At 34.1% G+C, this 72,089-nt stretch overlaps 5 protein-coding genes across 8 annotated transcripts; 1 reads left to right on the top strand and 4 right to left on the bottom strand.

The window, feature by feature from the left end:
- Positions 1 to 14,460: 14,460 nt before the first annotated feature.
- On the bottom strand, positions 14,461 to 23,232 carry LOC110603836 (something about silencing protein 10). Its single transcript, XM_021741775.2, has 17 exons — positions 22,983 to 23,232; positions 20,730 to 20,857; positions 20,315 to 20,406; positions 20,079 to 20,151; positions 19,429 to 19,571; positions 19,055 to 19,201; positions 18,818 to 18,954; positions 18,111 to 18,198; positions 17,750 to 17,929; positions 17,060 to 17,245; positions 16,902 to 16,979; positions 16,657 to 16,796; positions 16,440 to 16,581; positions 15,307 to 15,563; positions 15,005 to 15,065; positions 14,849 to 14,917; positions 14,461 to 14,750 (listed from the first exon to the last, which is right to left on the bottom strand). Exons 2-17 carry the CDS (start codon positions 20,830 to 20,832, stop codon positions 14,625 to 14,627), a joined length of 2,022 nt encoding a protein of 673 aa, XP_021597467.1. The 5' UTR covers positions 20,833 to 20,857; positions 22,983 to 23,232; the 3' UTR covers positions 14,461 to 14,624.
- Positions 23,233 to 27,130: 3,898 nt separating this feature from the next.
- LOC110603798 (serine/threonine-protein kinase AFC3) lies at positions 27,131 to 32,249 on the top strand. Of its 3 annotated transcripts, none has more exons than XM_021741715.2 (13): positions 27,131 to 27,426; positions 28,449 to 28,577; positions 28,772 to 28,895; positions 29,140 to 29,166; positions 29,254 to 29,410; positions 29,605 to 29,653; positions 30,093 to 30,207; positions 30,362 to 30,453; positions 30,545 to 30,692; positions 31,224 to 31,288; positions 31,375 to 31,472; positions 31,683 to 31,788; positions 31,894 to 32,249. In XM_021741715.2, the coding sequence occupies exons 2-13, from the start codon at positions 28,491 to 28,493 to the stop codon at positions 32,029 to 32,031; spliced, it is 1,206 nt and encodes a 401-aa protein (XP_021597407.1). In that variant the 5' UTR covers positions 27,131 to 27,426; positions 28,449 to 28,490; the 3' UTR covers positions 32,032 to 32,249. The 3 variants fall into 3 exon arrangements, with proteins under 3 accessions (XP_021597407.1, XP_021597408.1, XP_021597410.1); XM_021741716.2 differs by having other exon boundaries at positions 27,131 to 27,498; XM_021741718.2 differs by lacking the exon at positions 29,140 to 29,166.
- A 2,140-nt stretch (positions 32,250 to 34,389) lies between these two features.
- Positions 34,390 to 37,344, bottom strand: LOC110603329 (putative pentatricopeptide repeat-containing protein At3g15130). The gene has a single exon (XM_021741024.2). It carries the CDS (start codon positions 36,524 to 36,526, stop codon positions 34,445 to 34,447), a length of 2,082 nt encoding a protein of 693 aa, XP_021596716.1. The 5' UTR covers positions 36,527 to 37,344; the 3' UTR covers positions 34,390 to 34,444.
- Positions 37,345 to 39,605: 2,261 nt separating this feature from the next.
- Positions 39,606 to 41,271, bottom strand: LOC110602989. The gene is made up of 2 exons (XM_021740625.2): positions 41,016 to 41,271; positions 39,606 to 40,432 (listed from the first exon to the last, which is right to left on the bottom strand). The coding sequence occupies exons 1-2, from the start codon at positions 41,218 to 41,220 to the stop codon at positions 39,771 to 39,773; spliced, it is 867 nt and encodes a 288-aa protein (XP_021596317.1). The 5' UTR covers positions 41,221 to 41,271; the 3' UTR covers positions 39,606 to 39,770.
- Positions 41,272 to 43,004: 1,733 nt separating this feature from the next.
- Positions 43,005 to 47,651, bottom strand: LOC110603332 (DDT domain-containing protein DDR4). Of its 2 annotated transcripts, none has more exons than XM_021741028.2 (12): positions 47,536 to 47,651; positions 47,208 to 47,399; positions 46,812 to 46,922; positions 46,073 to 46,159; positions 45,940 to 45,977; positions 45,776 to 45,857; positions 45,400 to 45,506; positions 45,167 to 45,326; positions 45,003 to 45,095; positions 44,758 to 44,878; positions 44,616 to 44,658; positions 43,005 to 43,725 (listed from the first exon to the last, which is right to left on the bottom strand). In XM_021741028.2, the coding sequence occupies exons 2-12, from the start codon at positions 47,388 to 47,390 to the stop codon at positions 43,152 to 43,154; spliced, it is 1,599 nt and encodes a 532-aa protein (XP_021596720.1). In that variant the 5' UTR covers positions 47,391 to 47,399; positions 47,536 to 47,651; the 3' UTR covers positions 43,005 to 43,151. The 2 variants fall into 2 exon arrangements, with proteins under 2 accessions (XP_021596720.1, XP_021596721.1); XM_021741029.2 differs by having other exon boundaries at positions 47,515 to 47,609.
- Between the last annotated feature and the right edge of the window lie 24,438 nt (positions 47,652 to 72,089).

Below are 72,089 nucleotides of genomic sequence, written 5' to 3'. Positions count from 1 at the left end.
AGCACCATGGGTCGATAACCAATCCATCCCTAGAATGACGTCAAAATCTGTCAAATCTAGAACCACAAGGTCGGCGGAAAGGCATCTTCCCTCTATGAAAACTGGACTACATTGGCAGACTGCCTCTGCCACTGACGGGTCACACTTGGGTCCACTGACCCATAGGGGACACTCTAACCCAGAGACCATCAATCCTACCCTCTCCACGACTCTCGGAGCAATAAAAGAATGAGATGCACCCGGGTCCATTAAGGCATACACATCAGAACAACCAATGATGAGATTACCTGCCACCACGGTGTTGGATGTGTTGGCCTCCTGCTGAGTCATAGTGAAGATCCGTGCCGGAGCTGATGGACCTTCACCTCTGTATCCTGCTGATGAAGAGGCTGACCCTCTCCCTCTGCCTCTGCCACTGGCCTGTGTTGCGGCTGGAGCTACTGGCTGCACCACACTGCCGGAGGCTGTCTGCTGAGACGGTGCTGCAAAGACTGCTCTAGGACAGTCTCGAGCCAAATGACCCGCCTGTCCACATCTGAAACATGTGTTTGTCCCTGCCAGACATACTCCCTTGTGTGGTCTCCCACATCTCATACATGCTGTAACCTCTGCGCCAGAGCTTGAGCCACTGCCTAAACCCAGACCTGACTTGATCTTGTTCCAGAACTTATTCTTCTTAGATTTTCTGTGGCCTCTATCCCACTTCTTACTACCTGCAACTGCTGCACTCAGAGAAGAAGAGTCTAACCTTTCCCCACCTGGGGTCTTGGAACTAGAAGACTGTGCCACTGACTGTTTTACCTTCCCCTCAACGATAGCACTAGTCTCCATTCTCCTAGCCATATCCACTATGGCATGGAAACTCTCCCTCTCTGCTGACTGTATCAAAGAGGAATACCTGGAGTGCAGCCTCATAATATATCTACTTGACTTCTTTTGATCTGTGTCCAAGTTCTGCCCAGCATATGGCAACAACTCCAGGAACCTGTCTGTGTACTCCTCCACACTCATCTGTTCAGTCTGCCTCAACTGTTCGAATTCTATTATCTTCTGCTCTCTAGAGCTCTCAGGGAAAGCCCATCCTGCAAACTCATTTGCGAACTCCTCCCAGGACATACTGTCCGCTCTCGGGTTCACATAGTTCTTAAACCAACCACGTGCCTTCTTGCACTCCAGTGTGAACCCAGCCATCTGAATGGCTCTACTGTCATCAGCCCCTATCTCATCTGTAATAGTCTTGACCCTGTTCAGATACTCAAATGGGTCATCGCCTGCTCTGTACTGAGGAGCACCTAACTTCATGTAATCGGTCATCTTGACCTTGCTCCCTCCAGATGAGGTAGGTTTGGGTACTTGTGTTTCCGGGACAGTAGGTACTGGTGGTGGTGGAGGTGCAACATCCCCTGGGGTAGGGTTTGCTGTACTGGTATAGGGAGGTGGAGGTGGGTACGTGGGGTACTGAGAGTATGGTGGGTAGTAAGGTGGGTATGGCATATGTGGAGGATAAGGGCTAAAACTGGGGTAATCCGATGTACCTCCCATCGAATACCCGGGATGGTGTGAATAGGGTGGGTAGTGATGTGGCTGGACATAACTCGAGGCCTGAGTGCCTCCTTCTGATTCTCCCATGCCCTCTTCCGGCATGCTCACACCGAGACTGCCATCCCTCCTCTGATCTACTTCCATATCCTCAGACATTCCTCCCTGCACTGTTCCCCTTACTGATCTGCTTCTACCCAGATCCAAAGACCTTCTAGGGTCTCTAGCTACTCTGTCTCTGTTGGACCTACTGGACATTGCCCTAGGCAATGCTGGAGGACGGGCATCAGTGCCCTCGTCCTGAGGTGGCACTCCAGTCAATCGTGCAGATCGACGAGTTCCTCTCATTCTATCTTCTGAAAAACAGCACATAGCACAAGCAATCATTAGCATCATATGGTTCATGTGGAAACACATGAACCCTCATCACATACATAGCATCACATCATAGCATTTATGCACATGCATATCATCATGGCATATCATATCATCATATAGACAGGACTCTACATCCTATCCTAGTGGACATGATTTTCCTAGTGTGCTTGACCTTCTAGAACATCTATGAGCCCGATACTCTAGGTCCGACCATATGAACCTAGGGCTCTGATACCACTCTGTAACGACCCGAAAATCCGACCCGTTACCGGCGCTAGGATCCAGATCGGCTTAAGGCCGCCGGGACCCGTAGCAAGCCTACATACCTCCTGTAAACCTGTGGAATCCCATACATAACAACATATACATGATCTGTAAAAATTTTTTTCTTTTCTCTTATCCAAGCAAAACCTGTGCATGCACAAATCATACATAAACCCCACACTGGAGTCCTCATCAATACTCCAATGGGGTATCATCATCATACATATTAGCTTGGATAATCATGGTCATTAACATCATTACTCATTAAACACTCTGTACATAATGGGGATTCACACACCTCTAGGTCAAGCACTACTATAATCCTCAGTACATCATCAAATCATTCATTACATTACATGGTCATAAATACTCATTACATCATGTTCATGTCCACTACTATCTATTACAACATGCATGACTTAACTTCACTCTAGCCGACTTCCCGATCTATCCTGTACCTGCAACTCTGGGGATAAAGGGAGTGGGGTGAGCTACTAGAGCCCAGTGAGCAGAATAATAAAACATCAATTTAAATCATGCTTTCATGTATGCGCCATAACACAAACATTTCACAACAAGGATGAACTTGTCACCATTTAGCCCCTATCTTTCTTACTTATACATGCCGGGGGCGTAGAGCCGTAGCAGGCACACCCGGACTTCCATAATCTGTCATAGTGCCAGGGGCGTAGAGCCGTAGCAGGCACACCTGGACTCACATAGGCTATCATGACATACAAGGGCTAATGGATCATTCAACATTCATCCACATCAACAGCAAAGTATGCAATGCAACATATTCGTGAATTCTAATGCAAACAACCTAATATATCTCATGGCATTCATGATGCGTGAATCATGCTAAAACATTTCATTAATTTGCTTTAAAACTTAGAGTTTATTCCACTCACCTCTGGCTAGCTCTGAAGAGACTCTGAAGCAGCTGGCTCACTGCTGGGGGTCTCGGTTCCTCGGGTCCGAACCTACACAGGTGGACTCAAATGAGGGACCAAACATACATGAATCTGACTCTAAAATACTCCCCAAAAACCCCCTAAAACATCCTGAAAACATCGCATGAAAACATGCAAGAAATGGCTGAACAGGGCACTTTCGGCGGCACCTTCGGCGGCCGAAAGTCCTGGACAGAGACGAAACTCAGGTAGGTTCGGCGGCACCTTCGGCGGCCGAAAGTGCCAGACAGAGACGAAAGTCTCTTTTCGGGGGCAACTTCGGCAGCCGAAAGGCCTGCCTCCCCAGCCATGTTCGGCGGCCGAAAGTACCTTCGGCTGCCGAACCTGGTTTCTGCCAAAGGGCAGAAACTTGGCTCCCTTAGCACATTTCGCCTCCAAACCTTCCAAACATGCATATTTTTCAACCAAAGCATGCATACAAGTTCCTAGGGGCCTCAAACATGCATATACCCCATCTACAACACTTCAATCACACACAAACAAGCTACATTGTTCAAAAAGTCATCAAAAACCCATAAGTTCAACATATACCCTATCATGCATTCTACCCCTTAAAACTTCATAAAACTTGTTTAAATCATACATTGAGCTTAAGATCTGCTCTTACCTCTTGAAGATCGAGGGTTGAGGAGATCTAAACTTGGAGATGGGAGAAGTTCCAACTTTTGGTCTCCAAGCTCCAAAACTCGTTCTAAGCTCAAAGATCTTCAAAAACAAAGTTATAAACTTGTAAAGATCATGGAAAAAGGAAGGAAAAACTCAAGATTGGGGAAGGATGGCGGGATGCTCACCTTGGCCGAAATGGGGAGAAAAAGCTCGCCCATTTTCGGCTAAGGAACCCTTTTATAGTGGCTGGCCAGACCACGTTCGGGGGCCGAATGTGCCTCCGCATCCATGCAAATGTTCGGCGGCCGAACATGAGGTTCGGCGGCCGAACCTTGACTTCCCTCACTCATGCTTTCGGGGGCCTAACGTGCCTCCAAAACGCATGCATGTTCGGCGGCCGAACTTGACTTTCGGCGGCCGAACCTGGGTTTTCCTCCAAAGACTTTCATGCAAAAACTCATATAATTTCTTACTTAAAAACATGAAATACATGAAAACGTTTCATAAAATCATAGTTTTACCCTTCTAGAGGTTTCCGACATCCGAGGTCCCACCGGACGGTAGGGATTCCGATACCGGAGTCTAGCTGAGTATTACAATGAATGCTATGATATATATTAGGGTGATTGCACTAGAATCACGAAGATGGTGCATTGCATTATTTACTGATAATGAGGATTGGACCAAGGCGACATCAATAGCCCGTCGAGGGAGTTTTGAGGTCATGTCTAATCCAAGGTGTGGAATGTCTGTGTTGTGACGCATTTCATGACAGAGTGTATTTAATGAACTGTTTTTCAGTGTTTCTACTCACTGGGCTTTAGAAGCTCATCCCTTTCCCTTAATCCCAGTTTTGCAGGTACAGAGTTAGCTGGGAAGTTAGAAGCATCAGAGTGTTGGCTTCAGTATTGCTTGTGTAATAGAGTAACGGACATGATGTAAATTAAAGAGATATGTATTACAGATGTATAGATAGCTAGTTAAGGTGCTTATGGATTAGTATGTGCTTTGCCTATAGTATGTTTTATCCCTTGTGTATGCATGTATCCTGTTTTTAGTTTCTTGATGAGAAATGAGTCAAACCAGGCTTAATAAATGTTGTGTTTCGAAAACCCAGTGAATTATAACTGTGAGGGAAGACAGGGTTTATTCTCTTGACCCAAGACCAGTGCCGAGGGAAGATCAGGTTTGATTCCTGTGACCTATAGAGAGGCCATTAGAGAAGACCAGGTTTGATTCCTGTGACTCTATGGTTAGCCAAGGATAACTTATGATATGCTGACCCTATATGGTGGGTTCTATGTTTCAGAGCATAGTGCATGGAGGTTACTTGGTAGAGTATCACTGGTTTAGCCCTGAGGGCTGTTTCAGATTGTAATATCTGATGTTTTAAAGGTTAAGTCTGGTAGTTTTTTTTAGAAAAGTTTTACAGTTGTCGGATCATGTATGGGATTTTAACAGGTACACAGAGTTCAGGATAGGCTTACTACGGGTCTAGGCGGCCTTAAGCCGATCTGGATCCTAGTGCCGAGCGGTTCGGGCCGTTACAGAGAGGTACCGGTTTCCGGGTCGTTACAGTAAGCATGTCTGAAGAGGGCATGGGAGAATCTCAAGGAGGCACTCAAGCCTCGAGGTTTGCTCAACCACCCCAATATCAACCCTTTCCACAGGGCCCTGGGAATTAGATGGAAGGTACATCGGATTACCCCAGCTTTAACCCTTATCCCTCTTTCATGCCTTACCCTCCTTTCTGTCCACCATACCCCCAGTACCCAATGTATCCACCCTCATCTTTCTATCCAAATGTAACAAACTCTAATCAAGGGAATGTTGCACCTCCTCCACCACCCCCTGAACCTGTAGCTCCTGAAGTCTAAGTACCTAAACCTAGCTCATCTGAAGGGAGCAGAGTTAAGATGACTGATTACTTGAAGCTGGATGCTCCCAAGTTCAAAACAGGAGATGATCCATTTGAGTATCTGAAGACAGTAAAGATGATTACAGATGAGTTAGAGGCAAATGACAGCAGAGCCATTCAGATGGCGGGGGTTCACACTTAAATGCAAAAAGGCCCGTGAGTGGTTTAAAAACTATGTGGACCCAAGATTGGACAATTTAACCTGGGAGGAGTTTGCTAATGAATTTACAGAATGGGCTTTCCCTGATAGCTCAAGGGAATTGAAGATAATTGTGTTTGAGCAGTTAAGGCAGACTGAAGAGATGAGTGTGGATGAGTTTACAGATAAGTTCTTGGTGCTGTTGCCGTTTGTGGAGCAAACCTATGATACGGACCAAAAGAAAGCAAGGAGGTATACCATGAGGCTCCACTCTAGGTATTCCTCCCTAATTCTTGCAGCGGAGAGGGAGAGCTTCCACACTATTGTGGATGCGGCGCGGAAGATGGAGGCTAGTGCCATCATTCAGGGGACAGTTAAGCAGTCTGTGGCACAGTCTTTGGGTTCTAAGACCCCAGGCGGGAGAAAGTTGGATCCCTCTTCTCTGAGTGCAGCAGCTTCAGGCAGTAAGAAATGGGGTAAAGCCAAAGCCAAGAAGAATAAATTCTGGAATTGCTTGAAATCAGGTCTGGGACTCGGTGATGGCTCGAGCTCGGGTTCAGATGGCGCAGAATGTTTGAGGTGTGGTAAGCTACACAAGGGAGCATGTCGATATGGGACTACAGCCTGCTTTAGATGTGGGCAAGAGGGACACATGGCACAGGAGTGTCCTAGGGCATCTTTTATAGCACAGTCCCAACAGACAGCTTCTGGCAGTATGGCACAGCCAGCAGCTCCAGCCATGACTCAGGGTAGTGGCAGAGGCCGAGGGAGAGGGGCAGCCTCTTCTTTAGTAGGTTCCCAGGGTGAAGGTCCATCAGCTCCAGCTCGGATCTTCACTATGACACAGCAGGAGGCGAACACAGCAGGAGGCGAACACATCCAACACCGTGGTGTCAGATAATCTCATCATTGGTTGTTCAGATGTGTATGCTTTAATGGACCCTGGTGCTTCTCATTCTTTTATTGCTCCAAGAGCCGTTGAGAGGTTGGGTTTGATAATCTCTGGGTTAGAGTGTCCCCTCTAGGTCAGTGGACCAAGTGTGATCCATCAGTGGCAGAGTCAGTCTGCCGGTATAGTCCAGTGTTTGTGGAGAGTAGATGCCTTCCAGCCGACCTTGTGGTTCTAGACTTGATGGATTTTGATGTCATTCTAGGGATGGATTGGCTATCCGCTCATAGTGATACCTTGGACTGCAGGGACAAGGTAGTCAATTTCAGAGATCAGGATGGATCGGAGGTTGTCTTCAGAAGAGACAGGAGGGGTATGCCTAGAGGTCTGATATCAGCCCTACAGGCTCGTAGGTTCCTCAGGAGAGGTTGTCAGGAGTTTCTAGCTCATGTGAGAGAGCTGAATAGTCAGGTTAGGGAGCCCGCCTCAGTGCCCGTGGTCAGAGAGTTTCCAGACGTCTTCCCAGATGAGCTTCCAGGACTACCACTTGCTAGGGAGATATATTTTGAAATAGAATTGATGCCTGGAACCAGACCAATCTCTATCCCTCCCTACAGGATGGCACCAGCAGAGTTGAAGGAGCAGTTGCAAGAGTTGGTAGACAAGGGTTTCATCCGACCGAGTACCTCAACTTGGAGTGCTCCAGTGCAGTTTGTAAAGAAGAAGGATGGATCCTTGAGACTTTGTATCGACTACAGGCAGTTGAACAAGGTCACTACCAAGAATAGGTATCTGTTACCTAGGATCGACGATCTATTTGACCAGCTAGCAGGAGCAGGTTGTTTCTCCAAGATAGATCTGAGATCCGGGTACCATCAGCTGAGCATCAGAGAAGAGGATGTGCCGAAGACGGCGTTCAGGACCAGATATGGGCATTATGAGTTCCTAGTAATGTCGTTTGGGCTAACCAATGCCCCTGCAGCATTCCTGGATCTCATGAACAGAGTGTTTAGCCAGTATCTGGATCACTTCGTTATTATCTTCATAGATGATATCTTAGTGTATTCCAGAAATGCAGAAGAGCATGCCCATCATCTGAGGTTAGTTTTGCAGACCCTAAGGGAACACGGCTTGTATGCCAAGTTCTCCAAGTGTGAATTTTGGTTGAGGAGCATTTCATTCTTGGGGCATGTTGTATCAGAAAAAGGAATTGAAGTGGACCCCAAGAAGGTAGAAGTTGTGGCTAACTGGCCCAGACCCACTATAGTCACAGAGATCAAGAGCTTTCTGGGTTTGACAGGTTACTATAGGAGGTTCGTTCAGGACTTCTCTAAAATTGCCGCTCCTATGACCAGATTGACCAAGAAGAATCAGAGGTTTGTGTGGTCTGATCAGTGCGAGGAAAGTTTTGAAGAGCTGAAGAAAAGGTTGACGTCAACACCGGTGTTAGCTCTGCCTACCAGTAATGAAGGCTTCACAGTATTTTGTAATGCGTCCCGTGTGGGACTGGGTTGTGTGTTAATGCAAAATGAGAGGGTAATTGCATATGCTTCTAGGCAGCTGAAGAAGCATGAGTTGAATTATCCTACACATGACCTAGAAATGGCAGCTGTGATCTTTGCACTCAAGATGTGGAGGCATTACCTTTATGGGGTAAAGTGTGAGATCTTCACAGATCATGCAGTACATCTGGAGTCAGAGAGAGTTAAATCTGAGGCAGAGAAGATGGGTAGAACTGCTCAGTGACTAAGATTGCAAAATTCAGTATCATCCGGGTAAGGCAAATGTTGTGGCAGATGCCTTAAGCCGGAAATCACTTGGCAGTCTATCCTATATTACAGCGGAGAGGAGACCGGTGGTGAGGGAATTCTATAAGCTCATCGATGAAGGGCTACAGTTGGAGTTGTCTGGTATAGGTGTTTTAATAGCTCAGATGAGAGTAACACCCGTGTTTCTGGAGCATGTGGCTCAGAAACAGCATGATGACCCAGAGTTAGTGAAAATTGCCAGGACTGTTCAGTCAGGCAAAAATGAAGAGTTCAGATTTGACAACAAGGGGATCCTCCGCTATGGGAACAGGTCATGTGTACCAGACGACGTGAGTCTGAAAGGAGACATTATGAGGGAAGCTCATAATGCCAGATTCAGTGTTCACCCTGGAGCCACCAAGATGTATCAAGATCTGAATAGAGTTTATTGGTGGCCAGCTATGAAGAGAGAAGTGGCACAGTTCGTGTCCGCCTGCGAAGTATGTCAGAGGGTGAAGCTGGAATATCAGAAGCCGGCTGGAATGCTTAACCCACTGCCGATTCCAGAGTGGAAATGGGAGAATATAGCTATGGATTTTGTGGTGGGGTTACCAGCAACGTCCAACAGATTGGACTCCATATGGGTGATTGTGAACAGATTGACCAAATCTGCTCACTTCATCCCTGTCAGGAGTGATTACTCTGTGGATAAATTGGCGCAGGTGTTTGTTGATGAAGTGGTCAGGCTGCATGGGGCTCTCGTTTCAATTGTGTCAGATAGGGGACCCCAGTTCACCTCTAGGTTTTGGCGGAGTCTGCAGAATGCTATGGGTACCAGGTTGGATTTTAGCACTGCTTTCCATCCTCAGACTGATGGACAGTCAGAGAGGACCATCCAGACAATTGAAGATATGCTCAGAATGTGTATGCTAGATTTTGGCTATTCTTGGAGGCAGCATCTACCTTTGGTGGAGTTTTCCTACAATAACAGCTATCATGCTAGCATAGGGATGGCTCCATATGAAGCTTTGTATGGAAGGAAGTGCAGGTCATGCTGGGAGAAAGTTGGAGAAAGGGCCTTAGCAGGGCCTGAGTTAGTAGAGATCACCAGCAGAGTAGTGCCCATTATCAGAGAAAGGATCAGAACTGCGGTGAGCAGGCAAAAGAGTTATGCAGATGTCCGCAGGAAGCATGTAGAGTTTCAGAAGGGAGATTTGGTATTGCTCAAGGTGTCTCCTATGAAAGGGGTGATTCGTTTTGGGAAGAAAGGTAAGCTAGCTCCACGGTACATTGGACCCTTTGAAATCTTGCAAAAGATCGGAATGTATCGTACAAGTTGAACTTACTTGCATCAATGGAAAGAATCCATCCAGTTTTCCATGTTTCCATGTTAAGGAAGTTCGTGTCAGATCCGGGCAAGGTTCTTAGTGAGCCTGATGTGGAGATCCTAGTAGATCTCACTTATGTTGAGCAGGCAGTGCGGATCCTAGACACACAGATCAGAAAGTTGAGGAACAAATCAGAAAGTTGAGGAACAAGGAAATCCCAATGGTGAAAGTCTTTTGGAATCACCATAATGTAGAAGAATGTACCTGGGAGACACGGGAGTCTATGCTCCAGCAATACCCTAATCTCTTTTAAGGTTAGTATCTATGTGTTGTTATGTGTTTATGTGTGTGTTATGCTTGTTTGGTGAACATTCGGGGACGAATGTTCTTAAGGGGGGAAAATGTAATACCCCGCTAGACCCCGACATCGGAATTCCTATTTTCCGTTGAAATCTCGGATGTCGGAAACCTCTAGAAGGGTAAAATATATTTTTCTAAAATGTTTTCATGTGTTTTAAGGTTTTAAGTAAGAAAGAAATTGAGTTTTTAAAAGAAAAGCACCAAGGAAGAAAAGCCAGGTTCGGCCGCCGAACATGGTGGAGTTTAGGGAGCACCTTTGGCCCCCGAAGGTGGTCTGGCCAGCCACCTATAAAAGGCCCCATGTCCGAAAATGGGCGAGTTTTCTTCTCCATTTTCGGGCAAAGGTGAGTCAATGCCCTTCCATGGTTAGTTTTTATGTATTCAGTTTCAGTGCATGCATAGGTCGAGCTTGGTAGATGAAAAGTTTAAAATTTTTATGTAAATGTATGATCATGTATGGGATTTATCAGGTATGACAGGTTGTATGCTAGGCTTGCTACGGGTCCCGGCGACCTTAAGTCAATCTGGATCCTAGCGCCGGTAACGGTCCGATTTCGGATCGTTACAGATAGCTTGTGAGTGTTAAAAGTCGGGTCTACACCTGTTACATCTTTTGGAAACCAAGCTAAAGTTGACACTTGACTTTTTAACAATTCTACCAGACAAGTCCTTGTTTTGCCGGTTAGTGCAGTGTCGAATCATTTCTTTCGCTCCTCTCCTATCTGGACTTCCTATACTGGGTCTGTTGGTTCTGGTATTACGTGAGACTTCAGTTTTTCCAACAAGTCAATAGGCATGTTTGCTTTCCCGAGACCTTCTGCTGGGTATCCATATCCTTCTTTGGCTAACCTAGGATGGCCTCGGACCATTGCTATGCCCCCTGGAGCTGGAAGCTTAATACACATAGCACCCATATTAATAACGATACCATGGTAGTTTAGGACTAGACAGCCGAGTATCACATTATATGCAAATGGGATATCTACCACCGCAAACTCTACATACAACTCTTGCCTATACTTCTCATTATCCAACACCAAAGGAAGGTTGATGGTGCTCAGTTACTGCCATGGTCTTATCTCCTAATCCTATTAGAGGATAGAAAACTCTAGCAAGGTTGCCTAACTTGTTAAAAAATTTAAGATGAGAAGATTAACAGAACTACTTGTATCCACAAGTACCCGCCTTACCTCGTACGGGCTCAGGTGGATCTTAACAACTAGGGGGTCGTTTTAAAAGAACCCCATCGCTTTATCGGTGAGACCAAACCTTACTTCTTGCTTAGTCCATGGTTCTTGACGGACAGATAGGATATCCTCTGCCACGCGCTTATTTTTTCCTTTGCCCTTATTAGGTTCTCTCATAATGACATGTATGATTCTGCCCATTTTAAGAGATCAGAGAAGAGAGAGATCCATTTTTTCGAAAAAAAAAAAGGAGCAAGTGACCAGTTTTAATTCCTATAAACAAATAGAGTTCAATGATTTCCCGGCATAATGTGTGTGATAACGGTAATTTCGTGCCAAGACTCACTTTGTTGGGGGAAGAGCGAATCTTCGAGTGATGGTCCGGATGTTAAGGTGCCTGAGCCTTCCTTTTCTCATACTGATTCGCGTTTCTTATTTGTTTGATATGTGCTATGTGGCTCCGTGTTTCTTATTTGTAAGATATCTGCTATGTGGCCCCGTTTTGTGTTCAAAGCTAACAACTTACTTTGAATGATTGTTGTGTAGCATCAATAATATATTCATATAGTTTTTATTATTTTTCATTTTACATATAATTTATACCGTGTAAAAAAGTGATAGGTGAACAATTAATTTGATTATAAAATATATTATTTTTTATTAAAATTAAATTATAAAATACGATAAGTTTTACCGATTATAATTTTTATAAATTTTATATTATATTATATTATAAAATAAATTATATTTTAGTCCTTGATTTTGTATAATTAATAGATCGGTCTCTGTATTTTTAAAATCAAACACTTAAATTTCTAAATTTTCAATCCGTTTAACAAATAGTCTTTTCATCCAATAAAAACATTAGATCAAAGGAGTATATGCATAAAACGCATGAAATAAAAATATATTCTTGAAATACCCTCTTCAAACTTAAAGCGACAATTACCGCAACCAGATTTGATCTCCTTCTCACTGGAAAAAAAAATTTTCCTCAAACTCTAACGACGAACCTTTAACCCATTTAATTCAAGATAAGTAGCACAAAATTAGAGATAAAGCAGGTGGATTTACGCTTTGGGTTTGGAAGTTGGTTCTACTCATTCGTGAAGAGCATCATGTAAATGCTCAAAGACCCACATTTTGCGGCTTGAGCAGTAAATACTGTGGAATCATTTGTTGGATTGGCTTGACTTTGGCATGATTGTTATTGTACTGCTTTATTCATTGAATGATTACAATCAAAGATTTAAGTTTTCAATTCTGTAGATGGATAGGAGGGTTTGGTGGTTTTAATGATGTCGATTTTATTTCATTTGGATTCAGTGGGCATGTAAAGGCATGTGGATTGGCTTCTTTAATGTGTGGCCATGGCAGGGAAGCAGTTTGGATGTTCATTTTCTTTAATTTCCTTGCTCAATTTCTGGCCTTTGTCATTGGTGATTGCAATCTTAATTAAATCTCTCATATTCCTCACTCTTTTCCTCCTCTTGCTCAAGCTAACCTCTCCCATAATTATAGTTCTCAAATCAGTCCCAGAGTAGAGAGTAGAGGGATGTTGTGAGATTTGGTGATACAGTAACTATGTGAGTTTGTGTGGGTAAAGTCAAGTAGTTGATGTTGTAAGAGATTAATATGGTTTGTGCATGTGAAGATAAAGAATTACGGTGGTTCTATGGTTACGTGAATGTGGGTTTAGTTTTTAATTACTATTACCGGTATTGTTGATCATGATAAAGTCATCATTGCTGATGGTCACAGAATAGGGATGATAAAATAATGATACTTCATATTCAATCAACGGAGAGTTTACAGAATTATGGATGGAAGCATTTTAAAGTTAATAAATTGAAAATTCAAGAATTTAAATGTTTACTTTTTATAAAAAATTAATTCGTTAATTATATTAAAATTTCAGAATTAAAATATAATTTATCTTATATTATATTATATTATATTAACTCTATTTTAAAATCATATCAACTTCATGATTAGTTTTAATCTAGTCTAGAATATAAATATCTAGATTTAGTGGAGTTGGAAGTGCACTTCTCTAAACCGGAGTGTTTTAGGGTTGCAAGTGAATTATAAAAAATAAATTTGTATAAGTGATGAGTGACAATATATCATTATGGAGAAAGAAAATGAGTTAAACACATTCAGAAATGTAAATTTAAAAAGTAGTTTTCACCATTAAAAATAGTTTAAATAAAAAGATTAAATTAAATGTAATATTAATTTTATATTGATAATTAAAGTTAATCTCACAACTTTTACTAGCCCAAAGTATTAATAATAAATATATAAATTAATTAAATTATAAATTAAATAACAAATATAAAACGTGCAACAAACATTAAAAAAAAAAATTAGTAATAAGCTAAAACAAAAAGAAAGTGGTCCTTTTTTTATTTAATATCCTATTTTTCTGTTTTTTTTTTTATAAATTTTTAAATTTTTTTCTTATCTTTCTTTACTCTTATAGATCAATTGAAATTTTGTTAAGCTGAAAATTTAATATTAATTTATTTATTATCAATTATAACTTTGATAATCTAAATTCATTCATTACATTTATATTCATAATAAAATTACATTTTTATTTATTATTTATTATAAATAAATAGAACATAGTGAATCATTTTATTCTTAAACAAAATAAGGGCTTAATGACGCAAAAGACACAACCTTTATGTCTTTTTTTCACTTTATTCCCTCAATTTAACCTAATTTAGTAATTTAAAATTAAAATATAAATAAAACCTCCAAAACTATTTTAATAAGAAAAAACATATAAATTGATGTAAGATATATTACATTTTGGATATTTTTGCTATAAAAAATATTACTATATTTTTACAAAATATTTTAATTTTATAATCATTGAATAAATAATATTTTAAAAATATTCAATTATGTAAAAGAAATATTTCTATGTGCTATACAGTTATAAAATATTTATATTATATATTTCATTATTAAATAAGTTAGATTAAAATTTTTTTAAAAAAAAAAGAGAAATGTTTAAAGGTTTTTATAATTTTATTGCTAAAATATCAATTAATAATTTATAAATATAATTTCTGTAATCATCAGTGCCATTTGACTAGTTTTATATTGAAGATGGACATAATTTAAAAGTTAATAGATATAGTAAAAGTTATCCGCAAATATTCAGATTGTGGAAAGGAAGAGATGGGCGACAAAATTTTGATACCCCAGCATAAGCTTTTGAGAAGATACGCAGCCATTTTTGAAATTTAGAATATGAAAAGACTTGAATTCAACTTGGTTTCAAAATCTGATGCTCCGACTAATTCCTGCGTTGATTCCAGACGTTTCACCACCGTAAGGACCAATAGGTTTCTTGACCTGTTGCACTTGGCCTTTGCGTCGCTTCACTTGTTTATCATGCTTTGTCTGGAGGATTCATTCATAGACAGATAGAGAGTCAATCGATTAAGTTATCAACTAAAAGTAACATGTCAAATAAAGGTATTAAGCCATTTTCACTATACCCTGTATTTCTTCCTTGGATTTTTCAAGTCCTTTTTACGTGGACGCGTCAGACCTTTGTTCTTCTCGATCTGATGTAGTTTGGCAAATTAGAACAGGAAAAAAATGATATCCGTGTGTGTAATCAAGATATGGTATGGTAATTAAGGCTTTCTCACCTGGTAAGTGATTTGCCTTTTTCCATCGACTGTTTCAGGCAAAGATGGGATTGATGGGTTCCTGCAGAAGGGGCATATCGCAGAGAATGTTATTTCTAGCACAGGCAAGTGACTCGAGGTTTTATTTTGAGTCGTTAAAAAGAAATTCTAACACAACTGATGAATGAAACACAAGCCCATCAATCCCAATGATGAATTGAAAATGAACTTTTGCACACATCAGATTGTCCTTCGTAGTGAACACTTGAAAACCAACAGGTTTCTGGCGCTAATATTTTCGAAAGCATAATGTGTAAACAAACCTTGCATATATTTTAGCTTTAGCAGCTAGTTTTGCATCCCTTATTTGCTTTGTTTCTCTGTAGAATTCATCTTCTGAAACTCCTGGATCACTATCCTCCTCCATGTCAGAGCCTTCATCAGTCTCAAGTGTGCCAGGTTCATTTACAGCGTCGTCCTCAGACTTGATTCCAGCACCTGCCAACACTTTGAGCTCATGCTTCCTTCTTCTTTCGCCAATATCATCTCTCTTGGGCAAATCATCGTCCCCAGAAATGACCTTCAAACAATAAGAGGAAACAAAAAAGGTTATATACACAAGTGACCTTGTCTGTGTCATTAAAGCCAATTGCTCCCACTTCACGATTTCTTCAAAAAATATTGATACCTAAGCCATGATTCAATCCTTGATAAAACAGTACAAGTGCAGGAGATGCAGTGGATATTCAGCTTATTGCCAGAAAAATATCGACCGAGAGTATAATCATTCAAAGAGCATTAGAAGAAAGCAGAAATTTCTATCAGTTTTGGCAACAATTTCAGATTTAAATATCTTTTAGACTCTATTTGTTTCATGGAAAATATTTCGAGGAAAATATATGTTTGAGGCACTATGCAAAATTGGTCAATAGAAGAGAATTTGCCAAAGGAAAAGGTAAGCCACGTTTAAGGAAAATGATTTCCACTTTCCAAAAGAGGAAGTTATTTTCTAGGCATTGAAAAATCTAATAACACCACTGCACGATCTATACATAAACTTGAACCAAACAACAGAAAATAAGTTATGTTCTTTGAAAAAACCTTTAACGAGTTTTTTTCAGCAAAACAAATGGCACATTAGGAGAAAGTTAGCACCATATTTATCAAATATTTCAACTTCTGAGATACTTCGTGAGTAATTCGTAAAAAACAAATTCAAAAGAACAAAAGATTTAGTTCCACTCAAATTCAAGGTCTTTTTTCTAAAAGCTGTAAAACTATGTGGAGCACATTATTCAATAGATGACAGCTTGAAGATGAAATCCTCATCAATCAGAGACTGAAATATTGATCAACTCATATGCAGCTAAAAATCAATTGAAAACTAAGTTCACATCCTCCATCACAGCATTCTCTCAAAAATAGATAAGGAAGAACCAAGTTTGATAAGGCATACCTTTGGTTTATTAGGTCTGGCAGAAACAAGCTGTGAGATTTTATTTGAACTCATAAAACTTGTATGCCCATTACTCAACCCATGCTTTCCTTTCTCAACATCTAAAGCATCGTCGTTGAAATCATCATATGTTTGAAGTTGTCTGTAGAAATCAAAAATGTATGGGTTAGTCCCACAAAGTCAAAACAATAATAAAACAGAAGTACAAAATTAGTACCCATTTACTGATTTTGCATGCTTCTTTGCTTTATTAGGCTTTGGAGCAAAGGAACTAAAAACCCCATTCTGTTTTAATTTTTCCTCGAGCGCAGCTCTTACTTTTAACATTTCCAGGCTCTGAAAACCTACTTCATCAATCTGCCAATTTTGAAAGTCCAACATTAGCCACATTAGAAGTGACAACCACTTGCAAAAGAACACTGAACAGAAGTGCAATAAATGATTTGCAGTCAGGACGTCAACCTTGCGTTTATGTTTTTTCTTTTTGATAACATGATCCTCTGAAGTCTCCATTTTCACCAATTCACGTGTGCTACAAGGCTGTAGTATAAAGGGAACAATCAAATTAAATAACCAACAAAGAAAAGATGATAAAAAGTAAGAATCGCATTTTGTAACACCTCTGCTGGTTCTTGTGCATCAGGTTCAGCTAATGCAAGAGAAGAGCTACAATCTTTTCTGACGGATTCAGATGCAAATGCAAGTGCATCACTCTTGCTAACTTTATTCTTCTTTTTTTCAGCCTCAGAATTTTTCTTGAGAAACTCTTCAATTTCTGATGGAAGATTTCCATCAAGCTCTTTCACCTATTAGGAGTAAGAAAATAACAAGTTGTAGGATCTTAAATCATTGCAACTGAAATACTGAAGAGTCCACACTTCACAACGTTGGAGGAATCAATTAGAACATGTTAATTAAATGGTAACTTATTACGCTAATGGACCTGTAGCATTTAATTTCACAAAGAAATAATACCGTCACCAAAATGAGTAGAAAAGATAAATTTGAAAGGCTAAAAGCTTAATTCTAATTATCAAACACCAAACTTTGGATGTCCATTTCCATATTAATAGTTTAAAAAGTCAATGTTTGAGGCACAATCCTTTCCTCAAACTGTAATTCAGGTGACATTAAGCACCATGACTATAAAACGAACAAGATAGTTGCAAAAAGGGAAGTCAATATTTGTGAGTGATTCCTCAGCATTATTCATGTCATACTTGAAAACACATAGAGGGACATCTGAAAAAGAAAATTCAATTGACATTCAATGAAAAACCAATTTAACTTTTATAAAGAGAACAGTAAACCTTATCTAATAAACCCTTGATCTCTACAAGACGAGCAATAACAGGATGATCACGGACTGGCTGCCCTTCAGACTTGAGAAGAAGATAGAATGTTATGGCTTGGCAGTAAGCTAGTAAAAGAAGTTGCTCCACCTCCAAATAGCGTACTGCACCTTCCAGTCTAGTTCCACCCATTTTAACCTACAGAAAGCATAAATACAAATTGCTGATTAAAAAGGTATCAAAAAAATTTGAATCATAATTCCCAAGAGCAAAACACAGTATTTTAGAAAATATATCATGTTATGATAAGAAAATAGAAACTCAGTTGTACAGCTTTAGCATACATCACCAGATGCAGAAAAGTGAGACATAACCTTACCGTGCTCAAAAGGGGATTAACTCTGCTTTCAAGCTGTTCAAGTGCATCATTTAGCTCAGAAAGCAAACCGACTAATTCTGGTGCAGAACTGTACCAAGAAATATTAGCCAACATGTGGAATATCATAGTTGAGGAAAATAAGAATTATATCTAAAACATGAAATTGGAAGCACCACATAGGGAAATCTGAAAACCATTAATATATAGCACACACGTCAGACACACTAAATGAATTATGGGAAATGACATGTGGCAATGGAAAATGCAACCACATACTTGTAGAAATACAATGAACCCTTTCAAGCTCTGGGTGACAACAAAATAAATCAAATGATACTAACACATAAAACGGGGGATAATATGTATAATTTCACAAAATGGAAAAAGAGTATGTGCCCTCCTTCCAAGTGAAGGAGATTTGAAGAGGAGAGGGAGGATATTGAAGAGGGATTTTAAAAAAAAAAATAACAAAGCCAATTATTCAACTCATTCCAAAGTGATGAAGAACATTTACACTTATGGTAAAGATTGTGCTTGTGTCGTGTTCTTCCTAATGATTACAATTTTAACCAATTTAAGTAGATAGTGCTAATATATGTGCAACGCATACATGCATGTGTAGAACCATTTAACATGGGATATCACAAAATAACAACAGGATGTGTAAACCTAAGTTTGAACATGTAAATTAAAGTTAAAAAGTTTACCTATAAACAACATCCATTTGCTCCTCTCTAGACAAAGCATTCAAGTCTTTTTTAACCTCCTCAAAAGTGTCCACATTGTCCTCCACCTCTTTGATCAATGAATCTCTCGTTTTGCTTTTTCCTTTAACTGAGAGTTCCTGTACAATAAATACACTCGGTCATGATTTCTCTTAGCTAATAAAACTCAATCATATTTGTTTCCATAACTACAAATTAACAAGATAATAAGAAGTTAACCTCCAAGGTTAATTCCCTATTGTTCTCATCTTCACCAACATTTTCAAGCCCAAAGTCTTCCATTGATAAATTCTTTGCCTTCTCCCTCTGCATTCTCAAAATCTCTTCCTCTTCTTCTTTAAGTGCCTCATCATCACTTGAGTCGCCCTAAAAAATAACATCAAACCAATACATTAGGATATTGTTATTCCAAAGAAATATTAAAGCATCCAAGGCTTTAATTGAAAAAATGAAAACAAGGCATATGAAGATACGAGTGTATATATTCCACATGGTAATGTAAGTTGCTGACAAGACAAAGATAGGTACCAAATAGGAAAAGTGAAGGGATGTGAGAGTGGGGATTAGCAACCACGCTGTGTTTATATCCTCACCTCATAGTCGTGACCACCATAGTACTGAGGCTTCTTTCCACCCCATACTTCCTTCTTGTCTTCATCATTTTCATCTTCATCATCATGAATTTCATTACCCATTGCACCAAACTTCTCTTTGAAATATTTTTGCTGCTTTCTAACTGCAAAAACAAAGATAATTGGTATGGTCATTGAGAATGTACCAACTGTGCAATCCAGACAACTATAAGAAATAACACGAGCAAAAAGCAGTAGTTGTACTAGATACACTCACATCTAGAAAAATAAATTAACTATTAACAAAGAATTTAAGCTCATTGTGCCCAAAAGATGTTTTAAGAGGGGCAATTTATCCTAACTATTAACAAAAGAAGCTGTTTAAGAGAAAACAGCAACAGGAACTGATGGACTTAGCAGTTGTTAGAAGTCTCACAAAGTAAAAAACTGCTCATTTTAAGTCCAGTGAAACAGGCAGCTCAAGCTATTAATGCAATGAGTTTCCCTTTGACAATTGAAAAACACCATCCAAATAATACCAGTAAATTGATTTTTTAAAAAATGCAATAAAGTACTCTTTTGAAAAACAATGACTAATACAAAGAAGTCAAGCCTTTACTTATGTAATTTGCAACTAAATAAGTTAAAAGATTTCATTAATTTTTACTTACTTTTTGAAGCAAATTTAGTATCATAAGCATCATCATCCTCTTCCTCATCATCACCATCATCATTATCAATATCCTGTAAACAATATTACTAATTACTAACATTAACAGAAACAAAAAGACCTCCATAAAGTACATAAACCTAATCCGAAATTACACTGGCTGGTCATATTAACCAAACAAAAATGCATGAATAGTAAGCATACATTACAGTATGATAATTAAGGGAAAACCAAAACCTCATCATCAAAGACTGGCTCCTCGTCATCATCAGTTGATTCTCCATCATCACCGTTTACATCCAGTGGAATAATATCCCTCTGCTTGTGAACTGCAACAAGCATCCAATCCAGAAAAATAAATGCACATAATCTGTTTTATGAAATATCGTTTAAACAGCAAGGAGAATAGATAATAAAATTTGTGTAGAATTCAGGTATCAGTACATTTAGAGGCAATGAGCCTAACATGGGTATATTGAAAAAAGAAATTAGTTTACAAAATAAAGCTTTCATGAATTCCACAGAGTACAAAACACCAAAATCTATGAACTAAAAGATGAATAAAACAAAGGCAGAAAAAACATGTAGGTTTATGCATAAAAGTATAGGCATTGAAAGAGAAAAACTCGGTGAAAAAAAGAAAGATGTTTACAAGCATCAATTTCATCCTCCATGTCTTTAGGGTGAAAGTGTTCATGAGAACTTCGCTTAGAGTTCCTCTTAACCTTCTTTTGATTCCTTCCTCTCTTCACCATTGCTTAACAAGCCAAGAAATGCCAGCTGCAATGGAAACCAAACCATGTGTATAAAATTCTCAACTACAAGAATAGAACTATACTAACAAATGGATTTAGAAAGAGATAACAAAGGGGAAACAATGAAAAAAAATACCCAGCAGAATTTTTTTATATAAAAAATAAAAAATCCCCAGAATCAGGAGCATTTTGGAATATAAAATTGTCAAAATCTCATTCCAAAAATCAGTTTTATTTGTATCAGCAGCTACTAGATTTTAGAATGATAGCATTCAGCAGTTCAGCGTAGGGATGGCAGCAGGTAGGATACCCGGAAATTGAGGATACCAAAATCCAAATCCTATTATAAATATACTACTCGAACCAGATTAGATTAACCCTTTGCTTACCATACCTATTCCCAACCCGACCATTACTACCGTACACTAACTGAACCTACCCAAACCCAATTATCTTATATACTTTTCATTGAAGATTTAATGAAGATAGAGTCTACAGTACTTGAACCTAGGGCTAACTGTTGGATTGGTTCAATTGAAACCAAATTAACCAAAACTTCTATTTCTATAGAACAAACCGAACCAAACTTCTAAAGGAACCCAACCCAACAGAACCAAACCACAGTGTTTCAGTTCAGCTCAGTCATTTTGGCTTAAATGGACTTCTTATTTGGAAACTACCTTCATTTTATTTCAGATTAATTTAACCATAGATTTGATTTGACCATATATCTATCAAATCCATCAGAAAAAATACAGAATAACATAAAAATCTTCAGGCCATATGGCAATAAAACACAAATACTGCAGCTGCAACAAAAATACAAAGTTGAAGATCTCAAAATGTCAACCCAAAACACAAATATTGGCATATTGCAGCAAAAGAGAAATAAGAAGTCAGGAGGATTGGATTTTTAGGAAGATGTGATAATAAAAAATGAGTGGCAAAAGCAAAATAACACAGAAGTTACCATTCTAAATGGTCTAGCCCTTTGTTCATTTTCATGTTCATTTTCATTTTCATTGAGGACCCAAAAAAATAAAAAGAAATGTCGATTAACAAAAGAAATGAGAGAGAATTTACAAGAGATGGTCTATCCAATATAAGCATCAACTTCAAATATTGAAAATAGAAATAGAATTTCTTTGTCAATAATTATTTTAGAACAAAACGGTTTGTTTTGGTCTACAAGATGGGCCAGCTGTTTCGATTTATTACTTATTACATAATTTAGTGAATTTCCATAAGCATAAAAACTTTCATCTTATAATTGTTCCATACATACATACATACATGCATATATAATATAATTATTGCTCGCCTGCATAAAGGGGTGGAATTGAGCCGAGCCAACCAGAGCTTCAGGGTCAGCTCAAACAAAAGAAGGCAGGCTTGAGCCCGACTCCATCAAATTTATTGAGTTTGAGCTCAGCTCTTCATAAGAGTTTATCACATTAACAAGCCTAGACCAAGCTCAGTTAGTTCTAACTCTAAGCTCTTTTATCATCTCATTAGTCCATTATGCTCCCTGAAAATGAGATTATTAGAAAGCTCAAGCAGATTAACCAAACCTGTTGTGGCGCTAGGGATGGTAAGGTAGGGTATACCAAGAATTCTAAGTACCCAAATTGAAACCCGTTTATACACTATATGAAACTGTCCCAAACTCGTTCTAAAATTAAATTTCACAAATCTATTTAACTTTACTCATTCACCACCCGACAATGCCAGAACCCGATTAACTCATAATACCAAAAAAAAAAAAGAGAAATCCATACAAAATCACCCATTTCAATAAAATTAAGAAACAACCTCAATCTCACAAAATCACTCTGATTAAATCATAATACCAAAAAAATAAGAAATTCACACAAAATCTCATACTTCAACATAATTAAGAAACAATATCAATCTCACAAAATCAACTCTGAATGGAAGTAATGTTTATTTCAACAATTGTTCAATAATCCCACTAAATACAACCTACTAAATACAACCTTCACGATAATCTTTATTAAGAAGAATGTCCAATAAAACTCACAAATAAAACCTTCACTAACTCTTAAAATTTATCACAAATTTTAGAAAGCACATCAATAGATCTCACAAGCACACATCTGAAACCATAATTTCAAGAAACCCATCCAAACCTGCAGTGACAGAGGACACGGCGAGGAGCAGCACCGAACGGCAGGACTGGACCAGCGGACAAAACGTCGAGGACCAAGCGGAGCAACGGCGTTGACAGCGTGAAGATAAGAGGGACGATCGACGGGAGGCGCACAGCTGTACCAGAGGAGAGGGGAGGGAAAGGCGGCAGTGCTCTTACACTTGCACTATGTTTGCGAACAAGATCCAAGGGAAGGTTTTCTGAAGTATATTAAGAGGGTAAGGTTTTAGAGGGTTTTGAAGTATTTATAACTTTATTCTAACTTATAATCATTTTTCACATTTTTCATTCAAATAAAATAAAATTTAAAAAAAAAAAATCTTATTTTACCGCTTTACACTTTTTCCAAATAAAGTGTTAGAATTAAGAGAGATTTTAAGATTTGGGGATTTAAGGAATTTTTTATAATAGGTGTAGATTTAATGGTTTATTATTGTTAAAAAAACTTTTAATTAAGATTTTAATTTTATATTTTATATTATTTAATATATTTTATAGTATGGGTATTAATTTTTTTTAGGTCATAATTTTTTTAAAGATAAATAATAGTGTTTATAGTATTAAAAATATTTAATACAATATGTATATTAATCTGTATATAAATATTTTAATTTTTTAAATTATTATTTTTTAAAATAAATAATAATATTAAAAAATTATAATCCTCATTATTTCTAGAATTATCACACTCAATATTATTTTTTATCTATTTTTAGTATTTATCTATAAATATTATATAGTTTATTATAATCAAATAAATATATTATTTCTACTGTACAAGGAATAGTTATATATTAATAATACTCATTTCCTCTCATAATTTTTATTTATTTTATTTTTTATTCATTATAAAAAATATAATTTTTTTATTAATTTTTTAATTATATTTTTTAAAAAATATTAAATTTTATTAAATACTAAAAATATTTTGAAAGGTTTATTAGAAATAAAATAAAATTAAATAAGATTATAATAATCAAATTATATAATAATATAGTATAAAAAATAAAAGTGAATAATAATGTTGAGATAATTAAAAAAATTGATAAAAATTATGAAAAAAATAATATTTGTATTAATAATTATCACATATAAAAATGTTTTAAGTTTTTATAAATTATTTGTTAATTTAATTTATGGTGGGAGTAAGCATAATATATATATATATATATATATATATATAAATTATTTATATTTTTAATACTTATAAAAAATCAATATATATATTAATTTTATAGATATAAATATATATATAATTATTTATGTGAAATTATATTAAAGAGTGTTAATTACTTTGAGTACCAGATGGATAACGAGAATATTGTCCCCATCATGACCATTATTCTGAAAAATTTATATGACTTTTTCAAGTATATCTTTTTAATCAATCAACAAAATGGGAAGTTAAATGTAATTAGAGCATAGAGTAACTAAGGGGTCGGGACAATTAATTAATTATTTCAAGTCTTTTTTATACTTCTCACGTAATACACCTCTTATATGCGATAAGACGGATGTTCCATATTGGAGTGATTGGATAAAAAGACTTGGGGACATATTTGGGTTTACCGACGCGAATAGAGATTAATAAGTGGAGATGTTTATCTAGGGAGGGGAAAGAAGTGAAGTTAAAAAATGTTCTCCAGGCACTTCCAATATATGCTATGAATTTATTTTTGGTGTCGCAAATAATTTGTTATGAATTGCAGCGGCTCGATTTTGGTAGAGAGAGGGAGCTCTCACAAACGAGATATGCATTAGGTAAGCTGGGAACAAGGATGGTGAAATCGAAGTTTGATGGTGGGTTGGGATTTAAGAAATTACATGAGTTCAATTTATCTATGGAATCACACATGGGCAATTTTCACTAGAGATAATTCATTGGTGACAAGAACTCTCAAGGCAAGTATTTTCCGTTTGACTCTTTTTTAGATTCGGAGATTGAAAGTAATCCAAGCTACTTATGGAGAAGTTTGTGGGAGAGTAAGAAGTTGATTGCATCAGGTTCTCTCAAAAGAGTTTGACATGGTAGAAGCATTTCGATTTGGGAGGATCCATGGGTGCCATTAAATTTGAATGGTAAGGTTTATACTCCTCAACAGATAGATTGTGATGTGTTTTTGATTTCTAATCTCACTCAACAGGATGCTGGAAAAGGGATTTGATTCTGTTTATATTTAATCAGGTTGATGTTCATAATATATTGTCTATCTCTTTAAGTATCACTGGGCAAGCAGATAATTGGGTATAAAAATTTGAGAAATGTGGATTCTATTCGGTTCGAAGTGCTTATAGATTCTTGGCAAACCAATCTAAGATCAGAGGGTAGCGTAAAGGATAAGTCAAGAACCAAGATGAATGAAGGCCATTTATCAATCTAACGTACAAGGCGAGGCAGAGGTGCATACTGACTAGCCCATAGATCCGGGTATTCCTTCCATTCCACTAAAATTATATAAGGAATATTTGCTAAACCAAGATTCAAAATCCACAAATAGATATGTTTGTACTACCAAAATGGAATAGGCAAAATAAGCATTTTCATTACTCTATCTCATCCTATGACACCGAGTTGAAAGGTCATGTGAAGAACTGTCTCTCTAACTACTTTCCTAGCCTTAGCCTCAGAATAAATCTTACATAATCCTCACCATATGATTAAAAGGACGTTATAGACAAGCTGATTGTAGCCTATGGAACCATTGCGACTGCATCTTCGTAGAAAATCCAAGAATCACGAATCTGAAGAAGTGTTATAGTCAGACCAAATGCAACCTCCAGCAGTGCATCACGCTCTCACAAAAACTCATTTTCGGTTGCACTTTATGGCCAGTAAACCCTTTAATATGAACAAAAAAATGAGACCGTCATTATAACAAAGGAAAGGCAAAAGGATACAAGTAGTCAAATTGCGCCACGTAATCAAGAAGACAAAGCGTTATCTTTAAATCTGAAGAATCAAAAACCAGCCGGGGAATCTCTAATACTACACAACAATCATTCCAAGTAAGCCATAAGCTGTCAACATAAAATGGGGCCACGTGGCATGTATCTTACAAATGAGAAACGTAAAGCAGTGCGAGAAAAGGAAGGCCCATACACCTTAATACCAGAGGCATCACTAGAAGACTCGCCCTTCCCCCTACAAGGCAAGTCTTGGCGCGGAGTTAGCATTATCACACATATTACGTTTGTAATCGCAAAATTCCCACCCATATCAAGCAAACGACCACATTATTGTCGGATTATCAGAAAAATACCATATTTATTTTTATCTCTTTTAATATAAAGGAAGAAAAATCATAGAGACAAAAGTACGCTATTCTAAGACACTAAAACTTTAAGTATTTCATTACATTCTCACTACTCTGTGAAGAGTTGAGCGTCAGAATGATTGCTTTGGACACTCACCCACCTTATATTTATTCTCTTGTAGATTTTAACCAATCACAATACAGTCTCATTTCGACTACGTCATCAATCTAATTTCAATTTCATTCCGGCCGATATAATCTCAATAACATCAATTGTTAATAATAATTTAATAAAACTAATATTTAATTAAATATTTTTTTATTTTACTTCCAAAATGTAATATATTATAAAATTTTAATTTTCAAAGCATTTTACTTTTTCTTAGTCTACTATTTTTTATTAATATGAATGGGTATATTTTACCGAATTTTATCCATGTAGATAAATTTTAAAATATTACATGTGTAGTTACAGTATAATAAAATAAAATAAAAATTTGAGTGAAAAAATAAAAAATATTAATATATTTATAAAATATTAATTTTTAATTTTTAAATATTAATTTATAAATTTTTTAAAGACGACATTTTAGTCAAAACTCCTCACTAGTTTAACAACTCAATAAAAATAATCAATTTAATAAATTTTAAAATTGAAAATATAATAAAATAAAATGAAATTTTGAGTAAAAAAATGAAAAGTATAAATATATTTATTAAAAATGTTAAATTATTAAATATTAATTTATAAATTTTTAAGAGAAGACCTCGTTGGTCAAAACGCCTGGTTTTCATTGAAAGGTTGCAGAGAATCGAATATATGGTAAAACGCTGCCGTTTGGATACTAGCGTCGAATATTTTAGCCCTTTTGGCTTTTGCTGCCCTCAGAGACCTTAGTCGGTCCCAATTACCCTTTTGAGCCCTAATCGTATTTGGTTTTCACTTGCTTCCCTTCCTCGGCGTGCCGTCACCAGGTGTTGAGTCTCATAGCGTGTTCATCGTTTTCTCTTCCAGACTCCTTTATTCATCGTCCGGAATTCATTTTCTTAGTCGGCCGTATTTGGAGTGATCAAGTATTGTGGATTCCTGGCAATTGCTGCTGGCCTCTGCTCTCGTTCACAATCTCATCATTGGAGTCGCCGACCGTCGTCTGCTGCTTCTGGCCGTCGGTGAGTTTGGTTCTCTTTAGATACACGTCTTCACGCCTTCACCAGTTGAAGGTTTTCGGGTCTTGCCTCTTCGTAAGTTTGGGTTTCTGATTTAATTGTTTGATTACTTCATTCTTTTTGCTTTGTTTTATTATTTCTGTTTGCTTTAATGGGGAGTGTTTACTGCAGTTGTATGTGAGACATTAACCCTCCTTTTGGAATAAGAATTTTACAAAAATGTTCAAGGGTGTGTTCCGTTGTTGTAAAAGGAGTTGAACCCAATTGTGTTTCTGCTCTTGCGAGTGATTCCTTGTGTCATTACTATCGCTGTCATAAGCATTGATTTATAACTCATCTGTTTCTTTGTGAATTTTGAGATTTTACTTTATATTTTCATATTATCTTATAAAATTAGGATAGCAAGATGTAGGTGTTTTCCAAAGTGAGCGCAGAGAAGTCAAAGAATTGCCTCCATGTTTTAATTTGAACATATATGAAATGGAATTTGTTAATAATATAATATAATATGTTAGTAATTAATTTAATTTATCCTTTTGTGTAATAGGAGCATCACTTGAGTTAATCATGGCTGTCTTAAAATACTGCAATATCAATCTTCTCCCTATACTGATTCGATAGCATTGTAAAAACTTGATTAGATAGATTTGATGAGTGTCAAAGTTGTTACTGTTAATTGGTATTGTCTGTAGTGGAAACGTTGTTGGGTTTAATTGCTTAGAACAAAATTCTGTATTGATGAATTGAGATCTTCAATGGTTTCTTTCTTGGTGTTGAGCAACTTGAAAACTCAATATAATTATTAGCAGGATGGGAATTGCAATCTACAGTATGGTTATTCAATCCCCGGGAAACATTAATCGATGTTGAATTGTATTCTGTTTTTAATGGTAATGTGAACAACCAAAAGAAATTCATGAAAAGACGAAATGATTCAACTAACCTTAATCTATCATTTATCAATCTTTACTTCCCAAATCTATCTCAACAGTGAAACTCTATTTTCTTCATATTTTTTCTTGCAGATTTCTGTCTAGCACAAACAGGGATCAATTGCTTGCTTAAGTATGACAGCGGAAGTTGAGAAAGTGGAAAAAGAGCGCATCAGGAAACGGCCTCGTCTTGCCTGGGATGTGGGGCCATCTGAACCAGAGGTTGGTTCATTTTCGGGTCATCAATTCAGGATAGAGTTAGGGTTTTCTAGAAAGAGTTCATGAGTCTCGAAACTGCAAGGGCACCAAGAATTCTGTTTAGGGTTAGGGTTCTTTAATGGATAAGAATTAATCAAAGCACGGGCTATCATAATCTGACTTAGCTGGGCATGGTTTTGTTCGATGGATGTTTGTAGGCGCAAAGGGATCTGGTGGTGGTTGGAAATGAAGGAGCCTCAAGGCATGCTTCACCGCCGAAAAGGGATGATGATCGTGAGGGGCATTACGTATTTAATCTTGGGGAGAATCTAACTCCACGATGTAAGTTTTCATTTTAATTTCATCTATTTTGGTTGTTCTTGCAGTTCATTAAAACATTCCCATTTTGGTATGCAGCAAAATTTGGGTTATTAATTTCATTGGGAATAGACTGGAAATTAAGATTTTGAAAATCTGGAATTATATTTGGGTTATTATCTAACATTTTAGTGCAGTATTTTATGTATATATGGATTCCATCTTCATTTCTGATGAAGAACTCCATTCCTTTGATTTTCTGTAACAGATAAAATACTCAGTAAAATGGGTGAAGGTTAGCAGCCAAGTGCTAATGCTATCTACAAGATATTAAATTTTTGTGATTCTGCTTGTGCCATTCAGCAAATTGCTAGTGTTGTAGGCACTTTTGGCCGAGTTTTGGAATGTTGGGATCGTCAAACACGGGAGTATGTTGCAATCAAGGTGGTTCGGAGCATACGTAAATATCGTGATGCAGCAATGATTGAAGTTGATATACTTCAACATCTTGCTAAGAATGACAAAGCCAGAGGCTCACGGTACATATTTTTTGTGTTTCAGCAGACAAAATAGTTGCTTGTAAATATTTTACACATGTTTCTTGGTTTCAGTTGATAGAATAGTTGCTTGTGCACATGCTCACCCTATTATCTGGGTTTCACTTGATGGAGTATTTGCTTGACTTATCCTGCCATATTTTCTTATACACCTGAATGTTTTTTTCCTTGTACAGCTGCGTGCAGATTCGAAACTGGTTTGATTATCGCAATCACATTTGTATTGTAAGTATTCCAATGAAACCTGTCATTTTGTTCTAATTTATTTTGTCGGTGCTGGTCTTTCTTAGGAACATTGTAATGGATTCAGCTGTCAGCTTTACTTTTAATGATGAAGAAGTTGCTGGAAACTAATTGATCTCCACCTTAACAACTATCCCTTTTAATCATTTTTGGAGTAATATTTCATCCCATTTCATTGTGGTTCTCCTTGTTAATTATTGTAATTCCATATACCTAAATGTGGATGGGCTTTCTTTGCTTTTTGACTCTGCTTTGTTTATCGTCTAGAGCTTTTACTGGATTGATATCTTAAGATTTGTAAGATGTGTATAATTAGTCAGTAATGGTAGTTGAAATGTGATTTATCCTCATTGACTTCATTCAGCAAACTGGGAACTAAACAGAAACCTTCCTTTGAATGCATTTTTAATGGTGTTACCAGGTATTTGAGAAGCTTGGACCAAGTTTATTTGATTTTCTAAAGAGAAATAAATACTGCCCATTCCCTGTGGATCTTGCTCGGGAATTTGGACGTCAGCTATTGGAATCTGTAGCATGTGTGTGTGGATACTGTTTTATTATGCTCTCATCTATCCTGATCAATCTCCCCTTCTTTTTCTTGGCCTGTATTCTTTATTCAGGGCCAGGATTGCTTTTGATATTTTGTCCCATTGTGTAACATCTTGTTCTCTATGATTTATCATCTGGCAGATATGCATGATTTACGCCTAATTCACACTGACCTGAAACCAGAAAATGTACTTCTTGTGTCTTCTGAATATATAAGGGTACCAGGCTGTAAGGTATTTGACCTTTCACAATTGAAAAATAGTATAGACATTAGATTTGGGTTGGACATGGTTATAACGTAAAAAATTCTTGAAAATCGTACAGAGAAATTCTTCAGATGAAACACATTTCAGGTGCTTGCCAAAGTCGAGTGCCATTAAGCTGATTGATTTTGGTAGTACTGCATTTGATAATCAAAACCATAGCTCCATTGTGTCCACAAGACATTACAGAGCCCCTGAGGTTATTCTAGGTAACTAGTTACTCTGTTGGCAATGCAAATGTATTTTCCTCTCTGTTTGCTTTTATGCATCTTTCTTGTGCCAAGCACACCAAGTTTGGTGATTGGTAGAGGGGTATGGAGTATGGACGTTATGTATACCTTGCAAAATGTTTTAGGAACCAGAAGAAAGGTGTACACATATTCTATAAAACCTAGATATTAAATTTATTTGAAAACGATTTTTTTGTTGTGATGGATGAATTCCTTCTTAATGTGACCATCTTCTAATTGACAGCCATTTTAACCCTCATAGTTGTAAATTTTATCTCGCAACTCATTCTGTGTCTTGCATCTAGCCCCAGTGCACTGTATTAAGAGCACTCTTCGTGGTATTTATGTAATTATCTACTCTTTTTGTTTGATTAGCATGACGTGTGCCCTTTATATCTACCTCTGATTTTATACTAGAACACAGGTCCCTAGGTGTCAAGTGCTGATTAACTGCACGATTTTGTGCTCAAAATGTTGTTTTCTGATGTGGGCTATCATCTTTTGTTTCAGGTGTAGGCTGGACTTATCCATGCGACTTATGGAGTGTTGGTTGTGTACTTGTAGAGTTATGCTTGGTTCGTCCTGAATTTCTAAATTATTACTATCTAATTTGGGATTTCTTATTAGAGACTAAAGCATTTGGATCTTTTTTTTTTATTAGGGTGAAGCACTATTCCAGACACACGAGAACTTGGAACATTTGGCAATGATGGAGAGAGTGTTGGGACCTCTGCCAGAGCACATGATTCAAAAGGCCAAGTAAGTTGTTTTCTTAAAATGTAAGGGAGGAACTTGGTATTCTCCAATGATTTTTACATGCGTAAATTGATTTCTTGTGCAAATTCAACATCACAATTTTGTTTAGATTCCCATTTATTGCTCTTGCTACCGGTGAATGATTTGTCAAACTGTTAATGGGTAACAAAATTTATGTATTTCACTGACATTTTGCTATCATTGATTGTGTAGCCGGGGGGCTGAAAAATATTTCAGAAGAGGATTGAGATTGAATTGGCCTGAAGGAGCAATTTCTAGGGAGAGCATCAGGGCTGTAAGGAAGCTTGATCGTCTCAAGGTTGTTATTGTTCTTCTTCCTCTTTGTTTTGGAGTCTGTAATTCGTATCATTTTATTTTGTATATATATATTAACTCGACGGGATGTTCATCATTAATGATGCAGGATATGTTAGCTCAAAGGGTAGAGAACTGTAGATCATCGCTCGTAGATCTGTTGCATGGTTTATTGAAATATGAACCATCTGAACGACTAACAGCGCAGCAAGCACTTAATCATCCATTTTTCCAAAATCCAACTTAAGGAGATCACTTGTTCAGACCATGAGTTGTGCAGAAGATCACTTGTATTTATAGAAGTGTGAAATTAATGGAAATGTTGTCGGTCTTTGTGACTTTGTACAATAGTAATAATGATGCCTGTGGCACTCATTGTTTCCTCACTAATTGGATCCCAGCTTAGAATAAACCTTCACCTGAAATAAATTTATTCAATAGAGAATATGAAATAGATTCAGGTAACTTCTGAGTCGGATGGTTTGAAAGTTTCATCCGCTTCTATTACTAGATTTGCCTCATGCTCTTTTCAAGCTATGAATACTTAATGTTGTGCACTGTTGCATCAAGGAATATTGTCTTTTAATTTTGTCTAAACCATTCGTATTTGAAGTCTAAAATTAAAACAATTGAAATTTATGTCGAACAAGTCACTTTTACGCCTTTATATTTAGGTTTTAAACTCGAAATGACAGGTTAAAGAGAAAAAAAAATCTCACAAAGTCTGTAAGGGTGAAAATTAAAAATTCAACTGAAATTAATATTAAAATGGGAAATTTTAAAATAAAATAAAATTAAGTAGTAGCGAAAATTATAAGCAATTTCGTTCTGTTAAGAAAAATCGATATTAATTTTTAGAAATCTATTTTAATCACAAAAAAATTGCACTAAAATTAAAATCGAATTTAAATCTCCATTTGCTTCGCAATAAAATTTTAAATATCTATTCGCAGCTTCTATTTTGCAAAAGAATGAACGCTCGAGCCATCTCAAGCATTCATCAAGCAAACATGAAGCTAATGTACTTCCTGCATGACATGATTCATATAAATGCTATCTGATAACCTGGCAAGTACACAATTATCACGTAAAATGTGTCCTAAGATACTGCTCCTCAGTACCAAATTTGATACAAGTTTTTCTTCTCCAAATAAAAACGGTTATGTTGGCAATCTAATACTGCCATAAACCAATTCCTCGCCACAAAGCATTTGGACAATATAACAGGCAGGGACTCACTAGCCTGCCAAAGTTGGAACTTACTCAGGTGGATCTCTCCAGAAGTTCCAAGTAGTTTATGTAATAATTTGCTGTGATTGCATTGGTTGGGTGTAACACGTCAATGTACCGAGTCTATTTACTTCTTTATTTGGACTGACATTTGTTTTGAACTTTTTATCCTCCCTAAAAGGTTCATTGGCTGGACCTTTTATTTAAAACATAATGCTATATGAATTAAATTAGAGATATTTTTGCTGCGAGAGGTAATTATATGTGCAAATTAGTACTATGTACGGTTTTTTTAAAAATCAAACTATAAAAAAAATTCGTGCCAAATTTATTTAACTACTTACTTTTATTTTTAATTTTTTTATTAAAAAATGTATTGAAATCGAATCGCTCAAAAATCAATTATATATATATATATATATATATATTAGTAATATTATAATTCTATTTTATAATTTTAATAATATATTTTATATTTTATATAATTTAATATAATTTATAAATTATATTATTAAAATTATATGATTATATTTAAAAAAATTCAGATTTTAACTTTATAAATCATTAAATAATATATTATAAAAAATTAAGAGTAAAAAAAATAGTTATTTACGAGTTATTTAGATTTAACTTAATAAAAGTTTAATTTATTGCAAGTGTGTATATACATATATTTTCTTTTTGATTATTTATATATTTAATATATTTTAATTATTTTTATAAATTAAATTATTTTTATAATTTATATATAACTAGTTCTCTTAACTATAAATAATTATTAATAATATTATAAAATAATTGAATATCTTCATTAATTATTAAAAAGTTTCTAATAATATGATTTAAGTTAATTAGTTTATATATATATATATATATATATATATTATTTCAGGTATAAAAGTATTAATTATTTATAAAAAAAATCACATATTAATAATATAATATATTTTTACATTTTAATTACACATACATATAATTAATAACTATATAAAAATAACATAATATTCTTACTATATAATAATATATATTAATATTAATATTATTATTGTTTAAATATTAATATTAATATATTATTATTTCTATTTTAAAATAAAAATAAAAATATTAAAATTTTATTTAAAAAATAAAGATTTAGAACTGAAATTAAAATTAAAGATGGAGTTAAAAAAATCCCTAAAAATAAAAAAAAAACCTGGTGATTTAAATAATATTATTAAAACAAACTTAAGTAATGTAAATAAAATAAATTTAAAACTTGAGTGACTATAAATAAAAATCATCCCAGTAATAATTAATGAGATAGATGTGATTATTAATTTTTTTAACTAATATATTAATTATTTATTAGTATATACACCCAAATGCAAGTGAGAAATACTGTAAATTTGAAACATCATCATCATCATCATCAAACAAATGATTAAAAAATATCACCAATAATCCCTGCAAGAACATATTCCATTCTCAAACCTATGAAATCTATTAGCATCTCTCACCACAAATACCATTTCAAGGATTTTCGATAAGCCCTTGATAAACTGATGACAATCCCCACAAATTCTCAAGTTTTTGAAGACACGAATCACCCTTCCTCTCTCTTCCCAGCCACCACAAACCAAAGCCAACCCAATTGCCAACTTCTCACTGTGAACTCTCAAGCTCTCCTCCTTGGATTCTTCTTCCACATCACGCAATGCATATTTCATCCATTGCACATAACCCAACTCTTCTTTCATCTTATTCTCCATTTCTTTCAAGACTTCATGAATCTTCTCTATGAGTGGATGTGTGTCATCTCCACCGTAGAAGAAGTGGACCTCCTTGTCAATTTCCACCCAACTGCGGCCTGCTTCTTTCTTCAACCTCTTTGTCTTAACCAATTCTCTTATTTTCTCACATTCATTCCAGTAGCCAGCATCAGCGTAAATATTTGACAGCATCACATAGTTGACAGGATTATCACCATCTAATCTCAATACAATATCACCTACTTCTCTCCCCAATTCTACATCTCCATGCATTCTGCAAGCACTGAGTAATGCTTGCCATATCCCTGCATTTGGCTTTAGATGCATGCGGTCTATGATATTCTTAGCTTCTTTTAAGCGGCCTGCTCGGCCGAGGAGATCAACCATACAAGCATAATGCTCTACTCTAGCTTTAGTCCTACGATCGCTACACAACCTAGAGAAAAATTCTTGACCTTCTTCAATTAGTCCAGAATGGCTACATGCTAAAAGTACAGCTAAGTAAGCAACATCATCAGGCTCAATATTATCGGATTGCATTTTGTTGAAGAGAGAAATAGCCTCTTCACCAAGACCATGCTTCCCATAGCCATTGATCATAGTTGTCCAAGAAAACAAATCTTTCGTCGGCATTTTGCTGAAAAATCTCTCTGCTACATCCATCAATCCACACTTGAGATACATATCCATGATTGAATTGCATACTGATATGTCTAAACCATACGGAACTTTGATGGTGTAAGCATGCATTTGCTTGCCTTGCTCCACAAGTGCAAAATCGGCAAACACACCTATCAAGCTTGACAGAACAAATCCATCTATTTGAATGTCGCTCTCTCTAAGTTGCTTAAACAAGTCCATTGCTTCTGCTAGGTTACCTTCTTGAGCATAGCCAAGAATTAGTGCACTCCAAGATATCAAATGCTTCTGTTCAATCTGACCAAACACTCTCCGAGCTTCACATATCTTCCCGCATTTCACATATTGATCAACAAGAGAACCTGCAATACTAGTTGTAATCAAATAAGGAAAACCACTAGTGATCAAGAAAGAATGAATTTGTGATCCTTCCTTTATTGCACCAAGACCACTACAAGCCTTCAATGTGCTTGTAAATGTGAACTCGTCTGGGGCTTGCTCATTTTCTATCATTTTTTTGAACAGAACTACAGCTTTCTTACCGAATCCTGCAATAACATATCCTGCTATCATTGAATTCCAACTTATAAGATTTCTAACTGGCATAACATCAAACATGCGGGCAGCTTCGTTAATCCTTCCACACTTAGAGTACATATCAACGATAGAATTGCCCACTACAATCACCATATCAAATCCTGTTTTCACACAAGTATCATGAATCTGCATCCCTATATCAGAAAGATTCAACATACTACAAGCTTTAAGGTTCATTGAAAAAGTGAACTCATTCGGTTTTACATCAGATAACCCCATTTGAGATAGAAGCAATAACGACTCTTTGGCATAGCCATTCTGTATGTGTCCACACATAAGAGCTGTCCAAGAAACCACATTTCTCTTAAGCATTCTATCAAACACAGCACAGGCAGCATCCACTCTACCACATTTCCCATACATATCTACAAGATCATTGTTCAACATCAAATCAAACCCAAGTCCCCCTTTTACTAGTGCTCCATGCACCTGCAGACCTTGATTAAGTAACAATTTTTTTGAACAGCAACGCAAAAGCTCTGCAAGTTTCTGCCTCTCACTCAAAACTGATAATGAAGAACGGTTCATAGTTTATCAGGGACAAAAATTCTCTATGCTACAATACTGATGAATAATCCGAATACAATTAAAGCTACACAAGGGCATCATCAGTGAAATGTATTTAAAGAATCATAAATGATATCCTTTGCTTCTCCTCTTTATTGTGCAATCCCCAGTATCAACACCAGCTTGTATTTACTGGCATCCCTTTCTTAAGACTTCTATGGATTGTCTTTGGCCCAAAAAAGTCATTAATGGCAAAAGGAATTGAAACCTTCAAAAACTGGAAAATCTACATGTCCCCAATTTGCGAAATTGCGAGGACATGGAAGAACTGACGAGAAACCATGCTTATATAGTAGCCAATGTCAGAGAGCAGCTATGGTAAATGTCTGTGATAGTAGCGAGGCCACAGGACCATTTTCACACAACGAAGTGATCAGAGTCCATACACTATGGCCTAGCGATCGCCGGTTATGAGCTAACGTTAAGGCAAATTCCTGACGATATGAAAACCCCATTTTGCCAGACGAATTCACTTTTCCATTTGTGGTAAAATCCTGTGTGTGGCTCTGCAAGGCATGCTTCACAATCTATGTGTGCAAGTCCTCGCCCATTTCTTCAAATTTGAGACAAAATTCCGTCCTACCATAGAGAATTGCCTGATTGATATGTACAGGAAGTGTGAGATGCACATAAACTTCTTGATGGAATGGATGACAGAGGTGCAGTTTGAGAATGGTGTTTTAGGGAAGTAATGGAATTGAGCCGAAAGGATTTTTATAAATCTCATATTCGTCTATTAAAAAATTTTATAACCTCGAGTTGGGGGCTGGATTCGAACTCTACTATTAGCTGAATTAGCGCTTTAATATCGAGATCGAGCTAGACTTTGAATTTTAATATTGAACTCGAATTCCGACTAAAAGTTTAAATATTATAATAATGTTTGATTTGAGTTCGATTAATAAAAAATTTGATTCGATTTTAATTTTAAAAAAATTATTTAAATTAATAACAAATCTAATTAAAATTTAAATTTAAAATTTTAATTAAAAAATTCATTTAAATTAATAATGAGTTTAATTCAAATTCAAACTCCACCGTAAATTAAAAAATTTATTAATAAAATTTAATTTAAATTTTTAAATATTAAAATTTTAAATAAAAAATAAAAAAAATTTAATAAAATTAAATATAAATTAATTAAAATTTACTGTAATCAAATTCCACATAAATATAATAAAAAGTGAAATTTTTATTTATAGAGAATTTTTATTTATTGAAAAATTTTATCTTTATAAATTTTAATAATCTTTAATATCTTATATGTAAAATAACACGGTGTTATTTTACAAAAGTGAGTTTCTTCCTATTAACAATAAATTATTATTTTTTTTGTTATTTAAATTTTAATATTTAAAATTTTTATTTATAACATCTAATAATATTTATTATTCAAATACTAATTATAAAATTTTAATTAATTATATAAAATATATTTAATATAAAATTATCGATGTAATATTAAATTTTATAATTATTTATTTAAATATTTATATTACTTAAAAAATTAATTAAAAAATATATAATAAATATATAAATAGTTTATATAGGTGATTGGAAGAAAATTTTCTTTTAAATTACATAATTTTAATTAAATTTCTATAATTTTATTATTAATATTAATACACATTTTTATATAAAATTTATTAATATATTATAATTTATATTAAATTATTTTATTGTATAAAAATACTATATATATATATACAATATAAATATAAAATATTATATAAAATAAATATATTAATACAAGTATAATCAATTTAAATTATATAATTATATATATACATTATATTCAAAATTTATCGATAATCATATTGATTTATATTTAAATTATATAAAAAACCTAATTTTATTATTATTTAAATTATATAAAAATTTTAATTTTATATAATTTATAAAATTAAATGAATAATATTAAGTGAAAAAATAATCATACAAATACATATATAAACATATGAAAATAATAATAATAATAACAATAGTTTATTAAGAGATTTAATAGTTTAAAAAAGTGTCTATGCATATGTAAATATATAAAAATAATAATAATAATAACAATAGTTTATTAAGAGATTTAATAGTTTGAAAAGAGTATCTATGCATATAGTAGAAATAAATATATAAATTAATAATATAATTATATAATTAAGGGATAAAAATATAAAAATTAACAATATATATGGTAAATAGATTAAGTGGTTTAGGGGTGTAATCAAATCGAGCTGAGTCTCTTAACGAGCCTACTCGACGAGTATCTTAACGAATATGTTCATGAATATTTTAAGGAGTGTTCACGAGTCTCTTAACGAGCTCGTTAATGAGTCTCTTAACGAGCTCGTTAATGAGTCTCTTAACGAGCTCGTTATCGAGTCTCTTAACGAGCTCGTTAACGAGTCTCTTAACGAGCTCGCTCACGAGTCTCTTAACGAGCTCGCTCACGAGTCTCTTAACGAGCTCGCTCACGAGTCTCTTAACGAGCTCGCTCACGAGTCTCTTAACGAGCTCGCTCACGAGTCTCTTAACGAGTCAGCTCACAAATTTGTCTCGTTTAATAAACGAGTCTAAAATTTAATATTGAATTTGACTCGTTTAAAAATCGAATTTTTATAGAGTCAAGTTTTCAATAGCTCACGAATAATTTGATTTATTTAAACTCGAATCGTGATAGCTTACGAATAGTTTGATTTATTTAAATTCAAATAACTCACGAATAAATCAAATAGCTCACGAATAATTTGATTTATTTAAACTCTAACGGTGTTATATCTAACACTTTTCCCAGGAAATAGGGAGTTGAATTTTGCGATTCTATCTAAAATATATGAGTGATCTAAACTAAATAAAATTATGTTTTTAAAAAGTGAAATGAAAAGAAATTAATTTATATATATTTGTGATTTTATTTCCGTGAAATATAACATTTAAAATTTTTTAATTAATTTTTAAATATATAATTCTTACAATCTTTGCTTTTATGAGTAATTTTTCAGTTATTCGATGTGATTCAGTTATACACAGATTAAATTCTAAGGGGATATAGGAAGAAAAAAGAAATAATAAATTTACTTAGCAACCAAAGAGACATTGTCACCATAATCAGTGCTGTTCAAGGAAGAATTAATAGGCTAAGTAGGAACCCAGCCAACATCCATATGAATTAATACATGTTGAAATAAATTACATACAAAATCAAGTAGTTGAGTCACTGGACAAAGGAAAAGAAAGCAATTACTATTACTGCATATACACTAAAATCCATGAATATTGCCTCAATGGCCTTCTGCATCAACAAACCTACCTCCAAAGCTTTACCTGCCTGCTCAGCCCAGTCATATTTGCCCGTTGAAGGTACACTAAATTCTCCAGCAACCACCCTTCCAAAACCTCTTCGATTGTTGAAAAGAAGCCGTGCCACCACAAGTGTCAGATTTGTGAGAAGAACAAGATAAAGAGGCCTAAAACTTATGATGCTATTTATTATGTTGCTGCCCAGTAGTGGGAATCCCATATATGATAAGACAACAAGAAGGGCGAAAGTTATAGAACAAAAAACTCGGGATCTCTCAGATGCTGCAATGGCAGAACTTATTTGACTCGGAGTCACAAATCTATTCAGACATGTTTGTGATTCCAAGTGTTGCACAGTGCCTGAATTTGGGATAGTTGACTTGTGATCTGTTGATGAAGCCGAAGAGGAGTGTTCATTGCTGACTCCATCTGAAGCAGAAGCTCTCAAGGTTTCAGTACTCCTCTCATGTATGTACGAGGAAGATTTTATACTGTTCTCACTGTGGCCAGCATCAATAGTGGAATCATTATTTTGCTGAATTGAACTGAGTTTTCCATCCTCACCACTAGGAGAAGCTGCAAATTATCAGAACCCATGAGCAAGAAGCAGAAATAACAAAATTCCAGTTGCTATCAGATGCATCATAAGAATCATTAAGTTAATAAAAGTGTTTGAGATCAGGAATCTCTTTCTCTCAATTTATACCTAATTCATCTTAATTATCCCCAACTCTCCAACCCCCCAAAACAAACATGTAGGGACAGTTTCAATGAAATTATTTTTCCATAATTACCATATACACTCAAGTTCGCCACCCACCACTTGAAACTACAAGGCTTAAACTCCAAAAATGCCTTCACAGGGATGCTTTGTGAGAACTAATATACAAAACTACACACACTGGTGGTAAAATCAGGCAACACAAGGGATTAGAAACTTCGAAATTTCTAATGCAGCCCAAATCACAATACAGAGTCGCTAACAGATATCACCTATCAAATTTGGTTAACCCAAACACAACGCACAGGTCAGGTAAGTTTCCCCAAATGCACAAAAAAATCAACAATCGATCTTAAAAAGCATCAACAAGCAGTCACAGAGGAGAAATTATACTAAACACGAACTGAAAACAACTATAGATGAGAGAGAGAGGTTCACCGGCGATTTGAGCAGAGAGATCAAGCTGCGGGTCCTGATGGTGGAGCTGGGAATCCAATTGTTGAGAAGAGTCAGGGTGTGGCATGCCATTGGATTCTGATGGAAGAGTTGGGGTCCGACCAGCGATAAAAGCTAATCGGTCGGCACCTCTGTCGAGGATCTTTTTCCTCCTATATTCTCTGGCGGCGGCTGTCTTGGTCGCCATATCTGCTTTTGTGTGCGACGCTGACGGAGAAGATCGTTATTAGTCTCAGACACGCACTGGAAGCGTCATATATAGATCTCCTACATCCTTCTTCATTGGGCCGGGTTTCTCGGTCCAAACCAAAAACATTCAATTATTCAAAATTCATGAGAAATTACAATTTAAGTCCTCATATTTATTAGAAATTATAGATTAATTTCTTCTTCTTTTTTTTTCTATTTGAAAATAATTATATTCTTATCAACATAAATTCATATTCTAATTTAAAAATGAATGGTTAATTTTGTTAATAAAATTTGTTAACTGGTAATTTTCAAATTATTTCAGAATATAGGTTATAGTTTATCCTTTTTTCTAATTATTTTCTAACTTTAATTAATAAAAACTCCATCAAATTGGATGAGTAAATGGTAAAAAATTAAAAATAGAAATATATAAATCGAACTTAGAAATCTGTGTATGAAATATTTTTAATCCAGCAAATTAAATGCTATAAATATGAAAATTATAATATTATTATATATATTTTTTATTTTTTAATATTTTACAAGACTTTATTTTTTTTAACTTACAAAAATAAAAATAAGATAATAATAATAATAAAATTTAAGTTTAAATTAGTTACTTTTTTATTTTCTCCTTTTATATTTGTTTCTTTTCAATATATCCCTCTTCTTTAAAATAACTTTCAAAAAATTAAAAGGTTGTATTTTTTTAATTTAGATATAAATTTTCCTTATAAATTTAATAAATATATATATTACTAATGTGGTCAAAAAATTTAATTATAAAAGAATAAATGTTATCCTATTCATTTGTAAAGTATCTATTAATAATGAAATTATAATAATTTTAATGTTAAAAATTAAAATTTCATTTTATTTAAAAATTAAAATAGATGATGGAATGAAAACGTTTTTTTAAATTATTTTAAATAAAAGATGTAAAAATAATAAAAAATAATTTTCTTATAAAAAGTTCAAAAATTAAATTAATAAATAAAGCACAAATCTTACTATTTTACTAATTGTATCCTAAATTTTTATTTTTTCAGAGTGATAAATGGCCATTAAATTTAACGAAGATTGATAATGGCACTGTATAATTAATTCAATAGGTATAATTTGAGGTAAAATTATTAAAAAAAGAAAGTTTAAGGTATAGTTATAAAAATAGTAAAATTTAGAATTTTTTTTATTATTTCTCCAAAAAATTATATCAAAGAATGTTTTAAGCTTTAATAATAGTTGCTAAATATAAATTTAAACTTCAGTAAGATAGGTAACTCAAAAACTAATTTTAAAAATTATATGCTTAGGTTTTTACCTTTAATAAATTAAATATTTATCTTAGTTTTAGATTGATTATGTTTAATATTTAGTCTCTAACCTCCAGTAGATAGAATTTCACGAAAATGAGTAAGCTAATTACCCTAAGACACCAGGACCAGTAATTCACTGGGCCAGGGGAAAAAAGGATGTGTATGCACAACTACTGAACTTCATTAAGTTAATATATCACTCTTAACGAATGCATATTTATTATATTATGAAGGAAATTCCTTTTAGAGGTTAACTATTACTAAAAAAAAATACAATTAACCAGTAACCTCCACTTTGCAATATTTTATTTCAATTACCAAGATAATGTTGGATATGGGAAGACTGGGGATGGCACTCTACTGTTTCAGTGTCTCATCTTCACGAATAATTATCCGGTGCAACCATATTGTCAAAACATTCTAATCGTTGATGGTAGTGAATTCCATGAAAGACTTACAATGATTAGCAGTCATAATAAGATATTATTACTTTATATAGAACCTTTTCAAGAAATTTAGACAAAAATATGGTTCTCTGGAACCATGACAATAACATATTTCCCCAACATTTTCAATTATGTGCCCCAAAATTTCCTTGTGTTGATAAGTTTTAACCATCATTTGACTCTTCTGAGTTAGCTTCTGGTGACGAAACTTCCCCTTCGGAAATCTCATCATTTTTATCATCTGACGAGCTTGCATCCTCTGAATCAGGCACAATAGAATCAAGGGCAGAGTTACGAGTTGGTCTCTGCCTCAACCTATTCTTCATAGCCAAGTTGCTTGTTTCCATAGCAGGACGGTTCATAACTCCTGCCAACCTTTTACTCCATCGTGACCCAATAGGCTTCTGAGAACAGTTCCTCTCACTAAGAATGTCTTTTTCCTCACCAGAATAGCAAGATTCACTGCCCTTATCATTATCGCTGCTTTTGCTGTCATAACAATCATTGTCATCATCACCATTGCCACTAGTATCTTGCTGAATCCTTTGACTTTGAGTTTCACTATCTGAGGATTCACCATTTTTAATATTTTCATCTTCCGAGTCTGCCTCCATATCTGAATCACCATTTTCCATACGACTTTCTTTCAAGTCTGCACCACTGTCTGAAACGCCATCCGATGGAGACTTTTCCTGCATAATATGCTTCTTCTCGTTCTTTTGCTCTGTCTTCCTTTTCCTGAATTATAAAGTGATGTCAACACCAGCAAAAGGTCATTCAATCCGCAAAAGGTTTACACTGATAATAGAGGAAAGGGTTATATCACATAAATTAGTTGGAAAAGTAAGCACTTCTTTCCACAGCACAGCCTAAAGGATGCTCCCATTAAACTTTCTATCTCATGAGAAGCCATCAATGTAGAGTGTAAATAATCCAAGATGCAATATTTAAGGTAACCACCACAATTTTTATTCTCAGTAGTATCTGACTTCCAAATTACAAACGACTAACCAGATTTCCCAAAATATACTCTACCAGCCTGGTTCATGTCACAGTAAGAAGTTTGAATATCACCCGATCATGCTAGCCTGAACCCAGTTTCACCAGAAACATAACCTTGATGTACGAAACCAAAAATTAATCACAACTTATTGATAGTCTAGAAATACCAAAATGAAACCATGTTTGTTGAAACCAAATTCTAAAAGAAAGTAAAGGAGCAAGACCATTTCAAGGTCGAATTTTAAGCAAACTACAATCTACATAGTGTCAAACCCCATTTGTTATCTGTACAAGTAAACAGAAGAAAGGTCAAACTAACATGTAGAATTAGAGTATTCATGAGGTGTCGTTAACAGATATTCAGCCCTTTTCAATTGTTTTCAAGTTCTTGTTCTCAATATAACACAGGGCAAACCCATTACAGGTGGGAAAACACTTTTACTAGAAGATTTCTATATTCTTATTTTCTTAATTTAAAAAATATTCCAGAGTAACAGCAAAATCAGTTGAGCTTTTTTTATATTTAAAAAGAATTCCATAGACAACAGAAGAAACACAGGTCACAAGCAATATGGCAGAAGATCAATATTTTAATATATAGGCTACAAAGACTGGGCAGGTCTTACTTTGTTATTTCTAAAGCCTCATCAATTGCTCGATCATAGTCATCTGCATATCAGACAAACATAACTGGTTAGATCCTGATGACTGGATCAATATATTATGTCAAATAATCATATTATATAGAAACAAAAATGTACATCATACCAAAGGTGTAATTGACAGGCCTTCGACTGCGACAGGCACGAGTAATCCCAATCCCGCAGGATCTAAAATCATTCAGGAGCCTTTCTTGCCTTTGTTTTTGTTTGAGTGCCCTTTCTTTCTTCTATTAAATGCAATTAAAATGAACACACTAGGTGCCAGAGTCAGAAAATAAACTAGAAGAAAAAGGTAATTAGCATCTAAAATATATTTGCACAATCAATCATGATAGAAATCCGTAAGCATACCTTCTGAAGTTTCTCAATAACAGGGAGAAAATCAGTTTCGATAGTTTTGCCAACAGCAATTTCTCCCACAATCTTGCTAGATGAAAGTTTATCCTGTCATCACCAGAAAGAAACAAGGTAAATTAAAATTCTCAGTTGATATGTAAAGCAAATATTCAACTCACCACAACTTCTCGAAATTCCTCAAGATTGGTTGCTACAGTTTCCCACTGAAGAGAGATAGCTGGTGGGTTATTAGAATTTCTCCCCCTCATTTTTGATTTTGGCTCAGTCTTCTGTACTTCCTTATACAATCTATGGCCAACAACTGCACTTCCATCACACCTATGCACATAATTTATCTGAGATTACAATGAAACAGTAAATCACATAAATCCAGAGCATGCTGGAGAATTACCAGTAAGAAGTTGCCTTTCCATCTCCCCCAATCTTATCTTTGCGGAAACAGGAAATTTCAGTTCCATTTTTCAAAGAGTCATTAATATATGATACAACATCATTTTGCTGTGAACAGGAAGCGTAGGTCATATCAGAGTTTAAAATAAAACAACAAAAGTGGCAAGCAGATTCTTCATTTTAAAATCTATTTATATTTGGAATGTGGCGGTAAAACAACGAATATGATTACAACTCCAAATTGACTACATGTGAAAATATTTGAAAATTAAACAAAAAAAATGGAACACTTCAGATTATAACATAGTTACTGAAAGGATATTCCAGAAAAGATAACGCTGTGAATCACTTCAAACATTCTAGGAAAATAAACATACATCAGCTCGGATTTCACAAAGTGCTTTCAGAATCTGTAAACGCTTTGTTGGATCTAGTTCTTTATATCTGGATATCTCCTTTCTGTACAAACCAAAGCAAGAAGTGTTACTATGTTAAGACACCAAATACCCGTTTGCAATGATAAGAGACAAATAATTGATACCCATTGGCTGCGGTCAAGGGCATATCGCCTTCAGCAACCTGCCATGATGAATATGTAAGTAAGCAAATTATGATAGTCCTAATTTCAAAAATAAAACAATAATCAGCAGTTACCATGTCAAAGAATGACTCACCCATGGCCACCATATAGCAATTTTCTTACAAAGTGCCGTCACCCATGCATCAGAGCTGTTAAGTGTTTTACTCACAGGTGGTATCCCCTAATAAGAATTCCAATTGAGTAAGAACTTGTTAGGATAGAAACCACATGCACACATAGGGAAAAAGAGTTAAGTTACAAAGTCTCAAAAAAAGAGAAATGAAATCTGTACCACATGAAAGCAGAGCTATTTATTTATTGTTTTCTGGCATTTTGTATAAATCTATTAGCTTGCACTCATACTCAAGTATAATAATCTATGCTAAAATCATACAAGACATTTGACAGATTTGTGCGATACCATTTCTATTTTATACAAAATAAGCTTTAAGGGAAAAGGAAATAGATAAACAAATAAGTTGCAGTTTTTGAGATGGATAGATTAAGAATAGAGGATTCTCTACCAAAACAGGGCAACATAGTACAAATTCATTAAAAAAAATGCAAGCTTGGATCTAGTTCAGCAGCATAAAAGAAAATAAGCACACAAACACACACCACGCAAGGCATACTGAGATATGCAAAACATATCTAGAGACATAAACAGATTAAATCATAACACAAATATCTATATCGTTATTAGCATCATATATTTCACATTGGAGAAATAAGTACAACAATTCATCACATTCATTATCAACAAAGAGGGATCATATAATTACAACCTAGTCTATTGACACAATATGACATTGATAATGATAAGAATCAGATACCTTCAACAGCTTAATGTGAAGTTGAGCAAGCGAACTGTTGGCCGTAACAAGACCATTCTCGATGTCCTCCGCCGTCAACTTCAAATCAGTACCAATAAGTGGCTGAAAAAGCTGCAAAACAATCCCATGCAAGTAACACTATTAATATATGCACGTCCATGAATTAAACAACTGCAAAATCCGCAACTTCCAAACCACACAAAAAACAACAAGAACTTTACATGTTTCCGATGTTCAGAAACGCAAATAACAATTAATTTAGGATCCAAAATCCCTTTCCCAAAATATATGGGTAAAATCAACAATATAATTCCAAATATTGAGGAGCAATAGTATAAAAGAAAGCATAATGCAATGTAATATAGCGCAATGTGAGCATCAAAAAGAGAAATTTACGGTCAAGAAATTGAGAACAGACGCCAGTTCCCATCGTCCACGAATCTGTGCGATTTCATCTTCCAAAGACGAATCATCAACAACGATCACAGAGTCTTCACCGACACAATCTTTCTCCGGTACCTTTTCGTCCACGACGGTCTTGTTCGCCGCCGGCGCAATTCTCCGGCGACCACCAGCCATTGCTAGTTTCTAGAGAGAAAAGTGAAGTGAGTGGGAATGAATCAAGGAGACTGTACGATTTGAGAGGGAGAGAATTGCCAGAAGATGGTATAATTTAGGGAATTTCCCGCCTAAATGATTTTACCTCAGATCATGGTTAGATTACCTTTCTAGGGTTAATTTGAAGATAGCTTTTTGCACTCACCGCTGGGCTACATCTTTTCCGGAAACAAAATGAAATGCACCGTTTTGCTTCAGCATATTAAGAGACTTTTATACAATTTGGAGGTCATAATAGTACCTTTCAAAAAAATATCAATTTAAATACAGTTGAAAAAAACAGTTTTTAGTATCGTTATTTTATTATTTTAATATTATTATGGCTAAATTATATAAAAATAGTTTTAAATTATTTTATAATATTTTTTAAATAATATTTTTAAGAAAATATTTTTCTGAATAGCAGCTCTAATAACAATGTTAAACAAACCCTATTAGTGAACCCAACTCCAACACCGTTTGATACAATAGTGATAACTAATTTTTAATGACATCATAGAAAATTGGAAATTTTAAAATCACATCAAAGGTTTTAAATTGCAATTAATCGAATGAAATCAGTAATTCTATAACAATACAGTATTAAAACATGTTCATTGTGATAATAAGATATATGTATATTAATCTGAAAATCGAGATTAATTATCACTTTTCATAATTTACTTTAAAAATTTTAAATATCATATGTATGATAAAAAAAAATTAATAATAATATAGTATGTTGTGTTTGAATTTTTTTCTTTATTCAAACCTGAATAACAACAAATAATTAAAGGCATATATTGTCTTTTCTATTTTATAATTTTAGTCTATTTTATGGATCCATTTGAAGCAAATAAAGAAGATAGGAATGAAGAAGATAACAAAAGAGAGAAAGGAGGGCGACTCCTAGCTTATCAGCAACATAGAATATAAAGTTTTGTTTCAATTCCTTTTCATTCTAGGGCTTTCTTTTTTAGGATTTGCATGTGTGTATGAGTCTATACTTCCTTACTTTGCTCTTGTGGTCCGTCTATTTCCTTTACCAATTACTACTTTTTCATTATGGAGTATTCTAATCAAGCTTTAGATGATCTTATAAGTATGAAGGACTCCCTCTCATGTGACAACCATGTGTTGGAGCTGGATCTCTCCAATTATGTTGACCCTTCTGTTACAACCAAGAAACTTCTCTTGAAAATTATGGGTATCCATAAATACAATCCCCGACTTGTTAAATATGTGATGGTGAAGGTTTGGTCGTTTGATCACGAGTTTCAGGTTCATCGTGGCTCTCCTGGGGTATGTATTGTTATCTTTCAAAAGGAGGAGCAACTACCTTTGTTCTTGAGAAGGGTCCCTAAGCTATCGATAATAATCTTATGGTTTTCTATCATTGGCCTGCTAATAAGGCTATACAGGAGGTTGAGTTTTCTATTATGAATTTCTGGATACGACTCTATGGTTTGTCTCAACGAGCTTGGACTCACACAAATGCTGCTCGTATAGCTTAACTCTTTATCAGTTTAATGGATATCACACAAGATGATGATTTTGATATGGGCAGTTATACTATCAGATTCATGTTTCTCATTAACTTTTTAAATGTGAATCTAGGAAGGTTTGGGTGTCTATCAGATATGAAACATTACTTTTTTTCTATTTTCATTGTGGTATTCTTAGACATATTTTTACAGCTTGTCCTAGATTTCATGAGAAAGACTATCCTGGAGGTGTAATCGATTTTAAATATGGTATGTGGTTGTTGGTTAAGTTTGTCCCTCAATCGGAGGGGACGAGAAGGTCCGTAAGTTATAGATATTCTTTTGAGCTTGTTCCACTGGTCTCTCTTTCGACGACCACACAATTGCAATGGCAAGTGGTTTCTTCTACTCCATTGCATGCTTCAGTGGGGACAACTTAGCACGTGAGTAGCTCTGGCCTTCGATGCTAGTTCCTGCTCGATTGATTTCTCCTTTGCATGGTACTGTGGACATTTTAGGTTTGCCATATGCCGAAAGGACCATTTTGCATCGTAAATCACATGCTTACAGTGACTTCACAACTAGTGATTTATTAGATTCCTCATTGTTTTCAGAGGTATATGGGACAAATTTGCTCTTCTCTTAAGATTTGTACTCTCTAACCGCTTCCACTGGGATTAGCTTTTTTCGAAGCTGAATAACTAGGTGGCACTTCTTTCATGGCTTCTTCTTCGACGACTGTTTGGATGTGAGCCTTTGGTTGGTAGGAAGAGACACTTCGAATTGTTGGGTTCAAAAGTATGTTCCTCACAGTTTTCAAACGCTTCTCCTATACAGTCTAAAAGGTTATTCTTTATATCAAGGTTATGTCCTTTGGATATTGAACAACATATAGTCTCTTTTGGCCAATTAGAATCACCTCCTTTTGGCTTGTAGTCTAATGCATCTTAAAGACATTATGGCTAGACCTAGTTCTACCCAGATTGAAGATATTTTATGAATTACATCTACCTCAACTCTGTATGCTCGTATTCACACTACTAGTTCACCTCTGATGTTGGCTACTACCTCAGCTCATCCATCATGGAGGCGTCATGATTGGTTTTCTACTGGTCTTCTCTGTGAATAGTCTAGTGTCATATTCTCAGATGCTATTATCGCTACTATAGAAATTCATAGTTTTTCTAAGGTCTCGGTGGCTAGCCAATAGCCACCTAGGTCTCCATGACATCCTTCGTATGGATTTACCAAGGAATTGGACACTCCTTGACAGCATAAGCCCTCTAGGGGCTCCTATATAAATACAAGTTGTCCATAGTTTTTTTTATCAAAACTAAAAATAGTTGTACATATATGTCTAAGCTACAGCAGCATTATGGTTATCCTTCTCAAAGATAGTAGATCCGTTGGGCCAAGAAGTGGGTCTATCTTTATTATGGAATGATTCTCTTTTGTTGTCTGATATTGCTTCATTCCAATATTTTGTTGATTGCATTGTACAAAAAGCCAATGTGCAATTTAAGTGGTAGATTACTTTTATGTATGGGTATGTTGATAAAAAATGTAAGGATATTCGATAGCATAATTTGCAAGACCTTTAGTTTATACAAGATCTTCCATGGTATTGTATTGGTAATTTTAATATTATTCATAGTCAGGATATATAGGAGGTAATGATGTGAGATATTCAAAACATGCTAGCTTTGATCAGTTTATTCAGTCATTTGCCTTAATTGATGTGGAATGGAAGGGTGCTCCTTTTACTTGGTTTAATAAGCATTTTGGTAATTGAGAAATTCTCTAGAGTTTAGATAGGGCCTTGGTCAATTCTAATTGAATACAACAGTTTCTTTACTTGTATGTTCTTCGTGAAGTCTAATTGGAATTTGATCATCATCTTTTGCTGCTGTTCCTAGATCTAAAGTCTCCGCTTAAACGTAAGTTCCTATTTCGATTTGAGGCTAAGTGGTTAACACATCCTCAGTGTTAGGATATCATTCAACAAGCTTGGGATGTTCTATGTCGGGGTTCATCAATGTTCTCGTTTGCCTCTAAATTACATCTTTGTTGTTCTAAACTCAGTAGGTGGAATCATTTTTCATTTAATCGCACATAATCAGATATTAGATTGCTTTAACAACAATTGAGGATATTTATACTCATCCTTTTGATCCTCTCAATGTTGCTGCTGAAGCTCACTTGCTTTCTAAGATTCATAAGCTGTGAAAGCGGGATGAGTTACATCGGAAACAACAATCTCGAGTTCAATGGCTACAGGAAGAGGATCGTAATATAGGATTTTTTTCATGTATTCATAATCTAGCGTCATCAATATAATCATATTAATCATCTTCAAACAATATCTAGTTATTGGATTATTCAGGAGTCTACTCTTCGCTCTTACATTAGGGATTTATTTTCTTAGCCCTACACTGCTCGACCTTTGCAAGGATATAATTAGGTCCTTTCATTTATTCCTTCTTTGGTAACTCCAGTTCTTAATACTCCATTGGCTGCCCCTACCACAGATGAGGAGGTACATCAGGCGGTTTTTCAGCTAGGAGGTAATAAGGTGCTTAGTTTGGATGGTTTTTCTGGCCTGTTTTATCAGTGTCACTGGCATATTATGGACCCATATTTTGTGTCGTGTTGTTCATCATTTTTATGAAACAGGATTTCTCCTTCAAGAGTTTAATAAAACCAATCTCGCGCTTATTCCGAAGTGTCATCATCCTATTGGTATTCATTAGTTTCAGCCCATTAGTCCGTGCAACTTCATTTACAAAGTTATTTTGAAAACTATTGTTAATAGATTGAAAACCTTGGATGCATTTCATTATTGCGGAGGATCAAAATGCCTTTGTTCCTGGTAGATCTATTCAAGATAATCTAATGATTGCTCACGAAGTTTTTTATTTCCTCAAGACAAATCGACGTTGAACATATTTAATGGTTGTGAAACTTGATATATATAAAACTTATGGTCAGATGGATTGGTTCTTTTTATGACTGGTACTTCTCAAAATGGGCTTCTCAGCGCAATGGGTGCATATAGTTATGTAGTGCATCTCGACTGTTAGTTTTTCTATTTTAATAAATGGAGTACCCTCCCCTTCCTTTCGGCTTTCCTGTGGTATTAGACAAGGAGATCCTTTGTCTCTTTATCTCTTAATGTTTGTATTTCAGGCTCTTTCTTATTGTTTTCTTCTGCACGTTATAGGAGATTTTTGCATGGTATTAAGTTAGCTCATACTGCTCCAATACTCATTGATATATTGTTTATTGATGATATTTTGTGATCAAACATAATTTAGCCACATTTTTATTACCATTATTGCTGTTTAATTGTGCATTTTTCTAGTTTAATTTATATTTTTATGATATTTTTGTAGAAAAGGAGACAAATGGAAACGTGAATGAAATCTGTAGAAAAAGCTGGAAAATCGATTTGGTCGAAGTAATTTGACTAAATCACCTGTAGGAAGCTGAAGCAGAAACCTGGAAGAGACTTGCATAAACGATTTGGGCAAGCGATTTGCCCAAATCAACTACCCAAATCAAACTGAGGCAGCAGAGTCCAGCAGCATGGAAAAAAGAAAAATCAGAATTTAAAAAGTGTTGGAGTCCTATCCTACTTCAAACATCTCAAGACCAATCCTATGACATCTCCAAGAGCCACTCCAAAGAAAGACTTTCTCCAAAGAAGATTTATTCATGATTAAATACAAAAGCAAAGAAGGAATAAAAGATTACAAAAGACTAAGTCAAATTAGGATTCCAAATCCTAATTGGATTAGGACTCTTCACCTATAAAGAGGAACAGCAACCAACCAACAAAATTAATTCAGATTCTCTCTAGAATTTTGGCAGCCCTCTTCTTCTATTTTTCTTCTTTCTTTTTGTGTATTTTTGTCCACCATGAGTGGCTAAACATCTTCTTTTCTAGTTGAAGTTGGGAAATTTCAGTTTTGTGATGAATTAGGAGATTTAAAACTCCATTGTTAAACTTCTATTTTTCAATATTTATGCAACTTGTTTTTCATGCTATTATTGCTTTGCTATTAGAATCAATTAAGGCCTGTTGCTTTTAATTGCATAAGTGATAAATTGTAAGTTTAAATAATTTAGGTCTGTAATTGCTTAAATTGTTTGAACACAAGCACACTTGGTTGCATAATCTAAACTTGACCACGCGGTTGGCAATATTAGAATTAGGTTTCTCTAAGTCTTAATGCAGTTAACAGTTGAAAAGTAAAAAACTCCAATGACGTTCCTTGGCAACTTGTTAACTAGTGTTTGATTAGCGAACGTTTCCTAGTCAAACTAAAACTAAGGAGGAATTTAGTTGTGAGAAGCGTTTTCCACAACCTAAACTAATTTATTAAAATAAATAGGAGTGTCAAAGAATCAATGATCAATTCTAAACAACTGAATTAGATCCATACTTCAACTAGAGCCCTTCTCCCATTAATTTACTCATCTTTTTAATTATTGCTTTCTTTTACTCAGTTTTAATTCTAGTCTACTATCATTTCAAACAAACCCCCACTCTTTTTATTTTTGTTATTTATTTGTCCAAGTCATTATTAGAAAGATCTGTAGTATCAAATCCCTGTAGTTTGACCCTATTGCCACTATCTACAAGTTATTTTGTTGATTGATAATAGGTTTATTTTTTACGACTTCGACAACCGCTATCATTTTGTTATTTTCTCAAGCATCACGGGCCAAAGCTACCAATTTACTTAATCTATTACATTCTTACATTGCAACTACTAGTCGGTCAATTAATTACCATAAGTCACATATTTTCTTTAGCAAGCGAACATCGAAGCATTTGCAATGAGACACCTTGTCTTTATTCTTTATGTATGAGGTATCTCCCTTTGATAAATATTTGGGTTTGCCAGTACTACTTGGATGTTCATGTCAAAAAGTTTTGGTTCATGTAAAGATCGCATTAGGGCTAAGATGCAGTCGTGGAAGCAAAAATTACTATCATATTCTAGTCAGGCTACTATGATTCAATTAGTTTTAGCTACAATCCCTAATTAGTTGATGTTTCTTTCTTTTTTTTCCGGGTAAACTATAGTTTAGTCCCTCTAGTTTAATGAAATGTTTACTTTAGTCCCTGTGTTTTTAAAAACCTACAATTTAATCTTTCACATTTAAAAAAACTGTAAAATAGTCCCTACCGTCAAATTTTCAGTTAACCTCCCGTTTATTTTAATGAAAATGACTAAACTACCCTTTAAATAAAAAAATCCAATCAAACACTATTTTTCACTTCTAAATCAGCCCATCTCACAACCTCTCCTTCCCGATCCTCTTCTTCCTTTTCTCCTCATCCTTCTCCTTCTTCTTCTCCTCATCCTTCTCCTTCTTCTTCTCCTCATCCTTCTTCTTCTTCTTCTTTTTAGTTGCGGCTGCTCTTACTCGCTTATCTGCTCTATCTCATTCTTACCCATATTCGTATAATCACCGCTATCATCTCACCCAAGAGTCAGCGTCATCATAACTCCAGAACCATGGCTTCTTCAGTGCAGCCAGTAGAATCAGTTGCTATGCAAGATAAGGTCACTGCTCCTTACGGCTCTTGGAAGTCTCCAATCACCGCCGATGTCGTCTTCAGCGCATCCAAGCGACTAGGCGGTACTGCCATTAGTGGCTATGGTCACCTTTTCTAGCTTGAATCCCATCCCACTGAAGCAGGGTATGCTCTATTATATCTATCTTTGTGATTTTAAGTTGTTACTGATTCTAGGTTGTGGTAATTTTTTGCTTAGACGATTTGTTCTTGTTAAAGGAGGAGATAAATCTGGAGTGGAAGTTGTGGATGTTACCCTTCCTTAATTGCCAATGGGGAATCTTTGATTCACCCTTCTCCAATTGCATGAAATCAGACACAAAAGAAGAAGAAGAAGAAGAAGAAGAAGAAGAAGAAGAAGAAGAAGAAGAAGGATGAGGAGAAAAGGAAGAAGAGAATCGGGAAGGAGAGGTAGTGAGATGGGTTGATTTGGAAGTGAAAAATAGTGTTTGATTGGATTTTTTTTTATTTAAAGGGTAGTTTAGTCATTTTCATTAAAATAAATAGGAGGTTAACTGAAAATTTGACGGTAGGGACTATTTTGCAGTTTTTTAAGGGTAATTTATGATTTAGTCCCTGGGTATTGCCATTATTAACAAGTCAGTCCCTGTATTTTCAGAAACCTATTAAAACGTCCTTATGTTTTCTCTCCGTCAACGAAATAGTCCTTCTGTCTATTTTTGCCGTTAAAAATATAGTAAAAGACTAAATTACCCCCAATTATTTTTCTCCTCCTCCTCCTTCCTTTTCTTCTTCATTAATTCTTCTTCCTTTTGCTTCTTCTTCTTCTGCTTCTTCTCCTTTTTCTTCTTCAGCTTCTGCTTCTTCTTCTTCAGCTTCTGTTTTTTCTCCTTCTTCTTCTGCTTCTTCTCCTTTTTCTTCTTTTGCTTCTTTTTCTTCTTTTTCTTCTTTATCTTCTTCTTCTTCTTCTCATTCTTCTCCTTCTTCTTCTTCTTTTTCTTCTTTTTCTTCTTTCTCTCCTTCTTCTTCTTCTTCTCCTTCTTCTTCTTCTTCTTCTCCTTCTTCTTCTTTTTCTTCTTTCTCTTCTTCTTCTTCTTCTTCTTCTTCTTCTTCTTCTTCTTCTTCTTCTTCTTCTTCTTCTTCTTCTTCTTCTTCTTCTTCTTCTTTTTCGGAGGAGGAGGAGGAGGAGGAGGAGGAGGAGGAGGAGGAAGAGGAAAGAAAAGATAGGGACTATTTTGTTGATAAAAAGAAACAATAAGGATGTTTTAATAGATCTGAGAAAAGATAGGGACTATTTCGTTGACAAAAAGAAACAATAAGGACGTTTTAATATATTTCTAAAAATATAGGGAGAGACGATTTCGTTGACAGAAAGAAACGATGAGGAGGGACTATTTCATTGACTTAAATAAACGATAAGGATGTTTTAATAGATGTGAGAAAAGATAGGGACTATTTCATTGATGGAAAAAAATAATAAGGACGTTTTAATAGATATGAAAAAAGATAAAAATATTTTAATAGATTTTTGAAAATGTAAGGACTAACTTGTTAATAATTACAATATACAAGGACTAAATAAATGGTTTTATTTGAGGGTAAAATTGGATTTTAAAAATTTTCTCTCTCCTCCTTTATCTAATTTTAACGGAAAATAGGACGGAAGGACTATTTCGTTGACGGAAATAAAACATAAGGATGTTTTAATAGGTTTCTGAAAATACAGGGACTGACTTATTAATAATGGCAATATCCAGGGACTAAATCATAAATTACCCTTTTTTTAAATGTGAAAAATTAAATTGTAGGTTTTTAAAAATACAGGGACTAAAGTAAACATTTTATTAAACTAGAGGGACTAAACTATAGTTTACCCTTTTTTTTTTGTATTCTAAACAGTTCTCTATCAAACTCAATAGCTTGCTATCCAAGTTCTGGTGGGGTGGTGATGCGAACTCCTTTAAATTTAAGTGGGTTAGTTGGCAACATTCATGTGAGTCGAAGCTTCATGAAAGTTTGGGATTTAAAGATTTTTAGAGTTTTAATCTTGCTTGTTTAGCAAAGCAATATTGGAGGTTAACTCATCATCCAACTAGTGTACGGGCTAAAGTGCTGAAAGCCTTATGTTTTCCTCAGGTATCTATATGGAGGCTGGATATAAATAGAATAACTCTTGAGTATGGCAAAGTCTTTTGACTAGACGAGATGTTTTGCGTGAGCAGATATGTATAAATATTGGTGGTGGTAGGTCTACTCATATATGGTTTGATCCTTGGTTGCCTCAAGTAGATGATTTTCGTTTACAACGTTCTATTGTGGTCCCATCTTATGTCTATATGGTATACTTAATAAACAATCATACTTCTTAATAGAATCATCAGCTTCTTTATAGCATTTTCTCACTATAGGAGGTCACTCAGATCTTAGCAATTCTGGTTGCTCCTATTAGTACTCTTGATCATTTAATCTAGCATCATATTAGGAGTGGTCAATATACCATTCGCTCTGGTCATCGTCTTCTGCTGCATCAACTTCATTTCTCAAGTTCCCTTTTCTCACCATCTCCTTCTCTCTATATTTGTCCTGACACATGGAAATGTGTTTGGTCTCTCCTAATAATGCCAAACTGCAATTTTTCCTATGGCAATCACTCCATAATGCTTGCCTATTTTCTCCCTTTTAGTTAAACGAGGTTGTATGACTGAATCACGGTATATAATTTATCAGTCTGAGCCTGAGACTCTTGAATACATGTATTTTTTTATTGTTTCTTTGCTTGACTAATTTGGCTTGCTAGCCCATGTGCATATAAGCCTCATTCTTTTGGTTTTTCTAGTGTTCTATCATGGTGGGAGGCTATTTTAGCACAGTCTAAGATAGATTCTGATGGTTCTAGGCTTTTAATTTTACCATATTCACTCTCTAGCATATTTCGAAAGAGCACAATCGATATGTTTTTAATAAAGTCCCTCCAAATTCTCTACATGTTGTGTCTTGCATTTCGCTAGATCTTTGGCAATTACAGTTTATTGGGATGATTTTTGCTGCTCCTTTTTCTCACCCTTCTAACATATGTGCTCTTAATATGAGTACAAACTCTCTATCTTTGAATTATGCTAAATTGCATTGTGATATTTCGTAGAAGGACCATTTTGGTTGTATCTCTTAGGCCATCATCTTTTTATGTGAATTAGACTTTTAAATAGGGGTATGCAGTTTCAGTTTCGGGAAGATTCCTTACAAGAACTGAAACCGAAATTGAAATCGAAACTGAAAGTCGGTTCCTTAATTTTTTTGGAACCATAAATAAATTTTGGTACGATTCTGATATGGTTCTATATATTGTCGATTCCGGTTCGGTTCTAGTATTAATTCTTATTTCGGTTCTAATTTCAGTATAATCAGAAATAATTAAATACTTCTAACCTAATATTAATATTATTTATATCAAATTAATAAGTCTAATATTTAAATTTTAAAATAATATCAAACATCTATAATATAATATAATATTTCCATCTAAAATATATCAAAATACTAAATAACCAAATATCTGGTTCCTGCATGGAACCGTCCCGAAACTAAAACCGCACTCCTTAATTACAAATTCTTATGACAGTTTAATTATAGTCTACCCATATATTTAAATGGCATGGAATATATTGAAAAGAGACGTGTTGCAATTTCAAAGAAACTTATAAAATAAAGACTAGATTTTGTATACCAAATATGCCTTTATTATTTTAATTCCAGTTTCGATATAATTCTTGATTTTTATAATAAAATTTAAATTTAAATAAAATAATTAAATATTTCTAACATAATAATAATATTATTTATATAAAATTAACTAATTTCACATTTAAAATTTAAAATAATATCAAACATTAGTATCATATAATATTTTCATTTAAAATATATTAAAATACTAAATAATCAAACATAATATAATTTTTTTATTATAATTTTTAAGAGTAAGAAAAAGAAGAAAAAGCAAAAAACTCTCGATAGAACTTTTAAAAACTTTTAAAAATTTTGTTACAATATTTCACAAGAAATAAACTCCAATTAAACTTTAATGTATTATAAATTTATTTAATTTTATTTATTTTTATAATAAAATTATATAATTTTATATAAAATTACATAATATCTAAAATTACATTGTTTAACTTAATAGTATTTTTTTAAATAATCACAATTATTTTAATTTAATTTCTTTCTAATTTTATTAAATTATATTTTATTAATATATATAATCTAATTAAAATTAGAGGTATATAAGAGTAATAATAGCAATTATAAATACATATGTATACATACATGTAATTAATTTTAATAATTTATGTTCTATTAGTATAAATTTATTAATAAAGAGATAATATATAATTAATTAGTTAAATTATACTCTTATAAATTTTTAATAATTAACTAATAAATAAAATACATAATAATTATATATATTCAGCTAATCACAGTTATAAGTATATATACATAAATATATCAATGTTTATATAATTATTTTAATAATTTATATTCTATTAGTATAATAATATTAATATTGAAATAGTTTATATATATAATCTATTTAGATAGTACAAACTTTAATCAATAGTTAAATTATACTATATTAAATATTTAATAATTAATAGGTGACAAAAAGATATAATAATTTTATATTATTATTATTATGATTATATATATATATATATATATATAAAATCTATTTAAATAGTATAAATTATAATTAATTAACTAAATTGATTAAATAAAATAGTAAAAATTATTTAATAATTAAATAATATTATAATTATATATATATATATATATATATATGTAATTTTATTAAAATTATATAATATATAAAATATATTATTAAAATTATATATTAGAATTATAGTATTATTATAAATTATTTAATATATAAAATATATTATTAAAATTATATATTAGAATTATAGTATTATTATAAATTATTTAATATACATATATATATATATCGATTTTCCGATACGATTATGGTTAAATACATATTTTATATAGTTTTTAATAGAAAATCAGAACTAGAATCAAATATCTAAATAAACTTTTTAACAAAAAATCAAAACCAGAATCAAATATTTAAATAAATTCAATTCAGTATGATTCGATTTCTACACCATCAGTTTTTTTTTATATTTTAATTTGATTTGATATTATTTTTCGGTTGCATTTAAAACTCAAAAACCGTGCACAATCTTATTTACTACCATAAGACTGGATTTTGTACGACTTTTGTCATATACAATCTCTTTTATAATTTTGAATTTTGAAAATTTATAAATTTATTTATTGATTAAAAAAAAAAAAAACTAAGGCATATTTGGTATGATATAATATAATATAATAGAGTTAAAATTTTTATTTATATTCCATTCCATTATGGCTTACCAAATATTGCATAAGATTCTTCTCCGATTACCTTGCATTTGGGTTATCTCTTTGATGGCCGAAGGCAAAAACCCATCTAATTTAGGAGGTAGGGCAAATATGCGTTCTCCTTTCCCATACTTAGGAGCGAACCAAATTGTTTGTGAGCTATTCAAGACTCGACTCGTTTTCTAAACGAATCGAATTCGAGCTCACTTTTTATACTCGTTTAATAAACGAGCTGAGTTTGAACTTAGTAGTATTGGCTTATTTAGCCTCGCGAGCTCGGCTTGTTTTAAAGTTTATAAACAACTTCGTGAGCAGACTCGTGAATAAATTTATGAGTAGACTCGCAAATAATTTCGTGAGATTCGTGAATAGATTCGCGAATAAGTTCGTGAGCAGACTTATTTACCAACACTAATCTTATATCAAAAGTTGAAGAGATATGGAAAATTATGACTTTTCTATAAAAAATAACTATTCTATATTTTTTTTATTAGTTTTGAATTTGAGAGATTTTAATTAAATAAAAAAATAATAATTTAAAAATCTCTTAATGAGTTTATAATTTAAATGAATTTAAATAAGTATTGAACTTATTTATAATATAATCAAGTTTCAATTCGAGTATAAATAAACTCAAATTTAAATTTTTTAATAGGATTTGAGTTGACTCGTTAATATGATCAAGAAGTTTATTACGAATCGAGTTCGAATTAAATTCGAATTTAATATTAATTTTATGAATCGAGTTCAAGTTCGAGTCTTTAAATTTATTTTCTAATCAAAATTGAATTTATCAAAATTCGATTCGGTTCGATTCGATTCTATTACAGCCATGCCATTTCTCTCCCGCTTCGCCTCTCTGGACACTCATCTCGCGTTGAAGGCTCAAGGCCTAGTTTCAACAATTATGAGTCTTTGAACTTTAGCCCATCGCTCAGTGCGCGGATTGGCAAGCTTGGGCTTTCCATTTTCCTTTTTCTTTTTAAAAGTGTTTGAGAAAATATTATTAAAGATAAAGACTAACTATAACAGTTTTATCTATTTGTAACTTGAGTTATAGCTGTATACTTATCTTGTATTTAGTTAGTGATAAGGGTTAGAGTTGTGATAAGGTTTAGAGTCATGATAAGGTTAGAGTTGTGATAAGATTTAGAGTTATGATAAGGTTTATAGTTGGTTGAGATAATATTTGTTATTCATATAATCTGTATCAAACTCAACCACTGGTGTATACTATATAAATGTATTCTATACAGAAATACAAATACATAGAATTCTCAATATCATAAATCTTCTATATGGTATCAGAGCCGCAATCTGCTCTCACGAGTTTTCTGATCCAATTTTCTTTTAATTAATGGCTTCGTCATCCAATACCGTCGTTCAATTAAATGCTCCAACGCATTTTCCAATTAAACTTACTCCGGAGAATTTTCCTGTTTGGAGAAAACAGATCCAATCAACCTTAATTGGTCTTGATTTACTTGATTTTATTGATGGTTCACGGGTTGCACCATCACAATTTCTTTCTGAAAAAGACAAAACAGCCAACCCAGCTTTCGCCTTATGGTTTCGACAAGATCAAATTTTGATCAGTGCTCTTTTAGGAAGTTGTTCCGATACTATTCAACCCTTGATTTCTTCAGCCAATACTGCCAAAGAAGCATGGAATCGGCTTCACCAGAGTTTTGCTAATGTTTCTCGTTCTAGAATTCTGTCCTTAAAAACTAAATTAGCACAGAACTCTAAGGGAACCAAACCGATTGCTATTTTTCTCAATGAAATGAGGGCTATTGCAGATGAGCTTGCTCTTACCCAGAATCCGGTGAGTGATGATGATTTAATTGTTTATATTATCACGCGATTGGGAGATGATTACAGTCCCATAGTTGCTGCGTTAAAAGTTCGTGAAACCCCAATAACCTTTTCTGATCTCTTTGAAAAACTTACTGATCATGAACGATCCCTACAAGAAAAAGATTCCACAACTGTTTCAGCTACGTCACAAGTGATTGCTACTGTCAATTACACTCAACGTTCTGGAGGGCGTTCACACAATCAGAATGGCAATTATAATCGATCTCCACAAAACTCCAATTATTCTGGAAATCGACGTGGTGGTCGTGGTTCTTACTCTGGTGGTCGAGGTCGAGGTTCTTATCGACCTGATGTGGTATGTCAATTTTGTGAATATACTGGGCATACTACTACTGAATGTCGCAAATTGGCTCGCTTTCTTAAGGAGAATAATATGTCTTTGAAGACTGATACCTCGCATTCTTCAGCACCGATACCTGCAGTTAATGTTACTTCTTCTATGGCTGCTTCTTCTCCACAACAATGGTTGTTTGATAGCGGAGCTTCTCATCATGTTGTGTCGAATCCAGCTTCTTTGCAAAGCTATTCTGACTATGGAGGTCCTGAGGAAGTACAACTTGGTGATGGTAAAACGCTTGCTGTATCACATACTGGTTTTGTGCAAATTCCTACTTACTCTAAGAATTTATCATTGCCTAATGTGTTATGCGTGCCTAATCTGCGCAAGAATTTGGTCTCAATTGCTAAGTTGTGTCGCACTAATCATGTTTCTGTGGAATTTTTTCCATCTTATTTTGTTGTGAAGGATCTGTACACGGGGGCGTCTCTACTACGAGGAGAGAACATTGATGATATCTACTGTGCAAGTTTTTCCAGAGTTAATTCTCAACATTCTCAACTGAATGTTACTACTCGGTGTCTGTCTTTGCTTTCTGAATGGCATCACAAGCTTGGTCATCCCAACAATAAAGTCCTTTTGTTAGTACTTCGAAATATTGGTCTTCAGTCTATGTCTAAATATGTTTCTAGTTTTCATTGTACTTCCTGCTCTATGAGCAAGAGTCATAAATTACCGTTTTCTGAGAATTCTCTTGTTAGTAATAAGCCTTTGCAACTTGTTTATTCCGATGTTTGGGGTCCTACACAAAAATCTATTGATGGCTATGCATATTACGTTACATTTATTGATCACTATTCTAAGTATGTTTGGCTATATCCCATGAAGCAGAAATCTGATACTCATGATTTGTTTATCCACTTTCAGAAATTGGTTGAAAATTATTTTCACACTAGAATTGTTTCTGTGTTCACTGATAATGGTGGGGAGTATCAAAAGCTTAAGAATCATTTTTTGTCTTGTGGTATTTCACATTATACAACACCTCCACATACGCCAGAGCATAATGGTACTGCTGAACGTCGTCATCGCTCAATAGTTGAAACAGGTCTTGCTATGTTACAATTTTCGTCTTTACCTTCTAATTATTGGTCTCATGCTTTTCAGGCTGCTGTTTATTTGCTCAATCGGTTGCCTTCGTCCGCTATTTCGTTTCAAACACCTTTCTCTAGATTGTTTGGTATGCCTCATAGTTTTAAGAGATTGAAATCTTTTGGTTGCCTTTGTTTTCCATGGCTAAGGCCATATAATAATTCTAAACTTCAGTGTCGTTCATTGCCTTGTATTTTTCTTGGATATTCTCCAACTCAATCTGCATACAAATGTTACGATCCAAAGGCTAATCGTTTGTATTTGTCTCGTCATGTTCAATTTGTTGAGCATATTTTTCCATCTGAAACTTGCACTAGTTCTCATCAATTTACAGATTATTTTCGAGATGCTTCTTGTACAGGTTCGGCACAACAACCAAATCCATCACTTGTTGCACCAACTGCAGTTGCTTCGGTTCCATTGGCAATTTCTATTCCAAGTGATTCTGATTTGTTGGTTTCAAGTACTGGTTCCGAATCTATTACAGCATTATCAGCAGAATCTGATCAATCTACCATGCCATTAATTAGTACTGAGACTCAACAAGTTGACCCTTTGATGACTGAATCTTCTACTACTGATTTAGATTTGCCACTACCGATTGTTTCACAAGACTCAGTTCCAGCTCCTGTACAACGGCAGCAGCGACAAAGGAAGCCTAACTCAAAGTATTTTAATTCTTCTTTTGTTAATCTTACAACTAAATATCCTTTACCGGATACACTCGAGCCAAGAACAGTGAAACAAGCTCTGGCCAGTTCACTTTGGCGGCAGGCGATGGATTCAGAGTACAATGCTCTTTTGAAAAATAAAACTTGGGAGCTGGTTCCGAGAGACAAACATCATCTTATTAGTTGCAAATGGGTGTTTCGGATTAAGCGTAAACCGGATGGTACTATTGATAAGTACAAGGCACGTTTGGTTGCCAAAGGATTTCTTCAGGAACCTGGGCGTGATTATTTTGAGACATTTAGTCCGGTTACAAAACCGGTTACAATTCGGGTAGTTCTTACTCTTGCAATTTCTAAAGGATGGCAGTTAAGGCAATTGGATGTAAATAATGCCTTTTTACATGGCACACTTTATGAAGATGTCTACATGCAGCAACCTCCAGGATATGTGCAACCTGAGTTTCCTGATTATGTTTGCAAACTGAAGAAGTCTCTTTATGGTTTGAAACAGGCTCCACGAGCTTGGTATCTTGAACTTACTTCTTTTTTGCTCAAACTTGGTTTTCGCAAATCAAATGCTGATGCGTCCTTGTTTATTTTTTCCTCCAATGGGATTATTGCATATTTTCTAGTATATGTTGACGATATTGTACTTACAGGTAATAACAATCATTTTCTGCATACCTGTGTACAGAAGCTATCTGCTCAGTTCTCTGTCAAAGATTTGGGAATATTAAATCATTTTTTGGGGGTTGAAGTGATTTCTACAACTGCAGGATTATTTCTTTCGCAACATCGACATATTGCTGATTTGTTAGACCGATTTGATATGGCTGGAGCTAAAGAGGTGAATACTCCTATGTCTACAGGAGACAAGCTCATCTTAAATGATGGTTCTAGTTCGACTGATTCCACCGTATATCGCCAAATTGTTGGATCTCTTCAATATTTGGCAATTACGCGTCCTGATGTTTCTTTTGCAGTGAATCGGCTGTCACAATTTATGCATGCACCGACACAAACTCATCTTCAAGCACTGAAACGTGTTTTGCGATATCTTAAAGGAACCATACATTATGGCTTATTTCTCAATCGAAATTCCACTCATACTCTGTCTGCCTTCTCTGATTCTGATTGGGGTGGTGTCCTTGATAATGGGCGGTCTACAACAGCTTATGTTCTATATCTTGGTTCTAATATTATATCCTGGAAATCTAGTCGCCAAAAGACTGTCTCCCGATCTTCTACAGAGGCTGAGTACAAAGCCTTAGCCAATGCTGCAGCAGAGGTATTTTGGGTTCAAAGTTTATTACAAGATTTGGGAGTACCAATATCACAACCACCAGTCCTTCATTGTGATAATCTTGGTGCGACTTACTTCTGCGCCAATCCAATCTATCATACTAGGATGAAGCATCTTGCACTGGATTACCATTTTGTTCGCGAGAAAATTAATGCTGGACAGTTAAGGGTTCTTCATATAAGTTCAAAAGATCAAGTTGCTGATGTGCTTACAAAGGCTTTGGGAAGAACTCAGTTTTGTTACTTTAGAACCAAGATTGGAGTCTCCGATGGCGCCTCAATCTTGCGGGGGCGTATTAAAGATAAAGACTAACTATAACAGTTTTATCTATTTGTAACTTGAGTTATAGCTGTATACTTATCTTGTATTTAGTTAGTGATAAGGGTTAGAGTTGTGATAAGGTTTAGAGTCATGATAAGGTTAGAGTTGTGATAAGATTTAGAGTTATGATAAGGTTTATAGTTGGTTGAGATAATATTTGTTATTCATATAATCTGTATCAAACTCAACCACTGGTGTATACTATATAAATGTATTCTATACAGAAATACAAATACATAGAATTCTCAATATCATAAATCTTCTATAAATATTTCATTATAAGATAATGAAAAAACTTTTGAAATTTAAAAAGTATGAAATGAGTTGGAGAAAATTCATAAAATTTAAAAAACTTATATTTCACAATACACTAAATCTTGAGCAGAAAAAAAGATAAAGTCGTCACATAAAACCAGAATACTTTAAAATTTTTAAAGTTTTAAATCATAGAAAATTTTAATTTAAAATATAATCGTTTAAAATACTTATCAAATAATTTGATGTTTTTAAAAACTTCAGAGTTAGTTTGTACAATTTGAAAATATAAAATAAATAAATAAAAAAAATCCCTTTGTCCATTTTTGGGACATAATGGTAGAGAGTATGAAAAATGAGAAACTAAAATAACTCATTTTAAGAATGGGAAGATAAATTATTTAATATCATAAATCCGTAAATTGCTGAAGTAATCCTTAAAAAATTATTTAATTTCAGCAATACACTTAATGGAAATAATCAATTTGGTATATTTTTAAATTCTCCAAATTAACAAAAAAAAGTTTTAGTTAAACTCAATTTGGCATAAAAAATAATTTTTTTTTGGTAAATTAATAATTTTCATTTTTATTTATTATATTTTATAAATTTTAAATTTTTTTGAGCATAAAATCAAAATATTAAACAATAATTTACTGATAAAAAGATTATCACCCCTGCATTGATATTGCTTTATATTATTTATTTATTTGGTTAAATTATTTTTTATTTTAATTATGTTAATTAAAATGTGTTCTTAAATTTCAACCCCTCAAATAATTTACCGCTATTTATTTAATTTTTAGGTTACTATCTATAAAAAAAATTACTTTATGAGATCGTCATTCAACTTATTTATTTAATATTTTTATTTTATAATTCAACAAAAATTTAATTTAATAAATTATAAAATCACATATTTAATTAAAAATATAATAAAATGAAATGAAAATTGAATAGAAAATAAAATAAGAATAATTACTAAAATCATAAATAATTTAATATATTAACTTTAATTTTATTAATATTTGAATATTTAGATTTCAGAATAAATAAAAAATTAATTAAATTTAAAGAAAAAATAGTCTACTCCTGCTACAATTTGTAGCTTCCCATCATAGCGTCTTAGGCCAGCCTAGTATGCTTGATCTCAAATCCGCGATTTACACATCCAATCTACTTTTTCTTTTAGGAGTAATTTTTGTTTTTATCGATTTTTTATTTTAAAATTTAAAATTTAATTTATATTAAAATAATATTTATAATATTATATAATAAATAAATAAATAATAATTTTTAGATTTCATTGAATATAAAAATAAATATTAATTTTATATAATTTAAATCTAAATCTATATATTTTTATATTTTTTAATTAATAATTATATTTTATTTATTATGCCAGTATTTTATTGTGGTATCATTGTTATTATTTACTCACAATATAATATCATAAATATTATTTTAATATAAATTAAATTTTAAATTTTATGGTGAAGATAAATAAAATTATAAAATATTATATATATATATATTTATAATTATAAAAATTAGTTAGACACTGATTTTAAATTGTATTGGACAATATACACTACCAAATAATAAATAAATAAATAAATTTCAATTTAAAATCAAAAGGTAAATAAAATTTTCAACCGCTATTAAAAAAAAAAAAATTCAACCTTTCCTTTTAGTTAAAAAGCTCAAGTTATAGCTAAATGTTTTAATTTTGACAATGAAATGTCATGAAAAGCAGAGGAGAGAATTCTAATATCATTGAGAATATCTTTAATTTCCAATGGAGCTTAATTATTCTCTCCATTAAGGGCTCTAAAAAGAATTTGGCAATCTCCTTCAATTCGTACCTTATTGAAGCCTTTGGATTTGGCAAAGATGAGAGCTTCTTTACAAGCAAGGGCTTCAAGTACTTAGGGATCATAAATAGCTTGAATTTTCTTGCATGTCCACCCTTTAGTTCCAGATTATGATCTCCGACAATTGCAGCCATAACTCCATAGTTAGAATGACGGTTCACTGATACATCAAAGTTAATTTTGATTGTGTCTAAAGCGAGGGGGCTAAGAGTATTTCTTTGAGTATCCAAGTGGGGAACCACTTGCATTCTTCGTATTTGGACTTCTTGAAACTCCATATGGTAACTCAAGGCTTTAAGAATAAGATCCAGGCAAGGGACACTTCGATGATCAAAGGTGAGAGAATTTTTATTTTTTCAAATATGCCATAATAGGAAGGCAAAGATTGTAATTAGTACTTCACCTTGATCATCACGGAGTAGTGATGTTTTAACTTTAGACCAGATTTTTGCCATAGAGTTGCCCTATAGTTGGTTTGCTTGGAGTCCCAAAGGAGAGATGACTCATACTTCAATAGCTTTTGAGCAGGAGAAAAAGATGTGATGCAAGGATTCAAATTCTCCACAGTGGTCACATTCTCGAGGGAGGTGATTCAACCTTTTATTGAGGAGTTCCCGACTAGGCAGTATCTCCTTAATAAGGTGCCAAATAAACACAAATTTTTTCTTTGGCAAATTCAACTTCCATATCTTTTTCCAAAAGGGAATCATATTGCTGGTTGAAGAAGGCCCCATACCTGCTTCATTGTGATTTTTGTGCCCTTTGATAAGCTCCTTAGCTACATAATAGCCTAAATTCACATTGTATTGCCCATGTTTAGTGTAATGCCAAATAAACTGATCCTTACCTCTAAACAATGGAACTAGGATGGCTCTAATATTCTGAACTTCTTCTTCAAGGAAGTTTGCATGTAAAATAGGCAAATTCCAAGCTGGGCAATTCCCTTCCAAAAGTTGTGAGACCCAGTGTATATTTTGATCATGATCAGGTTTGACTCTTAATAGTTCTAGGAAAGATTTGTGAATCCATGCTTCTTTTTTGCATAAAATTGACTTCCCATCCCTAACTTGCCACCTTATGCCATGCTTAAGAATTTGTCTTCCCCACAGTAAGCTTCTCCATCCCTAAGAAGGGTTACTACCCAAGTCAGCTTCCATAAATGAATTAAAAGGAACGTATTTATTCTTCAGTACCTAGGCCAATAAGGATTTTGGAAAAGACATGATTTGTCATTGCTGCTTTGCAAGCAAAGCCATATTGAAGCTTTCCAAGTCTTTGAAACCCATACCACTATGAGCTTTTGGTTTGCACATTTATCTCCATAAGACCTAGTGAAGTTTCGTCTCATCTTTCTTTAATCCCCACCAAAAATTAGCCATCAAGCTGTTTATGTTATGATTGAGGGATTTAGGAAATTGGAAGCAGGTCATAGCATAGACTAGTAAGGTTGTTGCTATCGCGTTAAGCAACACCTCTTTTCCTCCCATTGACAAGAGTTGTTCTTTCCAACCTGAGATTTTCTGATGCATATGTTCATAAATATGGTTGAAGACATGCTTTTTTGATATAGGAAATGATGCTGGAAGTCCCAAGTATTTCTCTTGTCCCTCCATTTCTCTGATTTGTAGGATTTAGGAGATGTCTGAGCAAATGGCCCTTGGAGTGTTCCTGCTAAAGACAATGGATGATTTATTGATGTTAATCGCTTGTCCACTTGCCTTTGAGAAATAATAGAGAATTCGCTTGATCATCTTTGCATTTTCTGTTGAGGCTCTAGAGAAGAATATGGAGTCATCTACAAATAGCAAGTGTGAGTTAAAATGACCTCTAGGTGAGATTGTGATATCTTGAAGGGTGGATGAATTGATGAAAAGAGAGTAACCCTCCATGCAGAAAAGAAATAAGAAGGAACACAGTGGGTCTCCTTGTCTTAGCCCCTTTGATGGTTTGATAAAGCCAATCTTTTGCCCGTTAAGTTATAAAGAGTATGGGCTTAGGGAGGCTAATCAAGCCTATGAATCAATACTACATAAAGAGAAGCCTAAAGTTTACTTATCAACTATTCGTTGTTGTGTTTGTCGAATTTTTATCTAAATCCTTCTATTATTAGTGTTTCAGCTTCTCTAAGTGTGAGGTGCCATAGGAGATAGGTTTATCAAATATTTGGATTCCATATCTACTTGTGCGTGTGGATTTGAGACTTGTGCCATAGGGTTCCACGTCAATCTAAATAATAGAGAAAAACCAAATATTATTCATAACATTATCTTTTTTTTTTCCATTGTCCCTTCATGGCTGCAACCTTAAGGGTGTTTTTGTAGCCTCTAAACCCTAATTTTAGTGTAGGAATGTGTAATTATAATATAGGAAGGATATCTAGTCAAATAGTCAAAATTATATTACATTAAAGATATTTTTCCTAAATTGTCTTAGAGAAATCTCCTTCCTAAATGGGTTGTTAAATTTGATTTCTAATTTAGACCAAATTAATTTAAAACAAATCACACAAAATACTAAAATATCAAAATAACAAAATTAGTCTAAGTGCAACTCAGTTATACATGTATCATACGATCTGAAATTGTGTTGCGCATCCACATGTAAGCGTGTTGCTTATTTCCTTATTCTCCTATATTTTCCAAATATAATTTTCATTTTATAAGTCTTAAATTAAGCGATAATAATTTGACTTGTAATGATTTGGAGCTTCTCATATTAAATCTTTAAAGAGTGTGAATATTTCAATCTACAACTTATTGTTAAGAATCGTGTCATTCCCGTACTCGTATCATTCTCTCCTTCCTCGAAAATATTCATTCTCGAAAAGATTCATCCTCAAATCTTCAACCATAATGACAAGAAAATGATCAACATATATGGGATTCTCTTTGAATTCAGTATAAAATTTTGCGAATGAAGTACTAAACTTTGACATCTCTCCTCTTTTCATTTTGTTTAAATCAAATAACTGAAACAATATTTTTTCTCTCTCTCATTTTTTTTTTTAAAATCTTACACAACTGAAATATTTCTTTTTTTTCTTTTTTTTTTTCACATAAATATAACTGAATTTTTTTTTATTTTTTTATAAGAGAGATTATAAGATAAACTAAAATAACAAAATAATAAAATAAACTAAAAAAATTACAAAATAAATAAAAATAGATAAATAGGAATTTATCTATCTCCGTGCTTTGATACCAACTGATGCTGAATTCAGGATTAACGTGTGAGGGGGTTCTTGATCACACCCCTAATCAACCAATGTGATTAAAAATATAGATAATCAAGTAATTCCAGCTAGAGAATGCCATAAAAAATTCTTGATAAGTTAACTAAGTATGGAGAAAATCCATATTAGAACTCCACAAGGTTGAATGTTGATAAGTTGCTAAATAATGGAGAAGAACCAAATATTGTTCATAACATTATTTTTTTTTCCATTGTCCTTTTGTGGCTACCACCTGAAGGGTGTTTTTATAGTTTTCAAACCCTAATTCTAGTATAGGAAGGTGTGATTATAATATAGAAAGGGTATATAGTCAAATAGTCAAAGCTACATTACATTAAAGATCTTTTTCCTAAATTGTCTTAAAAAAATCTCATTCCTAAATGAGTTACATAAATTTGGCTTCTAATTTAGGCCAAATTAATTTAAAATAAATCCCACAAAATACTAAAATAACAAAATTGACCTAAGTGCAACTTTGCTATATATGCATTATACGATCTAAAATTGTGTTGTGCGTCCACATGTGAGTGTGTTGCTTATTTCCTCATTCTCCCATGCTTCCCAAATATAGTTCTCATCTTGTAAGTCTTGAATTAAGTGTAATTTGACTTGTCATGATTTGGAGCTTCCCATATTAAATCTTTGAAGAGTGAATATTTCAATCAACAACTTATTATTGAAAAATCGTGTCATTCCCATGCTCGTATTACTTAGAATTGAAAGGTTTTTACATCATCAATACTGCTGATATAAACCAAAATAAAATCTACATTAGCATTAATAGAGGAATCATGGATACAAATATGGAGGAAAAAGTCCTCGGCATGGATCATAGTTACAACACATTCATCTCTCTAGGACAAGGCTAAACCCCTTGCCTGCCCTTGTGGTTTAACACAAAAGTTAATAAAACCATACTTCCTTAATCTACGGTGAACAAAATCTTCATTATTCTTAGTCTCCATGATAAAGACTAAGTCGGGAGAATGGGTAATGCATAGCCCTTTCAAGTAGTGGAATGTCAAGGGATTCTCCATACCTTAACAATTCTAACTTAGAGCCTTCATTTATCAAATTAGGCTACCTCGACCTTTTCAGAGTTTGAAGCACTACAACATGCCTTCTTATTGCTTATAGAAACTTTAGCATCCTATCATAATCCTTTCTCATACAAATTCTCAATATTCTCATCCACCTTATTTTGCTCAGTGGAAGGTTCTCTAGATATTTCATGAATCACGACACAAGAAGGTGATGGTGTAGGATGT

Source organism: Manihot esculenta, chromosome 16, assembly GCF_001659605.2.
Source record: "Manihot esculenta cultivar AM560-2 chromosome 16, M.esculenta_v8, whole genome shotgun sequence".
NCBI lineage: Eukaryota > Viridiplantae > Streptophyta > Magnoliopsida > Malpighiales > Euphorbiaceae > Manihot > Manihot esculenta.
The sequence above is the reverse complement of the archived record's forward strand: the minus strand, read 5'-3'. Positions and strand labels throughout refer to the sequence as shown.

Coding starts and splice junctions, on each gene's coding strand:
- LOC110603836 (XM_021741775.2), bottom strand. CDS start 20,832: ATGGTGAAGAGAGGAAGGAATCAAAAGAAGGTTAAGAGGAACTCTAAG. Junction 19,202..19,428: donor ATGGTGGTCACGACTATGAG/GTGAGGATATAA, acceptor GTTATTTTTTAG/GGCGACTCAAGTGATGATGA. Junction 17,246..17,749: donor TCAAGGGTTTATTAGATAAG/GTTTACTGTTCT, acceptor TACTCCTAATAG/GTGAAAGAGCTTGATGGAAA.
- LOC110602989 (XM_021740625.2), bottom strand. CDS start 41,220: ATGGCGACCAAGACAGCCGCCGCCAGAGAATATAGGAGGAAAAAGATC. Junction 40,433..41,015: donor TCTCTCTGCTCAAATCGCCG/GTGAACCTCTCT, acceptor GATAATTTGCAG/CTTCTCCTAGTGGTGAGGAT.
- LOC110603332 (XM_021741028.2), bottom strand. CDS start 47,390: ATGGCTGGTGGTCGCCGGAGAATTGCGCCGGCGGCGAACAAGACCGTC. Junction 45,858..45,939: donor CCCTTGACCGCAGCCAATGG/GTATCAATTATT, acceptor TGGTTTGTACAG/AAAGGAGATATCCAGATATA. Junction 45,507..45,775: donor TTTGTGAAATCCGAGCTGAT/GTATGTTTATTT, acceptor TCCTGTTCACAG/CAAAATGATGTTGTATCATA.
- LOC110603329 (XM_021741024.2), bottom strand. CDS start 36,526: ATGAACCGTTCTTCATTATCAGTTTTGAGTGAGAGGCAGAAACTTGCA.
- LOC110603798 (XM_021741715.2), top strand. CDS start 28,491: ATGACAGCGGAAGTTGAGAAAGTGGAAAAAGAGCGCATCAGGAAACGG. Junction 29,411..29,604: donor GACAAAGCCAGAGGCTCACG/GTACATATTTTT, acceptor TTCCTTGTACAG/CTGCGTGCAGATTCGAAACT. Junction 31,473..31,682: donor CACATGATTCAAAAGGCCAA/GTAAGTTGTTTT, acceptor TTGATTGTGTAG/CCGGGGGGCTGAAAAATATT.